The sequence below is a fragment of the Zeus faber genome (assembly GCF_960531495.2).
Source record: "Zeus faber genome assembly, chromosome: 8".
In the NCBI taxonomy this organism is placed as follows: Eukaryota; Metazoa; Chordata; class Actinopteri; order Zeiformes; family Zeidae; genus Zeus; species Zeus faber.
Window position 1 is genome coordinate 31,581,131 of NC_137195.1, and position 72,089 is coordinate 31,653,219.

Below are 72,089 nucleotides of genomic sequence, written 5' to 3' on the forward strand. Positions count from 1 at the left end.
ACCAACACAAATTGGAGCAAATATCAGGAACACATTATCTCACAGTGTCACACTATTTTTGCGACACAATGCGCAGAGACTGGCAAGCATTGACACACTAAGAGAGTGCATGTATACAAAATACGGGAGAATACCATAGCAAATGAATAACACACACACACACACACACACACACACACACACACACACACACACACACACACACACACACACACACACACACACACACACACACACACACACACATCTCCAGATGTCAGACACTTCATTTTCACCCCGAGGTTCAAGTTTTTCTTTTTTCACATCAAGCACAGGCCAGCCGACTCCCTTGGGGCCAGCTTGCTTTTACATCGACTGAGATCAAACTATCTGCAAGCACAAGAATAACTCCAACACGACAGTAGAAGGACTCAAAAAGAAGCACTGTGCACTCGTCCACAAGTATATGGATATTTCTGAAAACCACCCCCCCTCCATAAGAAAATTAATCTCCATTCACACAATAATGCAAAAACGATTTAAAATGCTCACAGAAGCGCACCAGACCAGTAGTGGGTGATAATGTCATAAAACTTGATGTCAAACCCTACAGAAGAACATTAGGAGCATGGATTTGGTGGTCTAGAGCTGGTGGTCTAGTCATCTAAAGGTTGCTGGTTCGATCCCAGGCTCCTCCTGCTAGCATGCTGTAGTGTCCTTGTGCAAGACACTTAGCCCCTAATTGCTCCTGATGGCTGCCATTGGTCCATTGGTGTTTGAACAATTGTAAGTCGCTTTCGATAAAAGCGTCTGCTAAATGTAATGTAATGTTAAAATTTCAACGGAGACACAACGAAAAATACAACAGTCGTTGTCAGTCTCCAAAGGTGTTTTCCAAAGATTAGTTTTGAGTGACCTAAAATTTGTTTTCATGTGGACGTGAGGCAAAAACACAGAAAAAATGATACGTTTTCAAAAATATCCATATATGTGTGGACAGGGCGTGACGAATTAAGAATAAAGAATGACTCTAGAATAGCCAGAATTACAATCATAATACAAAGTTGCCTTTTTTATCCATTTGTATTTGTACTGTTTATTATATGCTATTAAGGCAACATGGGCAAATTAAAAAAAATTTTCCTGTAAGAAACAGACGGAATTGGGAAAAAACATTGAAAAATATACAATTTACCACAGTACATTGTCAAACGAACTGCTCACCATTTTTCAAGGTTAGGGCCAAATGCAAGACATGACAGTTACAGTATCTAGCTGTCTTTCAGTCTTTCTATCCCTTCAGGATGTTTCACGTCAATGCAGTAGTATTCCTCGGCTGTGTGTTGAGTGTTGAGCACTGCTTTCTCAGTGGGTCTTAAAGGGTACTAAAAGGTCAGAAGTTGGTGACAGTGCAAGGCTACAATACGCAACACTCAAGCTCCATTGTGGATGAAAAATATTCTTTTCAAAATGGTGGGGGGGCTTTTTGTACTGTTTTTCGAGGAAGATCGATGTAAGTGAAAGGTGCTGAAGGTGAGGGAGTGATGCTGCAGGGAAGAGTGACAAAAAAAATGAAAATGAAAAGAAATGTAACATTTTCAACGTATCTGGTGGTGACAGGAAACACGAGAATACAATTACACCCGGTGTCAGAAGTTTCACCAGCATAAATTAATGAAAATAGGCCTGAAAAGTCTTTGCTAATTATTGCAAAATGGCTATCGCCGGAGGTGTGACAATAAGATAAACACTTGCGTGTTATGAAGTCGGCAACAAAATGCACGCACCTGTGCTCACTTTACACATAGTGTTTGCTGTGCTACCGCGAACGTGTCAACACTCGACGGCGACTTCAGGACCTGCCAGGCTTTCTTGGTCCAGTGCGTGGTGGTTTTCGAGTAGCAGCCGTCGTCCTACTCCACCGAGAGCTCCCGCATCACCTACCTCATTGCCTCCCTGAGGGGGGCAGGTCTCGCCTGGGCTTACTCTGTTCCCTTCCTAGGAGGAGGAGATCTATGTGCCCTCTGTCCAGGCCCACATACTCTGCTGCCGGCAAACCTGGAACAAGGTACGCTCTGCCCTACTCCAGCTCGCCGGACCCCAGCACCTGGCCAGGGTTTGGCTTTTTGCAAAGGACCTGCCCCTCAAAGTGGACTCCTGTAAACTCGGCCCCCAGTATGTTGGTCCCTTCGTCATTGAGTCAATCATCAACCCTTGTTCTGTGCGTCTTCGACTACCCCCCTTCGTGTCCACCCTACCTTTCATGTGTCCCAGCTCCAACCGGTGGCCTCCAGCCCCCTTTCCCCCCCTGCCCCGGCCCCACCACCCCCGCCACACCATCGATGACCACCCCGCCTACATGGTCCAGCGCCTGCTAGAGGTGCGTCGCCATGGGGCTTGCAGTACCACTTGGATTGTAAGGGTTGGGCCTGGAGGAGCGGTCCTGGGTTCTCTGTAGGCATCATCCCCTTGGGTGCAGGTGTCCGCCAGGGGGGGTACTGTCAAGCCCACGGCCTCCTAGCACAACTAGGGGTCTTCTCTCCTCTGCCACTCCTTCCTCCTGCACCTCCACACACACCTGAGATCCTTCCTCATCAGAACCCGCTGTATTTATTCCTCGGCCCTCCATCCACTCATCGCTAGATTGTCAGCTAACTTACCTCAGTTGGTATCTCACCTGTCTCCCTCCAAGTCTGAGAAATACAAGTATTTAGTCTCTGTACTAACCTGCCTCTTTTCCTCTTCAGTTCAAGCCGTTCCCGTCCTGGTACGTCAAGCCTGGTTCCCTGTCGACCCGTCCAGAACCTGGATCCCTCCTTCCCTGTCCAGCCGGCCCTGTCCTGTTTTGCCTCGCCCGGTCCGGTAGTCCTGTCTTCCCGGACACGTTCAAGTCCGCCTGGGTCTCTCCCGTCGTCACCCCTGTGACCCTGAATAAAACTCTATTGTTTACCCCGTTTACAGCCACCTCTGTGTCGTGCATTTGAGTCCCTCCTCGCCCTGGACATAAGAGGTGCACCAATTCAGCACAAAAAAATTTGTTCTTGGCCCAATGTTTAGTTTATCTTTGCACGTTACGCATTTACTGTACCACAGTGATGTAGTGGCATGCATACGGAGGTATACGCCATATACCCGCCTCTGGGCAGAGGAATTTTAACACATACCTACCTAAAACTAGGCAGAGATACGTAGCAGTGTCATGAGATGTTGCAGAGATACTAACAAAAGTGCCTACCCCTGCTGACGTTCCCCCGAGGCCTTATGTTATCGCCGGCGATATCAAATTGCACATCTATTTCAGACAGGCGAGAAAAGAAGCCGAAAGTTCAGACACGGAGCTATCACATGGTATCAGCCTTATGTTGAATCATGGAGAACTGTTGCACAAAAGCCTTATTAAAAGTATTAATTTTATGAATAGAAGGAATACCTGTTGCATTAGATTCGCTGTAGATAGATTTGGTGTTTATCGAGATCTAAATTATCACAAGGAAATAAGGAGGAAAATGAGTGGGACAAATGTGGTGTAGCTTGTGTAGCTAGTTCTGTCAAGACCACTCGACAGCACCAAACGCTTCCATGCCCTCATGGGCTGGCCTATTTAAGCAGCCATTCCCTCTTGCACTACCTGCTTTGCTTTTTGCTTTGTTGCTTTGTTGCTGCACTCCCTCGATCTCCCCTGCATTCACCTGTTGGGCTCTACTCTTCTATCGAATGTGAGAATTTGCTCCAATATTTTTAGCTGATTAAGTAGGTTTTCTCCCTAGGTTTTCTGTACACCTAGCCGTGATGAGCAGTCGAGCCCAGACACCTAAACTCAAACAATGCTGAATAAATAAAGATTATTTTATATAAGATCTAAGAGTCGTAGTTTGTGAAATGTACTTTCTGTATTAATATCTTCAGTGAAGTGATATATGTAATATAGTTTTTAGTCTGTTGCTTTTAATTGCTTTATAACTAATACGAGAACATTTCACATCTTTGGATCATTTCGGAAATGCGCTTATTAAAGTTTATTTTTATCTTGTCTTGTCTTTTGGCTTACCTTTTGATGACTTATACATGGAGTAGCAGCATGCAAGCAATGGGTTTTGTGTGCACGTAGGGGTGGAAGCTTTAGAAGATTTAGGACATTTTGAAGAAAAATGTATACAATTTCAATCAATATTTTGTTGAGTTTGGAGCGATTGCCACCGCCGTGGTTTAATCAGTTTAAAGGCGTGTGCGCGACTTACATGCTACCAAGGGTTTTATGACCAAATAAGGCGGGCTCATTTAGAAAAGCCCATCACACCGGAGTTCTCTTTAAACAAATGCAGTAGCGATGATCGTCCCACTCCAGAGAGGACAGTGGCGTGTAAATCCAGCTGTCGGAAAACACAAGAAGCTTCCATTCGTCCGTGTTTGAAATTCCTCATGAGGCCTACGGCAAACCCTAATAAGTGTGTGTGTGAGAATCATGTCCTTCTGTGATGGAATGCTGCCCCCCCCCACCCCCCATTATGGGCATTTACCAGTGTCTGCTTTGCCATCACAGGCTGCATTTGCAGAAACACTTAATTTCTCTCATCCACCCAATCACCCCGCAACTCACACTCACACACATACAGAGTCTCTCTCTCTCCCTCTGTCTGTCTCCCTCTTGCTCCCACCATCTTTCCCTTTGGCTGCACACAAACACACACACACACACACACACACACACACACACACACACACACACAGGCAGGAAGCTAGCCAAGACTCTTAGAGAGCTAGCATGTGTTTACCACCCTCTGAATGCGTGCCACGTCAAGAGCTCTGGCTGCCATCTGAATGCTCTGTAATATCAATAATTGATGCTCTTGAGGAGTAGTAATTAAATTAGTTAATTATGCCGTTAAAATTACATGTAATTATGAGACTGGAGGGTATGTTTAGGAAATTAGTCTCAGCCAGGCTCACTGTGTGTATTGCTGCCAAATTTTGGTTCCTTGATGATTAGGTAATTTTGAAAAACCCTCCCTCTTTCGGGGAACGAGCTAAGTCGTTTACACAGAGAACACAAACCAAAGGGTAGATGGCAGTGCTGGGTGACAACTTCACAAAACATCAGGGATGGATTCACGGGACCTTTAGTTTAATTCCCATGTACATCTCAAAGATAAAAAAAATAATAATAATGTGCTTGAAAACCATTAAAGAATTGCGATGGAAGGTTCCTTCTTTTCTTTTGGTACATCTTTGAAAAATCATCTACATGATCCTACTTTCCATGTACTTTACACCTAGAAAGTGTATAAATCAAACCATCCAGTCACAGACAGATGATTCTATTCTATACTTCTAAGTAGTCACAAGTCACTAAGTCAAATCTCATCACGCTAAAGTAGATGCCGTGGAAATATAATATGACGAAATGATCTAAGATACTTTTCACAGTGGAAAATATCTGCACTGTCTTAATACACCGAAGCGCGGGGAGAGGTTTGTCCCGTGTCAACAAAACCCAGCGAAACGCCTAAAGGCTGTGGACCGAGTCGCTCTTGTTTGAGTTTCTGCCACGGCGTGCGGGGGGTGGGGGCTTATCGGTAAGCCTTCCCCCCAGCGCCATATTGCGCCGTCGCATTTCCCCCCAGATCTCGTAAACAGCTTGTCGTGCTCCTGCTCGTGAAAACGACGGCATATTGTCAAGACCGGGCTGAGTGAACAGACAAATAACGAGGCTTAAAAACATGGCATTTTGTAGTTAATGAGATTAAACTCATTGCCAGGGAAGTCCCCCCTGTCACCCTCCTCCAGAAACACCCCATCCACCCGCCCTCTTGCCCATTAATTGCTTCTGTATCACACAAGAAGGTTTTAACCTTTAGCAGTCAACCCCAAAACCTTAACAACTTCCCATAGGCACGGTCGGTGGCGTTGAGTAATAGTTCTCAATGTTGTTTCATTTTGTCAAAATTTTCATTTTGGCGACAAAAGAACTACAGGACATGGCGGAGGTCACTCTATTTCAAAAGAGTAGGAATGACACACACGCGCACACACACACACACACACACACACGCGCACACACACACACACACACACACACACACACACACACACACACACACACACACACACACACACACACACACACGCGCGCACACACACACACACACACACACACACACACACATAGACACACACTCAGACAGCATATTAAAAAAGATTTTACCAGAGTGATTGGCAGGATGTGCAGTCCACTTGGCTCTCCCGTGGCATGATGGGAAAGCTGAAGATGCTTGTCTGGCCTCAAAGGCTCTAAGTGTCAAACTTTGCCTAAGGCAGGATCCTTTTAATCTGTGTTGGTAAAGAATCGCAAAGTGCTGCCATTCCTCCAGAGAGGCCTCTAGGAAGTGAATTGCATTCTTTCACTTGTTACAGACTGAAGGGATGTACACCAGCAGTATACACACACACACCTATGGTGAAAAAAACGTACAAACACGTTTAAAAAACAGTCAATGCACAACCACAAAAAATACATTCATATATGTACATATATGCATGTATGCATATATACACATGCATACATGCATAAACTGTACATACATACATGCAACAACTCTTTGATTTGATTAAAAATTATTTCATTTATTTTGCATTTGAGTTTGGGCGACTGGGCTCTACTGCTCATCACTCCCGGCGAGGTGTACAGAAAACATAGGCATGGTTCATTAGAAATATTGGAGTGATGAGCTTGATTCCCCATTAGATAGAAGAGTAGAGCCAAAACAGGTGAATGCAGGGGAGATGGAGGGAGTGCGGCAACAAAGCAAGTGTGGTGTGGAGATGGGATGGTTTGCGCAGCAACACCTCACATGGATCTAGGTGACTGGGTCAGGGTGGCTGCATACCTGTTGCTCTTTGGTTGGGCTAACAAGGAACAGGTTAAAACCCCCATCTTCACACTCACTTAGGATAGGATCCCTGTCATGACATGTTCGATCTGCTCCTGGCTAATTTCACCTAGCCTTCTCTCTACAATATACTGATGTCTACAACCTATTGTCCTCTGTGTCTCTGTGCCGGAGGGCCCTGAAAATTTCACTTGGGTGGTGTGTGGTAGGAAGAACTGCCACAGTGGCACCTCAACAGGGACTCGGCCGCACGGTGAACGGACACAGAAGGGCTCTCCGTAGAAGCCCTGTAGCCACCAGCGGGTCAATGGGCGGCCCCAGCACCAACCCTCTCCTGACTGGCAGCAGCAAGACCCAGGGGTCCGGCAGACGACTGGGGGAGAAGCAGCCACAACAATCTCCATGGGTAACCATCTGCAGCTAGCTCTTCCACCCAGCAGCCACCACCGGGACCATCCAGCAGCCCAGCAGCCAGGCTACCCCTCCAAGCAGACCCCGCAGCCAATTCCGGCTACGCCGTCACTAGCCAGCACAGCAGGCCATGGCCCTACGCTCTGGAAGGGTGGAGGGGGCAGTCTGTCATCGCCCTGGTGGAAGGAGGGCGGTCGAGGGCGGTCGACCATGCTGCTCCCAGCTCCTCTGGAAGGGGGCCTATTAATTTCTTTTGGACATTTTTGACCCATTGCATATTTTAGGGTCATTTGGCGGCTTTCAACGTTTTTCTTTCACATCATTTGAAAGTGGAGAATCAGAGCTTCCAAAACAAGGTGTCACTTGTGCAAATCAAGCAAATACTTTTAAAGCTATGACTTGTTAATGACAAATGTGTGGCAAACTGTGATTCTGAGATAATCACCTTCAAAGTTTTACCCACACTTGGTTCATTCAGCTAGCTTCCAGAATGAAAATGGGGTTGGCGGACAAACAAAGCCATACGGCTACTTAACATCTTGGTGAATGGGGCAATCACTGCTTTGTTCATTTGTTTTGAGGGAATGTTGAACAGCATTATCAACACAAAACTATTTTTGTTTTTAAAAAAGCTTTTATTTAACAGTAAGAATATCCATGTTTCATAAAAGTGGAATTATTTTGGAGTTTAAAAGTACAACACAACAAATGTAGAGTCTATCAATAATAGGAGTCACGGGAATCTGAAATCTGAAATCTGAAAATATGCCAATCAAAAACCTCAACGGACTTCATTACGTCATCAACTTCTTCCGTTGCAACAACAACGGGCGAATCGTCGGTCTCCTCAGATGGTTCTTGAAAATATTCCATTTCATTGTCACATTCAGGTTGAAATCCGCTCTTTGAAATGTTCTCCAAGTCCGGGATTATATCAAATCCAGCAGGGCTGTCTTTCTCAGCCCCCCTAAGAATTGCCACCTTAGCGTGGTGAAGGGGTTTGTGTGTCCCTGTGACCCTGGGAGCTGTGTTGTCAGGGGCATTAGCCCCTGGTAGGGTCTCCCAAGGCAGAGTGGTCCCAGGGGAGGGACCAGACAAAGAGTGATTCAAAGGACCGCAATGAAAAAACACCAAAGGCAATATGGCCCCCCTCTGGAGCCCGACCTGGGAGGGGAGCTCTCCGGCGAGCATCTGGTGGCCGGGCCTTGACCCATGGGGCTCGGCCGGGCATAGCCTGAAGAAACATCGTGGAGCCGCCACCCTGTGGGCCCACCACCTGCAGGGATAGGCGTTGGGGTCGGCTGCAATTCCAGCCAGGCGGCGGACAAAGGCAGGGCCTGGGCCTGCTGATCCTCTGCATTGCAGACTAGTTCTAGGGACATGGAATGTCGCCTCTCTGACGGGGAAGGATCCAGAGCTGATGCGGGAGGTGGCGCGGTACCAACTAGATACAGTTGGGCTCAACTCTAAGCACAGCACTGGCTCTGGAATCAAATTCCTGGAGAGGGGCTGGACTCTCTCCATTTCCGGAGTTGACCAGGGTGAGAGGCGCCGGGCAGGTGTGGGGATACTCACGAGCCCCCGGCTGAGTGCCGCTGTGTTTGAGTTCTCCCCAGTGAACGAGAGGGTCGCCTCTATGCAACTACAAGTTGCTTAGGGGAAAGCTCTGACTGTTGTGTGTGCTTATGCACTGAACACCAGTTCAGCGTATTCGGCCCTCTTGGAGTCTCTGGGTGGGGTCCTGGAAGGGGCTCCAACTATAGGGTCCAAGGGACCCTATAGTTCTACTGGTAGACTTCAACGCTCACGTGGGCAACGATGGAGAAACCTGGAAGGGGGTGATTGGGAGGAACCTGAACCTGAGCCTGATCTGAATCCGAGTGGTGCTTTATCATTGGATTTCCGTGCTAGTCATGGATTGGTCATAACGAACACTATGTTCGAGCATAGGGTGGCTCATTAGTGTATCTGGTACCAGACCACCTTAGGTCAAAGATCAATGATCGACTTTTGTGGTTGTGTCATCAGATCTACGGCCATATGTCTTGGACACTCGGGTGAAGAGGAGCAGAGCTGTTAAGTGATCACCATCTGGTGGTGAGTGGGATCAGATGGCGGGGGAGGCTGTCAGGCAGACCTGGTGTAAGAGCCAAAATGCTGTTTTGTATTCATGTTGTAATTTTGTTTGTGTAACATTGGGTGGCGCATGTCTGCAAATTGACCTCAGGTATATTGGTAGGAAATACCATGTTGTTGGCAGGTGTTTGACCCGGAAGGGCAAAGGCATTTTGACCGCTTGCGTGCGGCCCCTTGTTGCTATGATGATGGAACTGCTGTGGACAATGTGCTGTATGGGAATAAATGGACCACTTTGGATTTCCACATCAAGATTGTCTACATGCGTTTGTTTTGTTTAGCACAGGGCAATCAAGTGAGCATAGCATTTTTAACATCGAGCGTGTCAGCCGGGTCTTTCCCAGTCTCAAGCACCTCAGTAGTTCAGTGTTAGACCGAACTCCTTTAATATTAGTCAAAAACCCAGCATCGGTTTGGACTTTAGTTTACAAACGGACGGAGTCTTCGGCACACAGGCGTGGAATTAGGAGGAGCCAAAAAGCCGTTTGTTTCCTTGTGGATTATTGTGTGAATATTACGTGGACCTTCTGGTGACAACGAGTACAAGGGACCATCTGACAACTGCAAGGCGCCCAACGAAAGAGGGATCTGTAACGCTACAATCTTCAATGGCCAGTTAAGTTAAGTTGTGTACCCGGGTATAAAAAACACATGTGTTAAATGCCTGCAGACTGACTGTGGAGACTTTTGATCAGCGACAGCGAATCGTTTGATCAGTTGTTTATCATGGAGAATACCCCCGCGATTGAACAGACTGCAATGCAAGCCCCTAGTAAAACCAGCAGTGTGGTTAGATCACAAACATTCTGACATGCAGAGGGGCTTGTTGATAAACTAATTACGTTGCAAGTGGACAGAACGTTTAAGTTGGACAATGCAAGCATCATTAGAAAATCGATGCAAGGATTAAAAAAAATCACAAACCACAGTTACAAATTGCTCTGAAGGAACTGATATAAACGTGTAACGATGCAAAACGTATTCATGAATCTTTGTTGAGTTTATTGCCTGTTGATGAAGGAAAAAAACATGAAATTTGGTTTAAAGCAAAGATGATATCTAAGAATGATGTCATTTCTGAAATATAAGTTTTTGTTGCAAGGTGTTCTGAAAATGGTAATGGTGCTTTGTCAACTGTGTCAACTGTAATGTTTGACATTGGTTTCAATGAAAATGGTCATGGTAAAGCAAATGTGGGTTTTAGAGCTGTGCATGAAAATGGCGAGGGTGGGGATGGTGTCAATCAAAACGACAGTGTGTCTAATATTGATAGCAAACGGTCACATAAAAGTGTTAGCAGTGGGAGATCCAGCACTTCTTCAGCCAGGATAAAGGCTGAGGCCGAGAGAGCTGCACTTGTCGCTAGAGCTGCAGCTTTGAAAGAAAGACACGCGCTGGAGGAGCAGGAACAACAACTAAGGAGGAGAAGGGAGCAGCTTGATGTAGATGCACAGTTGGCTGCATCTGCTGCTAAGTTGTCTGTGCTACAGGCCTACGAGCGTTGTTCAGCAACACCCTCAAATGGCATGAATTGCTATGTGGAAAAGGAAAAAGGAAAAATGCAATCAATAAGTGTCTTAAATCCTAAAACAAAGGAATTTCAACCTGGACTATCAAAGCTTACACAATATATCTCCGCCAAATGACCGTTACCACGTAGCAACCCGCTGTCACCAGATGTGATCAAGGGGCAAATTGAGCTGTGATGTATGGATGCCTCTAAACATCAGTATAATCCACGTGAGCTACAGCAAGGAACATTGGAACCAGCTGACTATCGGCAGCAGTTGACAACCGAACAACAAAGGCCTTTCACCGACCAGCCAGCCAATGGAACTCATTCCCCAGATCTACTGGCCATTATGCAAAGGCAAAAGGGACATCACCGCTGCTCTGGTTCGCCAACACCATACATCATCTCTGCCATCAACAGAGATTCCTGTGTTCGATGGGGACCCTCTCCAGTTCAGACCACACCTTGTTCAAAGGCTTTAATGAACGCCTTTGAACAATGTGTGGAAAGCAAAGCAGAAAGTGCAGACTGTCTTTATTATCTAGAGCAGTTCACCAGAGGACAGCCACAAGAGTTGGTGCGTAGCTGTCAGTATATGGCGCCTGGCCATGGCTACAAAGTGGCAAAGGGTCTTCTGCAGGAACACTTTGGCAACCCATGCAAGGTCGCCATAGCTTATATGAACAAGGCCTTGGCCTGGCAAGCAGTTAAGGCTGAGGATGTGAACACACTGCAAGACTATCGAACGCTGTGTCAAAAATCCTTTCGGACCCTCTGTTTGGCGACATACAGGATCCACCTACTGTAAATGTAGGTGGATTGCTACACCTTGACTATGAGAGACAGAATGGGGGGAAAGAATCCAGGAAATCACATTGTAGGATTTTTAATGAATTAATTGGTAAATTCCTCGGTAAAATGTGTATTTGGTCACCTACAAACAAGCCAGATTTCTGGCTTTCACAGACCTGTAACTTTTTCTTAAAGAGGCTCCTCTGTCCTCCACTCGTTACCTGTATTAATGGCACCTGTTTGAACTCGTTATCAGTATAAAAGACACCTGTCCACAACCTCAAACAGTCACACTCCAAACTCCACTATGGCCAAGACCAAAGAGCTGTCAAAGGACACCAGAAAAAAAACTGTAGACCTGCACCAGGCTGGGAAGACTGAATCTGCAATAGGTAAGCAGCTTGTTGTGAAGAAATCAATTGTGGGAACAATTATTAGAAAATGGAAGACATACAAGACTACTGATAATCTCCCTCGATCTGGGGCTCCACGCAAGATCTCACCCCGTGGGGTCAAAATGATCACAAGAACGGTGAGCAAACATCCCAGAACCACACGGGGGGACCTAGTGAATGACCTGCAGAGAGCTGGGACCAAAGTAACAAAGGCTACCATCAGTAACACACTACGCCGCCAGGGACTCAAATCCTGCTGTGCCAGACGTGTCCCCCTGCTTAAGCCAGTACATGTCCAGGCCCGTCTGAAGTTTGCTAGAGAGTATTTGGATGATCCAGAAGAGGATTGGGAGAATGTCATATGGTCAGATGAAACCGAAATAGAACTTTTTGGTAAAATCTCAACTTGTCGTGTTTGGAGGAGAAAGAAAGCTGAGTTGGATCCAAAGAACACTATACCTACTGTGAAGCATGGGGGTGGAAACATCATGCTTTGGGGCTGTTTTTCTGCAAAGGGACCAGAACGACTGATCCGTGTAAAGGAAAGAATGAATGGGGCCATGTATCGTGAGATTTTGAGTGAAAACCTCCTCCCATCAGCAAGGGCATTGAAGATGAAATGTGGCTGGGTCTTTCAGCATGACAATGATCCCAAACACACCGCCCGGGCAACGAAGTAGTGGCTTTGTAAGAAGCATTTCAAGGTCCTGGAGTGGCCTAGCCAGTCTCCAGATCTCATCCCCAAATCTTTGAAGGGAGTTGAAAGTCCGTGTTGCCCAGTGACAGCCCCAAAACATCACTGCTCTAGAGGAGATCTGCATGGAGGAATGGGCCAAAATACCAGCAACAGTGTGTGAAAACCTTGTGAAGACTTACAGAAAATGTTTGAACTCTTTCATTGCAAACAAAGGGTACAGTGGGGCAAAAAAGTATTTAGTCAGCCACCAATTGTGCAAGTTCTCCCACTTAAAAAGATGAGAGAGGCCTGTTATTTTCGTCATAGGTATACCTCAACTATGAGAGACAAAATGAGAAAAAAAAAATCCAGAAAATCACAGTCTGATTTTTAAAGAATTCATTTTATAAATTATGGTGGATAATAAGTATTTGGTCAATAACAAAAGTTCATCTCAATACTTTGTTATATACTGTACATGTTTTATAAAAGTGGAATTATTTAGGGGTTTTAAAGTGCGGACAACACAAGAAAATGTACAGTCTGTTAATAATATTAGTTTTTATATATGAACCTCAGTGTGTCATTTAATATATAAATGTGCGTATGCCAAATATCTTCAAAGTTCTTGGAGTTATTATGTTGGCTAACCCCAACCCTACCCCAGCTACACTCTGAGAGCCTGTTTGGGGCTGCCTTTTCCGACTGGTAGTGCTGGGCAGGTGATCACATATTATTGTCATCACAGAACTCTCTGATCTTGTGGAAGAGGTAGCTCTGTCTGGCTCTGTCCAGTCCAGGTGGCGGCATAACAGGAAGTGCATCTCTGGGGGGCAGGGCATGGACATCACAGAGCAGCTGGAATCTGGTCTCCTCGCCTCCAGAAGACACCTTGGCCGCAACTACACCAGGATGTTTGGCATCAAAGCTGGAAGAAATGAAATAGAATCTAAATCCAAAAGTGGTATTTATACATTTATTTATTTCACTATAACATTAATTTTAGCTTTGTAAAATCATTACTTGCAGTTTATGCGCAAGACAGTGATGCACTACCCACCAAAACTGCTGGTACTGCTTGATCTGTGGCAATGGTATGAAGTATGAGCTTGCCAGTTGAAGCTTTGCACCAGCACTGTGCGATACTCATTCTACACTAGCTGAGGGATGTTGATTGTCTTTACCATGCTGTTTTGAACAACTGCTGCAATTTCAGCATGAGGGTTCACCCTCGTCTTTCGGAAATGCTGCTTGATAAGTCCAAAGCACAAGTCTGGTGAAAACATGGAAAACTTGGGCGGTATCGGGAAGTGTAGATCCATAGATGGTGCAGCCTATGCAGTGTATGCCAAGCACAGTACCACAGCATGAACTTGTTTTTGTTCTGTCCACTACAGTTGTCACAGTGAAGGTCTACCTCCGTCTCCCCAAGACCATAGTCTTGGAAAAAGTGGTGCAGGTAACTTATTACAACGTTGCTGCCTTTGTTGGATGACAGTCCTTCGTCCACCAAGTCGTTGACTTGCTGCGGTAACACCTTACAGCAGACACACACAAAAGGCTACACTTTCGAGGAGTCAAGAAGTACATTGGGCCTGTCTGAAGGGGATCTGATGGATAATGAACCTGAAAAGAAAAATATAGGCCTTAAGAACAAATGCAACAAAGCAACAGAAAATGTGCAAAAGCAATGTTTGATCTGTCAGGTTCAGGACTGTAGTGGGCGTGTGGAGTACTTAGCACCATTGACTGCCTTTCACCTAGGAGTGTTAATAGTTGACTAACACATATCTAATTTCTGATGTGGCCTTATGTCAACCCCTTTCATGTTACTCTCTCCATGATGAATAGTCAAAGTTTACATCACTTCTTCTCGATGTGGTTGCTCGCAGGTTGAACACGACCACCCAAAGAGAGGTTGAGGCGCTAACAGGTGTTCTTGGAGTCCTTGATCATGGAGTGCACAAGCTGCAGATGTTGGCTGTGCTTCCTCAACTTGGCACATTTCACAGCCTCTGGCAGATTGCCACTTCTGTAGACCTTGAAAATAACAGTAAAAGTTACTATTATAAATTATTAAAAAAAGCCTGCACTTTTGTTCCCAACAGAGCACAAACAGCATTTGATGAGAGAAACAAAATGTGGTTTTAGATATGAGAACAAAGTCCATACCTGGTAGGGGTTTTTCTGACACTGCCAACATAGATTAGACATTGGTTTGCAGCTTGCAGTATTTTTGTGCAGTTGTCTCTGAATGAAGAAAGCTGCACTGTCCTCTTACTCTTAGGTTAACCTATCCATCTATCTATCAATCAATCTATCAATCTATCTATCTATCTATCTAGGGGCAATTCAACTTACCTGTAGGGATCAGTGCTTTCCTGTAGTTGCCCCACACAGATGCCTTTGTAACACAGGATGGCAACAGCTTTCCAGCAAAGTTTTTCTGTGTCCGTGGTGGTGTCCTGGCAACACTACCACATGGTCCTCAGCATAGTTTGTGAGGAAGGTCACCGGAGCAGGACAGGACAGGAACAGTGGCAACTGGGAAGGAGGGATCCAGGTTCCAGGTTGGAGAGATGGAGAGACAGAGAACCGGGCTGGACGGGGCAGGACGGACAGACTTGAATGGGGAGTGGAGACAGGCGGGTTAGGACAAAGATGAGACACTTGGATAAACAGACTAGGAAGGAGCCAGGAGAGATACAAACTCAGGTATGTTTGCTAACGATCTGGCAATGAGTGACGGGACGCCACCTGCAGGACACCTGGAGCCGGGGGGTTGAGTCCTGTTGAAGTCCCAGGTGAGGGAGGCATCCAGGATGTGTCTCGGGAGAGCTCAGGAACGGTCCTCGGAATACCCCTCCCAGTCCATGAGGTATTGTAGGCCCCTCTCCCCAGCGGTGCATGTCCAGCAAGCACCAGACCGTATAGGCAGAGTGGTCAACGACGGTGCAGGTGGGTGGTGGGGCCTGGGCGAGAGGGGAGAGGGGACTGGAGATCACAGGCTTGAGCAGAGAGACATGAAAGGTTGGGTGGACATGGAAGGAGGGAGGGAGACAGAGATGTACGGCACAGGGGTTGACGATAGATTCTATAACAAAGGGGCCAACATGCCGGGGGGTGAGTTTACGGGAGCCCACTTTAGCCTGCCGCTGGGACTGGGTAGACGCTGAGAACAGGGCAGAGGGAACCTTGTTCCATGTCCTCCGTCAGCGGCAGATGTGGGCCTGAACCGAGGGAACTGCGATCTCCGCCTCCTGGGAAGGGAACAGAGGGGGTTGGGAGCCCAGGGAACGGTGAAACAGGGACAGGCCGGTGGACGCGTTGACCAGGGTCACTCCAGGAGGAGACCGGTGGGTGGTCGGGTGGAGGTCTTACTCAGGGCGCAGGTGGGGCAGGTGGAAACAAAGGACTGGGTGTCAGGAACCAGCGTCAACCACCAGAAGCGCTGTCAGATGGCGGCCAGTGTGTGGCTGACCCCGGGGTAGCAGGTGAGACAGGATGCGTGAGCCCACTGTAGGACCTGGGAACGAGCAGAGCAGGGACAAACAGACGGTTAGGGGGTCCGGTACCTGGGTATGGGATGCTCCTGCATTCGGGGTTCCCAGTGACTCGATCTCCAAAGTGATTGAGTGGCAAAACAAGTGGGAGGGAGAATGGGGTCCAAGTCCACAGTGTTCTCCTTAGCGTGAACACGTGGGACAGGGCATTGGGTTTGGTGTTCCTGATGACTGGGCGGTACGACAGAAAAGTTGAAGCGGCCGAAGAATATAGCCCACCTTGCCTGTCAGGAGTGTAGCCGCTTTTCCGTCTGTATGTAGGCCAGGTTCTTGTGATCCGTCCAGACAAAGGGGTGGTTCGCTCAAGCCAGTGGCGCCACCCCTCCAGTGCCAGTTTGACTGCCAGGAGCTGTTGTTTTGAATCCGCACAACACATCATACAGATCCGACAGTGCTGTGTCGGTGTCCGCTTGCGGTGGAGAGCGGGAGACTTGGTGTTGTTTGGGGGGCACCAGCGGTTGTTTACCATGAGGCAGACGCCTCCAACTTTGGAATTCCCTGACTCCCCCGATCTGTCGCTGCGGAACATGGAGAAGGACTCGGCTGCACGAATGGCTTCATCCGGCACCAGTGGGTTCAGCCATGTCTCTGTCAGGCAGAGGACGCAAGAGTTCCTTGTGTCCCGTTGGAATTTAATCCTCACTCGAAGTTCCTCACATCTTGTTCTCCAGAGACTGAACGTTGGAAAGAAGGATGCTTGGCAGAGGTGGACGGTAAGGTTGCATCCTCATTCTGACCCGAATGCCGCCTCGTTACCACGGTGCTTTCTCCGTGGGCCTGCTCGTGGAACAGCGGCTCCATGGTTATTGTTGTTGTGTGTGTTGTTGTTGAGAGTGCGTAGAATTTCAGTCAGCCACTCCAGTTCCACGGATAAAAAGTCCTTTTAGGGAAGTTTTTATATCCACGAGTGCATCGCGGTCGTAAGAGATAACTGCCGATGCTTTTTTGGCGGACATTTTGATTATAAAAAATATACTAAAATCTGCAGTCGACCGGCGCAGGCAACCGCAAGGGGCGGCACTATCGCCTATCCTGAATGCATACGTGCATAAGTGATGGCCCAGCCAACTCCCACTTCTGCCTCCAGGATGCCACCAGCCATGCACTAGTTGACAAGTCCTCCAGGATGGAACGGAGCATCTGTTGTGCCGCCTTGTTGTAGGGGTGGCTTGAGTGGTGGGACTTGAATCTGTGTGGAGGCGCTGATTTAACGGTTGTGTCATGCAGGATATGCCAGCTGTGTGTTTGGGCTTTCCTGGCAAGGTTGATGGTAACAGCCTCTCGTCGAAGTCTGGACGGGGCAATTCCTGAAACAACTGGCAGGTAGGACATAGGGGTGGGCTTCAAGCAGCCGGTTATTGTCTGAAGAAAGTTGTTGATCATAGGGTCAACCTTTTTGACATGTGGACTACACCAGGCTGGGGCACAGTTTTTATTCGCAGAGAAGACCAGGGCTTGTGTAGAAACCATTGTCATTAGTGAGCAGAGAGAACTGTACAAACTGTCAAGAACATGCTCAAAAAGACACAAAGCAGCAATGGTGACCCTTACATTGCTCTGCCTGAACACCGCAACATACTGATTGAGGGTGTAGATTTCGCTCCTGCGCCGCTGTTGATGGGATGTTGTCTGAAATCGAATCTGCCAACATCTATAACTCTACTGACTCCTGAAGGTAAAGCTCAAGTACACGACAAGCAAAAGTACAAGATAATGAAGTAAAAGAGCTACTATGACAGACAAAGAGTTGCCGGTGCTGCATTGGCTCATGTGATCAACCAATCACCCTGGACTTACGTCTGGACCAATCACCGTGCACTTACTACACTGAAGGTTCCTCTTGTGCTGGAAAGTCCCCGCCCTGAAGTAGGAGCTAAAATAAGTCCTTCAAAAATGGTGTTCTAAGAACTATGATTGTTCCAAGTCCCTGCAGTTAAGACACAAGTAGGGTTCCCAAAAGTTCTTAGAACTATGAAAATGTTCCTTCATAACAAACTTATTTAGACGTTTCTGGTTCTGGTCCTGGTCATATGGGGCACTCCCCATATAATATATAACAGCTATATTTCCTCTGGTCAGTGCTTCGTAAAATCAAGCCAATATGATGTATCTAAATTTAGCCAAGGTCTCATGCATTTTATCACACAATAATTCCAATTTAGCCCATGAAATAATTGTATTTGCAAATCAGTTAAGTACAGATAGAAGCAATATCAATAATTGCCAAGGATCTTTGAATGCTGTAAATGCTATGGTCTCACCCAAATGTAGATCAGCTCTTTGTTGACGATAGTTCACAGCCCCAAGCAAACCGGCCAGAGGCTTCCTGCTGCAGCTCAGTGGATCCCTGTTATATTTAAAATATTTAAAAGGCTGTGGAAACAAGACTGAAGATAGGCCAGAACCTTTTAAATTTATAAGAACCTTTTAAACTTAAAAGGCCTTGAATGGACTTCCACCACCTCACTTATCTGAGATAACTATACTATATACACCGACATGCCCTCTATGCTCTCTCGATGCTCATCTCCTGGTCATTCCCTCTGTTAACAAAAAAATCTGTTGTTTTCAGAGCATTTGCCTATCATGCCCCTTATCTCTGGAATGGCCTCCCAGTACAAGACAAAGAAGCACGCTCAGTTGAAATCTTTAAATCAAGCCTGAAAACCTACCCCTATTCACTAAATTACAGCCTACCCTAGAACATGGAACTTAGTCGAAACCATCTTCTTTTCAAAAATCCTTTAACATTGATGTTTTTAATGTGGTTATTTTCTTTTGATATCGATTCATTAATATGTGCAGGCATCTATTTGTCTTTTTTGTTTTGAGTTTGATGTTTTTGATTCCGCTGTTGTGTTGTGACTGTTTTGTTTGGTTGCTGTATGTTTTCTCCTGTGTGTTCTTTTGCTTGTGAATATGGTAGGAAAACCTGCCTATATGGTTTAAGTTTAGATGTGCATGCCTATTATTATTTATGTTCAAACTGTCATGAAGGAAACCCAATTGTGGCAGCAAAGACAACAGAGGAGACAACTGAGACAACCTCAATGGTCAGCTACCATTAAAATAGACTTATAGCCAAAGAAGGGAGAATTGGACATCTGTTTGTAGTAAGCAAACAAAAACAGGATTCCTCAGGTGGCTCCTGAAAGGGCAACGCCAAGAATAGGTGTATGCAGAGGAAAAAAAGGGTGTTACGTTATTGGAAAAGGCACCTCTTCTGCAGAACTGCTCAGCCTTCATACTACTTGTTTAAAGTTGTAATAAGGGGGGCGGTAGTTCAGGAGGTAGAGCTGGTCGTCTAGTAATCAAAAGATTGCTGGTTTGATCCCAGGCTCCTCCTGCAAGCATGCTGTAGTGTCCTTGAGCAAGACACTTAACCCCTAATTGCTCCTGATGGCTGCGTCCGTCAGTGTTTGAATAATTGTAAGTCGCTTTGGATAAAAGCATCTGTGGAATGTAAAAAAAAAAAGGGTCTTTTTGAAGTGAATTCCTTGGTTTTCTTAATCTGTTAAGTGTTGTGTTTCCACAACATAGATTGGCATCACGAACAAGGATTGAAGAAAAGGGACCAACACAGCTGCTGAGTCGCAGATCGTGGTCCGGCACGGGTCACACAAAGCAGAGTTGCCACTCATTTGAGAAAGTTAAGCAACGTTCTTAATTATTAGTTATAAAAAGTTTGGGTGATCAGTACCTACACGATCCTAAAGCTAAGCAGTAAGTCAAGTGTCTCTCCAAATTTATAAACTATAGTGTACAGTACATAAGGGAAAAGAGAGAGGAAGCCTTGGATGAATGTGCATGCATTAATCATAACGCTCTGTGTTTTACTTAATTGAAGATTTAAGTTTTTGAAAGCCTGGCAGTTTGCTAAATTGCTGATAAAATTTTTGAAAATGTTGTAGTTGAATAAATTAATGATAATATTTGAACAGCTTTGTAATTGACTAAAATTGCTAATTACCGTTTTGAAAAGGCTTTGTAATATACCAGACTGCTGAAGGTTTTTGAAGGCTTTGTGATTTATTAAAAATTGTCAATAAGGTTGTTGAAAACTGTGTGGTTTATTGCTGATCATATTTCTGAAAGCTCTGTGATATATTATTGCTGACATTTTCAGAAGCCTTATGGTTTATTGTTGATATTTTTGAAAAGCTCTGTGAGCTTTATTGTTGATGGTATTTAACAAAAGATAAACAAAGTAATGAATAAATAAATACATACATCAATTTGTTTATTAGTTAGTTCGTTGGTTGATTGACTGATTTATTATTTGATTGATTGTTTGATTTATTAATTGATTAATTCGTTAGTTGGTTAATTGGTTGGTTGATTGGTTGATTGAGTGTTTGATTGATTGATCGATTCATTAAATAAATAATAATAATAATAAAAAATTGAAAAAATTATAAAATAAAATCTGTGGATACCGCTTTATGGATACAAATTAGAGGAAAGGTACTGTGCAGTGTAATTAGAGGATAGGTGTCAAAGATACTGCCTCAGAGAAGGGTCTCTTAAGGGTCTGAATGGTTAGAGGAAGTTGTACTTCTGAGATACCGCTTTAAGGAGATAAGTTTGTTAAAGGCTGTTAGGTCAGATGTGCGTTTTTGTTCTGAGATACCACCTCTAATAGAGAGGGACTGCTTGGTCAGACAAAAACTGATCCATGATATCACCTTAAGGAAAAAAGTTCTGCTTGGATAGACTCTGCAGTTACCGCTTAGAAAGAAAAAGCTTGCTAAAGACTGAACGGGTGGAGTATAAAATAATATTAATTGTGTTTGATAAAACTGCTTGTGGAATTAGTATAAATATAATTGCTGTTTATAATAACTGTGTGAAATATAGTTTATGTTTAGTGGCAAGAAATATTGTGATTAAAATGGGTAAAACCCTGAAAATTTACTCTTTATGATAAATTGTCTAAATACTAGGGATTCTGATAAAATAGTGTGTGTGTACACAGTTTATCTGCTGGCTGGAAATTGAATTGTGTTGGTGTGTGTTGATGAGCGTGATCCCCTAGGGAATACTGTCACGAAGGTCTGTAAAGAACCAAGGAGTTGAGTGTGTGTCGAGTGGGCCTCTAAGAGAATACCCTGCCTACTCCAGCAGGACTCCCATGCCCATCCACACACCGCGCAAGGGGGAGCCCCGCCTCACTGCAGCCGACCAGACGCCCCACCCGGCGTGAGTGCCAAGTGCCCATACATATAGCAGCATGTGCTCAACCGATGCCAGCAGGCGGCCAGATACACACCCACAGAGGCAAGCAGTCCCCCCAGGGGCCCCGGAAGGCACCCAGCGGCGCTCTCTGCGGCCACGCCAGGTCCCAGCACATCCTAAGCCACCAGGCGCGAGCTGTCAGGACTCCAGCCCAGCCGGCAGGGGGGGGCCACCCGACCGCCCCCCAGCCAACCACGGCCCCACACCAACGACCAGCCACCCTGTAAAACCCCAGTGCTCAATGTGTGCTGTTGTTAATTGCAGTTAAAATTGCGAGATTTGGGGTGAGTCCTTCAGGCAAGTCGAACCCGAATTATTCACACCCTTCCTGCCCCGAAGATCCTGGTCTGGTGGAGTGTTGTTCAGAGTAGAATTGGTGTGAGAGTTTATGTGTACTAAGCAAATATGAGTGGGATTAAAATTTTGGGGCTGACGAGAAGCATGCTTGGGCAGGAGCCTGACAGGCAAGATGGCAGCTGCCCGCAGCATCCTCACCCACATAGGTTGCACCCACCCATCCCGCAAGCCCTCGGCCTATTGTAGGGTGTATGTGCTGAGTATGAGTGTTGGCACTGGGAGAGGGTGATTGCGACCGGATCGATCCAGGCCGGGGAGCAACCACACAGACCCCGCCCCCCCCGGACCCAACCGTGCCCTAGCGTACCCACCTCCCGTACCTGGTGGCAGCAGGCCTACAGCGATCAGCAACAGGTGCAGAGCGGTCCGCCATACGCCTCCGCCATGCCAGGAAGCTCTGCGCCCCCATCAGGCCCCTGGTCAGCCCCCAGCTGCCGAGCATGCGGACCACAGAACAAAGGGAGGCAGATGGCACCCCCACCCACAGCCCAACCCCCCAGCGACGAGCACACCATGTAGCAAGAGCGCCAGAGGACAGGTATGCCGGCAGCCTAGTGTGACGACAGCAGACCGCCCCCCACCGAAGGAGACCACATGGTGAGCCCCGTGCCTAGCACAGCCAGCCAGGTTCATGACCCTGGTTGACAGGACCAGACGGAACACCTTACCAGCCCCGGCACGACAGGCCAACCTCGCCCCATGGGACGCAGAAGGATACACAAGCCCAGCCACCCCGCCCGCGGGGCGGGCGACTCCAGCGGTGCGCCGACCTGCCAACCACGGGGCCGAGACCCGACCCAGCGACCCACAACCCCTGCCCCCAACCCGAGCCTCAGAACCCACAACCATGCCCCCAAACCAACACACGGACGCCAGCTGCAGGTACTCCCCAGGAGCACAAAAAATGTGTTCCAGATGAGTCTGGATTGTCTTTTCCAAGACCTAAAGATTATTGGTGTGTTTTTAACTAGAAAATCTGGGTTGTGCCAGATCGGCGTGAATTTGTTTGGAGATAGAGTGTGACGCTGAGTTTGAGGAATTTCCACCAGGCTGACACAGTTGTTGCGATAAATCTGTTTTAAAGCAATTGTGTTTCCTTATAAATTCAGTAAGGAATGGGAGATCGGATAATGATAACTCCTGACATTCTGTTTGTTCAATGTCTCGCCACCCATGGCCCAATTGTTGATCTGGTTGTTATATATATATGAATTATAAATTGAAGATGGTTTGCTAGAGAGTAGTATCTAAAGTTTGGGGCTGCTAGGCCTCCACAGTCTTTGTTTTTCTGTAGTGTTGCTAGTTTAATTCTCGGTTTCTTGGATTTCCAGTAAAAATGTGCTGACTATTGAGTTGAGAGTATTAAACCAATGTATTGTTGGTTGCAGTGGGTTCATTGAAAATAGTATGAAATAAGTATGAAATTGGAAGTATATTCATTTTCACTGCTGCAATCCTACCAATTAGTGCGATGGGAAGGTTGTTCCATCGAATGAGGTCTTCTTCAATGGATTTGAGCAATGAAGTGAAGTTAAGGGTAAACCAATTTGACAGATTGGTGGAGATATCAATTTCAAGGTATCTAATATTGTCCTTTGTGATGGTTAAGTGAAGTTTCTGGGTTGCAGCATTGCAGTACCCCCTACTGAGCGGTAAGACTGTGGTTTTAGTCCAATTAATTGAATAGTCTGAGATAGCTGAGGATTTAGATATAAGATTGACATAACATAAAGTTTGACATAACACCTACAGTAGGGATGATATTGGGTTCCGTATGTACAGTAGGATATCGTCTGCATACAAACTGATTTTGTGAACAGAGTTTCCTGTTTGTATGCCTACGATATTACTGTTTTGATGGATGGCCACCGCGAGGGGTTCCATAAAGATGGCAAATAGTAAAGGGGAGAGCGGACATCCTTGTCTTGTTCCGTGTTGTAGAGTGAAACGCTGTGAAGTGTAACCATTGGTGAGGACAGAAGCAGATGGAGAGTTGTAGAGGATTCTGATCTATTGAATGAGTGACTCTTAAAAGCCAAATTTGTTGGGGATTGAAAAGAGATATGTCCAATTGACTCTGTCAAATGCTTTTTCGGCATCCAAAGATGCAGTAATAGTATTTCAGTTGTTCCTTTGAGATAAGCTGATCAGACTGAATAAACGACGCATATTGCTGGATGAGTGTTTGCCTTTGACTGGGTGAATTATAAATGGAATTACTTTTTCAATTCTGTTGGTTAGTGTTTTACTTAATCTTAAGGTCGCAATTAATAAGGCTTATGGGTCTTTAACTGGAGGTGAGGGTTGGGTCCTTATTGGGTTTGAGCAAACCCAAAATGAGAGCAGTATTCATGAGCGGAGGCATGGTGGAGGTTGACTTGACCTCTGTAACCATTCTGATGAATAATGGGGAGATAAGTGGCCAGAAGTGTTTATAAAATTCCACTGGGTAGCCATCTGATCCAGGTGATTTATTGTTGGGCACAGAGAAGAAAACTTTCCTGAGTTCTTCAAGAGTAAGTTGTTGATCTAAGGTGGTAGCCTGCTCCGTCGAAAGTTTAGGAAGGTCAATATCATCAAGGAATGAGTGAATGTTTTGTATATTAGATTCATTATCCAAGTGATATAGGTTATTATGAAAGTCTCTAAATATGTTATTGATGTCTTGCGGAGAGTATGTTATTCTACCCTGTGGATCTTTGATGGCTGTAAGTGTTTTTTGTCTATCGCGTTTCAATTGATTGGCAAGAAATTTACCTGTTTTTGTCATTGAATTAAAAAAAAATTACTCTTATTCGTTGCATAAGGAATTGTGTCTTTTGATGGATGATAGTATCAAGTTGAGATGTAATTGGTCGGATTTCATTTCAGATTTGCTCAGAAGATGAGTGGGCTTGTTGGGAACACAACTCCTTAGTCGCTGTTGGAGTTTATTTTGGCATTCTTTTCCTTTCTTTATCTTGTGAGTGGAGAAATAAATAATACTACCTCTTAGAACTGCCTTAGCTGTTTCCCAAAGTTAGGATGGTGATATTTCTGGGGAGAGATTCAGTTCAATGAAGGAAGTCCATTCTCTGGAAAATAAATGGTTAAATTCTGTCAAATCTGTCAAAAGTGAGGTGTTAAACCGCCACCTGCCGGGAGGGTTCTGGTTTGTTTCATTTATCAGTTTGAAACTAATCGGCCCGTGATCGGAAATTACAATAGGGTGGATTTTAGGATTAGTGATTTTGGACAGTGCATTGTTACGAAAAGGTTGATCTACACATAGGACTATATGTAGGACTTTCCCCAACCAGAAGCCCTAATCGTGGTTAATGGTGATATCTGATATCAGAGCATGGTCCTCCGCCTAAAGCTCTGGGGACATGGAGGCCTTGAGGAAGTCCAGATATGACCTTCGGAAAGTCATCAGAGATGCCAAAAGAGTCTACAGGGACAAGCTGAAGTCGGACTACCACAGTTCTGACCCCAGACGCATAGGGTGTGGACTGCGCACCATCACAGACCATAAAAGGAGAAACAGGAGTGATGCCCAGCCAGCCACCTCTCTTCCCGATGAGCTCAACACCTTCTACGCAAGGCTGCACTGCTGGCGTATGACCAGGATGACTGCACTTTGTTCTTGTCTACGGCTGACCTGAGGAGAGCTCTTAAAAGAGTAAACCCTCGGAAGTCTCCAGAGCCTGATGGCATTCCAGGCCATGTCCTCAGAGCATGCGCCGACCAGCTGGCGGAGGTATTCACCTCCATAATTCAACCTCTTCCTCCTGATCCAGTCTAGTCCCCACCTGCTTCAAACAGACAACCACTGTCCCGGTACCAAAGAAACAACCCATCACCTGCCTGAATGACTATCGCTCCGTAGCACTGACCTCTACCATCATGAAGTGCTTCGAGCCGTGAGTCAGAACCCACATCTGCTCCTCCCTTCCTGACACCCTGGACCCCCTTCAATTTGCATATCGCCCGAACAGATCAACGGACGACGCAATCGTCCTGGCAGTGCACACCACCCTCTCCCACCTGGACAACAGCAACACATAAGTGAGGATGCTTTTTGTAGATTACAGCTCAGCATTCAACACAGTTGTGCCCGCTAAGCTTGTTCCCAAGCTCAGGATCCTGGGTCTTAACACCTCCCTCTGTAACAGGATCCTGGACTTCCTGACAGGCAGACCCCAGTTGGTGAGAGTGGGAATTCTCTCCTCCTCTGCACTGACCCTGAGCACCGGAGCCCCGCAGGGCTGCGTACTCAGTCCCCTCCTGCATGCCCTGTTCACACATGACTGTGTGGCCACGCGCAGCACCAACACCATCCTGAAGTTTGCCCACGACACCACCATCCTAGGTCTCATCTCCAACAACGATGGGTCCTCCTACAGAGAGGAGGTCAGCGTCTTGGCAACATGTTACCAGGATAAAAACCTCTCTCTCAACGCCTGCTTCAAGTTCCTTGGTGTGTCCATCAATGATGCCCTCTCCTGGTCCAGGCAATCGGACGCGGCAAAAAAAACTGCCCAAAAGCGCCTATTCTTCCTGAGGAGACTCAAGAAGTTTGGCATGTCTGTCAGGACTCTCACCGTCTTCTACCGATGCACCCTGAGAGCATTCTCACTGACTGCATCACCGCCTGGTACGGCAGTTACTCCGCTGCTGATCGCAAGGCCCTCCAGAGGGTGGTGAAGACAGTGAAGCGTATCATTGGCTGCCACCTCTCCTCCGTGCAAGGCATCTACCACACACGATGCCTTAGGAAACCACAGAAAATCATAAAGGACTACAGCCACTCAGGAGTGTTCACGATGCTGCCGTCTGGTAAACGTAACCGGAGCATCCAGGCACGGACTACCAGACTCACAAACAGTTTTTACCCTCAGGCCTTCAGGCTTCTCAACCTGCAACATCTGTAGTCACCTATATAAATTAAATGTCACCACAACTACATGTACATCGACTCTTACTCTTTTTTTTTTAAAATTTATATTCGACTCTTATTTTATTTAAAAAATATATATATTTTATCTTTTTATGCCCACTACGCAGTTGTTGCCTGTCATGCCCCAATAATTTCATTGTACCAAATGACCTTGTGTTGTACTGTACACTTGACAAATAAAACACTTTTGAACTTTTGTTTTTTTTACTTTTTTTGTATTTCAAAGCTCTTTTTTGTTCAAATATAGAATCTAGACGCATCGTATTCTTCTGTTGTTTCTGTCAATTTCCAAGCGATCTCCACACTTCGTAAAAATAGTCTCTTTGTTCTTGGGGTTGAAAAACAAGCCTTAGGGCTCCTGACTGACGTCTGGCATTTGTAATGAATCAATGATCAATGCTCCAGAACTGAGCAACGCGGGACGTGGTTCGCGTCAAAGCTTCCGACGGTTTTCAGAAATACGCTCGCTCTCTCCCTCGCTCTCTCTCTCTCTCCCTCTCTCTCTTCCCCTACCTTGGGAAAGACGCTGTCACTCAATCGATTTGAAAGGGAGCTGGTTTTCAAGGCAGTGATGAATAAATAAACAAAGAGAATAGTCTTCCTACTACATTATGATTCCATTTTTTTAATAAAGCAAGGCTCTTTCCTAAGCCCACCCCCATACACACACACACACGCCCCCACCTTCACCGTAATTATTCAAAATCGTCCAATAAAAGTCATTTCACAACACCCGTGTAGTTCATTTATGGGATTATTGGACTAGCTGGCCCGATCATTTTATGTAGACCCTCCCGTCGCAAATCGGGGCAAACATTAAAATAGCTTCTTTAATTACTCGTAATCCTCTATTGATCCGGCCTTATGGATCAAATTATGCATCCTATCACTGAAAACCACTCCCACAAACAATACCAAATGAAGATTGTCTGCATCTTTTTGTCTTTTCGTCCATCTCAAAATTAAAAGATATGGGGCTAGTATATATAATTCCTATTTTGCACATCTGGTGGTGCATAGTGTGAGACAGAGAGAGAGAGAGAGAGACAGAGACAGAGAGAGAGAGAGAGAGGGAGAGAGAGAGAGAGAGAGAGAGAGTGAGAGAGAGGGGGAGGCCCTAAATATATGGATAAATAAAATAAAATAAAATAAATCCTTCATCATTCATCAGATAAGGGTTTTTTTCAGGGTTTTTTTCAGTCATTCACCCTTTTGACTTCTCTATCGACACTTTTGTGGACTGTTGCAATTTTTTGCATCAGTATTTTTGGAAATATCTGGTGTTGTGACCTTTAAAAGTAGGTAAATCTATATCTTAATATAAAATTGACTCCAAGCTAAAACATGGCAGTATACATGTGTCCAATCCAATGGCGTTGAACTGTTTGCCATTTCGCCAACAGTTTGCAAACAGTTTGCTCTTTGTTAGGAGTACTATACTGTAGTAGACTGCCTACTGTGTGTGTGTGTGTGTGTGTGAGTGTGTGTGAGTGTGTGTGTGTGCGTGTGTGTGTGTGTCTGTGTGTGTGTGTGTGTCTTTAGCTGAGAGGTATGCCAGAGAGCCACTTATGTGTTGTGTGTAATTGAGTCGGCTGATGGAGTGAGTACATCCTGCTACGGCTGCTGTCTTTTTTTGTTGTGCTTCCTGGTGTGTGTGTGTGTGTGTGTGTGTGTGTGTGTGTGTGTGTGTGTGTGTGTGTGTGTTTGATATTATCGCTGTGGACTCAACGTGAATCATACAGTGGAGTATTGATTCAATTACAAAAGATACAAGAATAAGATTACTTTCCAACGATGGGACACCCGACATTAGGTTAATACAAGTGAGCATTACGTTGATGAAAATGAATGAAATTATCTGGTATTATGGTATTATGTATATTATGTGAAAAATACATGTCAAAAAGTAGAAGTTATCACGATCACGTTATTCTGTGATAAAGAAATGTATTAAAGATTTTTTTTTTTTCATTAATTGGCCCCAAAATAAAAATAAAAATGTGTTGATATTGGAGCCAGATAAGGCAGCGGACATCCACAAGCAGCTGCAATAAGATAAGATCAAACTTTATTTATAAAAAAATTAATAAAAATGCAGTCAAGAAAGAGATACAGATTAAAATGAGATGAGAAAAGTGTCACACAGCGGCGCCTGAACAGCAACAATTCCCACAGTGTCTGGCGGAGGACCGGGGAAGAAGCAGACGCAGCAACCACCACGGGTAACTGCTTGCAGCTAGCTGCTCCGCCCAGCAGCCACTGCTGGGACCATCCAGCAGCACAGCAGCCCGAGGCCCAACGCCATTGTGGCAGGTCTGCCTGCCATACACCACCTGATTGGCATTTTCAGGGCCATCTGGCACAGAGAGACAGACGATGGGGTAGAAGACTCACAAGTTTATTGTAGCAAATGGGCAAGGTTGAACAAGGCCCAGAGCAGATGGACAGCATGTCATGACAAGAGCTCCTCTTCTGTGTGTGTCTGGGGATGGAGGTTTTACCTGTTGCTCGTTAGACCAATCAACGAGCAGCAGACGTACAGCCACACTGATCCTGGGCCCAATGACTTATACCGAGGACAGGTGTGGCTGCTCAAACCACACCACCCCCACACCACACGTACATTTACTATACATTTCTGTTGGGAAATAATGTGATATTTTCATGGTTTAACGTGTTGTTCCAGTCACATAATAAAGTGTTCATTTCATTAAATGAAGTGTAGCTCACAGAGCTAGTGTCGTGACCAGGAAGGTCCAGACCTAAGCCACTAAAAAGTCTGGGTCTCTGGACGACACTTCTATCTGTTCTGGCCTCAAAAACTTGGAAGAAAAATACTGGAACAGCGCAGAGTCTAATGCGAAAGGGTTTATCGTGCATCTGAGAGTCAAGTACAGCAATAAACATTGAGTGGGCTCTGGAGATCATTTGAAGAAATGTACTTTTTGTCCTCCTTATATAGCCAAGATGTTCCCTCCGCTTAGTTCATGCCCTGCCCCTTTCAGTGCAAGGAACCATTCACAGTTTTGTGGAATATGGGATGTATCCCAAGGAACCAATCACAGTCTTTGGGATGCGCCTATTTTTCTGGGAATTTTTCACGGTTCACGGAATACTTATGTCATGTTTGGGCATGTCTCGGAATGTTTCTGCAGATGAATGTATATACAGTGTATGTATGAATCAGGATATTTAGGCCTATATATATAAAGACAATTTTTATATATATTTATATATATACATATATATATATATATATATATATGTGACCCACCGCAGACTTTAAGGTCATTTGGCGGCTTTCGACTGTCGCGTCATTTGAAAGTGGAGAATCACAGCTTTCAAGCAATGTGTCACTTATGCAAATCAAACAAATATTTTTAAAGCTATGACTTGTTAAGGACAAGGGTGTGGCAAACTGTGATTCTGAGATAATCACCTCCAAAGTTTTACCCACACTTCTTTCATTCAGCGAGCTCCCAGAATGCAAATGGGGTTGGCGGACAAACGAAGCCTCATGGCTACTTAACTTACTGCTGAATGGGCCAGTCACGAACAGGGTTCAACAGCATCAACAACACACAGCTATTTTTGTTTTTTAAAAACATTTATTGACCAGTAATACCATACAAATATTCTGTTTCATCGTCACATTCAGGTTGAAATCAGCTGTTTGAAATGTTCTTCAAGTCCGGAGTAATATCAGATTCAGAATCGCTGTCGTGGAGAACTGACTATCATCGCTGAAAATGAAGTCCAGTAGGCGCCCTTAAACTGACTTGGATCCATCGCACTAGTCAGATTAAGGTCCGCGATATGATTTAGAACGTCTTCCACCCGCTACAAGTGAAACCCGATCCTCGTCTTGCTTACAGAAGTGACGTCAGTGACGTCAGCAATTCCTACTTAATGGTACATACATGTTGGTATACATCCCCTGGTTGGTACACACATGTCTCTGTGTGTGTAAAAGTAGTATGATTTCAAGGTTGAACTCTATCAAAACGGTTTCACACTGTGACTTCACATCACATGGAATATGGATGAATAATCTTCCCTTGGACGCTTGCTTTAAAAGAAACGATCGATCGACATTATTCAGTGCTGTTTATTGTCTCGGTAAGTGAACTGCATTTCCCCATGAAATCGAACAGGAATATTTGTTTGTTTGTAACTGTTTCTCAACTCAACAGTTTAACATTTTTCTACTATTTATAAATCAAACTCGTTTTTGAAAATACATTGAGAGAGTTCAAGAAACCAGTTTGAGATGATTTGAGCTTTGTGACAAGGTGCATTATCCTGCTGGAAGTAGCCATCAGAAGATGGGTACACTGTGCTCATAAAGGGATGGACATGGTCAGCAACAATACTCAGGTATGCTGTGGCGTTTAAACCATGCTCAATTGGTACTAAGGAGCCCAAAGTGTGCCAAGAAAATATCCCCCACACATTACACCACCACCACCACCACCAGCCTGAACTGTTGATACAAAGCAGGATGGATCCATGCTTTCAAGTTGTTTACGTCAAATTCTGACCCTACCATCTGAATGTCGCAGCTGAAATCGAGACTCATCAGACCAGTCAACGTTTTTCCAATCTTCTTTTGTCCATTTTTTGTGAGCCTGTGCAAATTGTAGCCTCAGTTTCCTGTTCTTAGCTGACAGGAGTGGCAACTGATGTGGTCTTCTGCTGCTGTCACCCATCTGCTTCAGGGTTCGACGTGTTGTGTGTTCAGAGATGGTATTCTGCATACCTTGGTTGTAACAAGTGGTTATTTGAGTTACTATTGCCTTTCTATTGTCTTGAACCAGTCTGTCCATTCTCCTCTGACCTCTGACAAGGCATTTTCATCCACACAACTGCCGCTCACTGGATATTTTCCCTCTTTCGGACCATTCGTGCGTGAAAATCTCAGTAGGTCAGCAGTTTCTGAAATACTCAGACCAGCCCGTCTGGCACCAACAACCATGTCACGTTCAAAATCATTTAAATCCTCTTTCTTCCCCATTCAGATGCTCAGTTTGAGCTTCAGCAAGTCATCTTCACTATGTGTACATGCCTAAATGCAATGAGTTGCTCTAATGTGATTGGCTGATTAGCTATTTGTGTTAACAAGCAATTTAACAGGTGTACCTAATAAAGTGGCCGGCGAGTGTATTATATAATTGCGGAGTGGGGATGATCTGATTTGAGCAGCCACACCTGACATGGATCTAGGTAATTGGGATCAGAGTGGCTGCATATCTGTTGCTCATTGGTTGGTCTAACGAGCAGCAGGTAAACCCCCATTCCCACACACACTTAGGATATGAGCCCTGTTATGACATGTTCTATCTGCTCCTGGCTAATTCCAACTGGCAAACTCTCTACAATAAACTGGTCTTTACAACCCACTGTCTTCTGTGCCTCTGTGCCTGAGGGCCCTTAAATAGCCACTTGGTTGACGAGTGGGAGGACAAAGTGCCACAGTGGCACCTGTACATGGACCATCCGGCACGGGGAAGGGACACAGAGGGACCGTCCAAAGACGCCCTGAGCCACCAGCGGGTCAACGGGCGGCCCCGGTACCAATCCCCTCCCGACTGACAGCAGCAGCACCCAGTGTGTTCAGCAGAGTACTGGGGGAGAAGCAGCAACAGCAACCACCACTGGTAACCACTTACAGCTAGCTCCTCTGCCCAGCAGCCACCGCCGGGACCATCCAGCAGCCCATCAACCTGGCCACCCCTCCAAGTAGCATCCTCAACAGCCAAGTCCAGGCAAGCCTTCACCAGCCAGCACAGCAACCCGAGGCCCCATGCTCCGGAAGGAGGGGGCAGTCTTGGATGGCTAGTGGTAGGAGAAACTGCCGCAATAATATATACTTTAAACTCTTGTTATGTTGGATTTTTTTTGTAATGCTATATTGTTTTGTACTGTGCTAATTTCTTCAATTAAAAAAACAACAAGTTTTTTACAAAACAACTTAGACAACGTTTTTCCCGTGACCCAAAGCCTTCTTAGTCTAAGGAACGATGTCGTATTGTCTGATGTCACGGTCACCACAGGTTGTGTGTAGGCTTAAAACGCAGAGAGCTGTTATTATGGGCATCTGGGATATTTGTGAACCACGTGTAACACATCGCATCTCAAAACGGATGTTGTCTAACAACTCATCGCCATGGTTTTTTAATCAGTGGTGCCGACGTTTCGTGCAATCGCTTCGACGGTCATACACGCGATAGCATTGTCACACCGACATCACATGTCCTGTCAACACAAATATCTTTCATCAACTGACAGGAGGGGGAAAAAAAACGTTTTTCACTAGTTTGGAGGTGTGTGTGTGTGTGTGTATGTGTGTGGGTGTGGGTGGGTGTGTGAGTGTTTGTGTCTGTGTGTGTGTGTATGGAGAGGATCTGGTGTATTTTGTTCTTGCAGAATATGAGTGGAGCACAGAGGCAACGGGCAGCCTGTGAGGTAGAAAAACAGAGCTCTGCCATGTGCCCGTAGTTAGGTCTGCAGTCATCAATCACTTTCACGCACGCACGCACGCACGCACGCACTGTCTCATATGGTGGCTTTTTCTTGCAGGTGTGAAGGTGATTATTCTTCACAAAACGCAGGTTGGACAGCAGCAAAAGGAGACCAGTTAGTTGGTAAACCGTCACACTGGCTCCGCAGGCAGACAGACTGGGAAGTAGAGAGAGCCGGGGGGGGGGGTAAAGACCGGAGGTCCCTGAAAATGCCACTTGGATGGCATGTAGTAGGCGAAACTGCCACACTGTGCACCTGAACAGGGACTCTTCAGCAAGGGGCAGACACAGAGGATGTTGGAACAAGCCCAGATATACAGCATGTCATGACAAGGGCTCCTCTCCTGTGTGTGTGGGGATGGGGGTTTTACCTGTTGCTTGTTAGACCAATCAACGAGCAACAGGTATACAGCACCACTGATCCTGGGCCCCAATTATCTAGACCCAGGACAGGTATGGCTGCTCAAACCACACCATCCCCACATCCACAAATAAACTTAATTTGTATAGCAGTTTTAATGCAGAGAATGCAGCTCAAAGTGCTTTTACATTCCAGCACACAACAAAAATAAAAATAACAATAAATAAACCACACAATAATAAACAAGAATAAACCACACAATCCAAGGAGCATAAAACATGGAACCTAATTTAAGTAAAATAATAAAATAATTGAAAGAAAAATTAGTAAAGAGAATGAGTGTTGCTAATTTAAGATAGATTGAAAAGGTATCTTTTCACTTGCTGTTTAAAAATTTCCACTGATTAATGCAATTACATAGTTATTATAGTAGTTAGTTTACGTAACATACATTACATTACATTTAAACAACACAACCTACAGCGGCAATATTCAAAGTTTATATTAAAAAAATGGCTTCTGAAGTTTGACCGCAGATTTAAATTATTATTATATTTATATATATATATATATATATATATATATTTATTATATATATTTTTTTACAGTGTACAAAGTCTGGAGTCGTTACCGCAGAGGCATAACGGTGTCGTCTGTCTGTCTCCTGCGTGCTGCCCATGCATTGTCATTAATGACCTATTTCATTAATTTAAATTATTTTGGGGAGAGTCTGCAGTCTCTCCAATGTTTGGACATTCAGTTGCTGTTGTTGTTGTTGTTGTTGTTGTTGTTGTTGTTATTTTTTCTGGGTTTCAGAAATCCCAAATCCTCACATCATGTGCATCACTCATGGTGTGAATTTTCAGAATCTGAATCTGAATCACAATTTATTCTGCCAGGTACTTTCACATACAAGGAGTTTGTTGCGATGAGGTTTGGTGTGTTTCATTAGCATAAAAAAGGAGGGGGAAAAAGCTTAACAGTCCAAAATAATGGAAAAAAATAGTATTACAATAAAATAGAATAAAAAAGTGAAGTAAAACTTAAATAAATGTATTCAAAATAAAATATTAATATTAATTTAATTGTCAAATATATGGAAATAGTCCCCCTAAAATACAAGAATTCAGAAATAGAAATAGTCAGATATATAAAGATGTACAAATATATAAAATGCGTTACTATGCACAGGATAAATGAATGTTGTGGGTATATAGGGTATAAATTATGAATATGCGTGGCACTGAATTTAAAAAAAAAGATTATATTTCAATCAGATCTCATCCTATCTCTCGCTGGCCTGATTTCTGTTTAAAGGTAAACTGTGTCGAACGGAACGCTTTTTCATTGTAGTGTTGCTTTGCTCGATTGGGCTTGATAAAAGAAGAAATAAGGACATAAAAGTCCTTGTAACTTTCTCTCTCAGTGCATTCACTTTCTTTCTCTATGAATCTGTCAATTCTCTCCCTCCCTTGACTTCCTCTGAGCAATCATTTAATTGCAATTTCTCAATATGTGCTTGCCGTCTTGACACCAAAACAAACATCTGTTTTGCGTACAAAGGACATACTTCAACATTTTTTCCAATCCTCCTCCAAACTCTCTCTCTCTTTCACTCCCTCTCTCTCTCTCTCTCTCTCTCTCTCTCTCTCTCTCTCTCTCTCTCTCTCTTCATCTCCCCTTCTCTCCTGTGTGTCAACTGCGCTCAAAAGTCTCCCTTCTTCCATTGAGGAAGGGAGACTTTTTTTTGAGAGTAATGCCTCTTTTTATCATCTGTCACCCCCGCATCTGTCAGCTGTCTATGCACACACACACACACACACACACACACACACACACACACACACACACACACACACACACACACACACACACACACACACACACACACACACACACACACACACACACACACACACACACACACACAAAGCCTGGCAGGTCGACATCTATGTGTTCTGACCGTAAAAGTCACTGGCTGACTGACCAATGAGGGAATAACTGACACATAAATCCTTGTTTCATTGTTTCACTCTCTGTCTCTCGTATGCCGGGCTCAGACTATAGGACTTTTGGCCGGTCTGACTGTCGCTCGTTTTTTTCAAGATCGCCGACAAAAAGTCTTCATCCTGGCATGCTCCCATTACCGCTGCTCATTAGGTCTCAGCGGGTCAGAGATGCCCTGTGAGCTGTTGCACGTCACAACATTTTCAAACATGTTTGGATTTTATTGGCTCAAGATTGTGCCTGCTTGTCTCCTCTCCTTGATCAAGTTTGTCCGTCCCGCTCCATCCAGCTGGGTTCCCCTGGGTTCGTCATCATCCCTGTCCTGCCTTGCTCCATTCCTAGTCGACCGGATCCCTCCGGTCACCTCCACCGTGTCATCAAATAAACATCCTTCATTTACCCCCTGTCTGCCTCCCGTCTCTGTGTCGTGCGTTTGGGTCCCTCCTAGCCCCGGTCCTAACTGTCTCCTGATAAGGCATTCATACTAGGGTTTCCATTCATAGTAGTGTTTTATATTGAGCACATCAGTGTTCAATTGGTTCTTAGAAATGTTTATTCATATGATGGTGTGGTGTGCCATTTCAATACAAAACATTTATGCCGAGTTTCATTTTGCACGAGATTTCTGGAGTTTTACCTTTTGTGTTTGAATTTGTGTGTAGAGTTATAAGAAAATGAGGTATGTTTTCAGAAAATGTGTGTAAACAGTTGAGAAAATCTGTAATCCCTCCAGTGTCTAACGAAACATTCATGTAGTGTGTGTTTTTGACAGCTTTTGTGTGTTATCTGAGGGCAAAGTTGTTCCAGGAATTATGTCTAAGCAATTGAGAAAACTATAATATATCAGCACACTTCAGCCAGCAACAAAAACTGCAACAATTTAATAGAGAACATAATTTAGCTATTTAGTTAAATCACTGGGTTCTGCGACTTTCTCCACTGAACCAGTATCTTACTGAAAATAACATTAACATTTTTGGCTTCACCTCAGGTAGGCCATACCCAGGTTGGCCTTCTCTCGTCTTCATGTTCTCCATCTCTTTGCTCCAAGTTCCGTTCTGTACATAGGCTCCCAAAATGCACAAAATAAACTCCTCTGCTAACTTTTCTACCTTTATTGTCTTTCTTTCTACTTACTGTTTATTTCTCATGTACTTTATATAATCCTTTCAATCTATCAGACAGCTTTTCAGCTCCTCTTGCCCTGTTGCAAACGACTTTATCGTATTTTAAACTCCCTGTGAACTTAACTTCCCGTCTCTTCTTCCAATTATTTTTTTACCGCTCACTCTATCTCTCACTCCGTTGACCTTGGACACACACTCTCGTACGCGCTTTCACAGACACAATGTTTTTTTTCCTACATCTCTGAGAGAGCGTCAGCGCACTGCCTCTCTGGACTCAATTTCAAATTTTACATCAATATTTTGTTACATATTTATATTTTAACAACTCTTTCCTTCGTGTTTCTTTGCCGCACCAATGTTGCCAAGCTTCCCCTGGTGCCGACAGATTTTTGCGAATTATTTTGAACACGTTTCTTTGATTATTTAGACTTTGTTCAAATAAAATGTCCAAATCAAAATCTCCCAATCAATGCAAATTGGCCATTTTCCATGGTCCTCTTGACCAATGTATTCCACGACCCTTCCTACTCTACGCAGCATGTAGGTGGTGACCCATCTGTCTGAGGGGTCAATATTGAGCTTTCCCCAGGATCAGTACCTGATCGATAATAAAAGATATTGCGAGCCTTCCCCACAATCTGTACCTGATCGATAATAAAAGCTATCGCGAGCCTTCTTCACATTCTGTACCGGATCAATAATCAAAGCTATTATAATTTTTCCACGGTACATTGATATTATCTCAGTATGCCCCTCACGTTATGTATCTGGGATCTGGTGTTGTTTTCATTGGTTCTGTTGTCACATCCAGATGGCTCCTTCTCAGATGTCTTACAGTTGGTCCTGGACTGCCATTGCACGCAGAGAGATCCGACAAAGCCAGTCCAGAGATTCCATCCTTGACACCAAATTGTTAGGTGTTGTTTTTCCACCACATGTATTTGTGAGATGAACCTGGTTCCACTATCAGGAGACACACTGAGATTCGGGAGAATTGTATTTCTGCAGAAGTAAAATGAGCACAATACAGTACACACTCTAAAGCAGGGGTGGGCAAAATTCATTTTTACAAGGGGCCACATGAGAAACCTGAGCTGTGTTGGAGGGCGAACCAACAATAACTTGAACCTAATTCTGCTCAATATTAATTTTCTCCCATTGTAAAAGGCACTAAATTATATATTTTGATTAGCTGCTACTGGTAATCAGAAGAATAAGGATATTCTGTAAATATTTATATGAATTTATGAAACTGTGGTGTCGGTCAAATAGGAAAATACTCCTATGGAAGTAATAAACAGTAAAAACAAAAACAATCCTTACATCAGTGTTTCATTTTATTTTTAACATGATTATCTTCACAAATACTGAAAAAGTGTTTTGCAGTATGTTTAAGATAAGCAATTGGTCAACTTGATACAAAAAACAATAAGTGCATTTAATGTTTTTCAGTTCATTTTACTTGTTCAGTGGGAAAAATCTAGTCTGTCTTGGGCTTGAACAAGTGCATTGAAATCTGGCTGAATGTCTGAGGTGGATATGCAAAGGATAGCTGAATTGTGATCATCAGTGATAGAGGACAGATTTGTTGAACTTCATCACTGAGAATGTCTGTTCACATACTGTATATAGGTAGATCCAAAGAGGACTAGAATCTTCTGAGCATGCCTCCTCATGTGTGGAAAGTTCTCCTCTTTAAGGGAAGAGTAAAAATCAAGCAGTGAGACTGATCTAAAGTGCTCTGCCAGAAATGTGTCAGACTGCAGGTCAATGAGTTCCATCTGAACATCACTGGGTGCATTACTCACACTGCAGGTGAAGGGAGAAGAAACCATGTGCATTTCACTCTCAACTGTTTTAAAGTCTTGAAATCGCCTTGAAAACTCACCATGCAGTGCTTCTAACATGGATGAGTACCTGTGGAGGTGATCAGCTGATGGTGTGGCTTCCTTCAGTGTTGGCAAGTGGGTGAGAATGTCGTCCTCCATTTGGCTTGAGAGAAGCTGCAACTTTCTCATGAAAGCCTTCACTGCGTTGAACATTTCATGCACAAAAAGGCCCTTGCAATGCAGTTTGACATTTAGTTCATTCATTAGGTCTGCCATCCAGTCTGCATCTGAAAGCTGTGGGATGGCATTTCCTTTCTTTACACAGAACTTGTGAATCTCTTCTCTCAGGTCCCAGACACTTTTCAGCACTTTGCCCAGGCTGATAGCTGCGTGGTAGCTTATGTCACAATGTTCAGTCTCATTTCCCTCCAAAAGTGCAACAAACTGTCTGTGATTCAATACTCTTGCCCTGATGAAGTTAACTATTTTAGTGACAACATCAACAACATCGTTCATTTTTAACACTGACTTACACAACACTTCCTGATGTATAATACAATGCAAAAATGTCAATATCTGCTCAGGGTGTCTTTCTGTCACTTTATCCTGCTCTTCAAAAGTCCAAAATTTTCTCCATCAGATTTGCCAACCATCTGTTGTCACACCTGACAGCTTGTCCCATTTCAGTCCCAACTTGTCCAAACATGCATTTACCTCTGGACCAAATCACTCCCAGTTGTTGTCCCTTCCACTGTCTGCATGGCTGCCGGCTCCTCCGTGATCTTAAAGTCTGTAGTTATCCCAGGTAAGAAGATGAGTAGCTGGGCAGTGTCATGTACGTACATCGCAGCTCTCATCCAAAGCCAGGGAAAAATAGTCAAAGTTGACCGCTCTGTTCTTCAGCTGAAGCTCCAGATTTCGTAGGGAGAGGGGCACGTTCTCAAATGCTCTCTTTTTCTATTATTAGTGCTGCAGAGTTCAACAAACACTCCTTAATAAACTCTCCGTGAGAAAATGGTTTACTTTTTCTAGTGATTTTGTGGGCTATGACATAACTTGTCTTGACAGCTCCGTCTCTGGATGTGCAAAGTTAAGTAAAAAGTCCTTGTTGGTTTTGCAGCTTAGCTAGCAAAGCATCCGACTCCCTCGCATGCTCTTGATCAGACAAGTTCTTGTATTTCTCCTTGTGTTTGGTCACGTAGTGGCGATTCAAATTGTAATCCTCAAACACAGTTTGTGTGTACCACAACTAAGCACGCGGCTTTACCTTTGACTTTTGTAAATAAATATTTAGCAGTCCATGTCTTGTTGAAAACGCGCATTCTGTATCAATTTTTCTTTTTTTGGCGTGAGCTGACATTTTTAGGGCTAGCTGGCCAGCATCACTTGTAGCTGTTCACCCACGCATGCACACCCTTACATAAATAAAAATAAAAGCAACACAGTTGTATTGCGTGCACAGCATAAATAATTTTTCATTTATGTTCTAATTTTCGATTGACCTCACACGGGCCGGACAGGGTTGCCCAAAGGGCCTGATTTGGCCCCCGGGCCGTAAAATGCCCAGGTCTGCTCAAAAGGGTGGAACAGCATTGACTGAAGAAACATTCAGAAAGGAGTTTCTTAATTGAGAAGAGAAAAGGCTGAAGAGGAGTAAAGGCTGAAGAAAAAATGTTAGACGACAGGCAAAGACAACACAGGATGGTACGGGGTGCTCAGAGTGTGCAGACTGGTAACAGAGCCTTCCAGGGGAGAAAATAAAATAAAGAGGAAGTAATACAATATCCAAAAAAAATAGCATAATAATGATAAGAACATAGAATTTTTCACCACACCTCGTAGCGACAGATCTTTTCCATGACTTAAGAGTCACTGAGTGAGTGCCACATGTCGGTGCCTTGGTAGGTGCCAGCCACAGTGGCACTCACCGAGGCTCGCCTCTCGAACAGAGAGAGCCAACGGCCAGATTGTTGTAAGAATTTCATTAATGTCTCAGAGCCGAACTGACTCTTCTCTTTCGAGAGGCGAGCCTCTCGAACAGAGAGAGCCAACGGCCAGATTGTTGTGAGAATTTCATTAATGTTTCAGAGCCGAACCGACTCTTCTGACTCCTGTTATACTGACTGAATCAAACGAACGAGTCACAGTCAAATCTTGAAAAAGAGCAGAACTTTCTGTCACTAAACTTGACTATAATTGACGTGAGTTTAACTGCACATTTCTTTGCATTGTTTTTGTACATTTTGAATATTTCAATTGAGGGTTGAATTGACACTTCGGATATATAAATGCTTTATTGTCAAATCTGGGCTAATATTTTGCATGAATGATGAGATTTACTTTGCGCTTGCAGTGAAGTTTGGATAAACCATTTTATTGTTTGAGCGCTTACAGCCATGATTATTTCAAGGTATCACACGTATCCGCGGCAAAGTCACAGAAAACAACATGTTTGGGGGAGAGGAAGGTTAAAATGCAAAAGGATTACATTGAACTGTTGTTATCCTTTTTTTTTCTTAGGGGGATTAACGGGACTTAAAGTCAGGGGAGAGAGAAAAACCCAAAAATGCCTCATTTCCCGTTCTTCTTCTCACAACAAAAAATCCCACACTCCAAACCAAACTCTGCATCCAAACGCAGTTACACATGCTGATATGACGAGGCGTGTGTGTGTACATGTCCAGGTTTGCGTCAGTCTGTCGGCCTGCGTTTCTGGCCGTTGTGGGGTGAGAATTGTCTCCGCCAGTTCTGGTGAGCATCACCTCGAAACAGTTTAATCTGCTAGCTTGACCTACAAGGTCAAAGCCATTCTCTCAGACGTGTCCCTTATTACAGCAAGCACTTTAGAGGCCCGTCCCCAGTCAAGCCCGGTTAAAGCATGGAGGATCTGGCGAGGAGGGGTCTTATCAGACAGGGTGGCCATCCCATCACGTCTGTCTCTGCCTCACTGTGCCTGACAGGGAACGTAGAAGAGGTTGCGGACGGGCAAAAAGATAGACAGAGAGAGAGACAGAGAAAGAGAGATTGAGAGGAAAGCTTGGCAGCTGTCAGGCGTTTCTGTGAAAAATGCCAGGTGAGAGGACAGACAGGGAGCACGGTCTTGATGTCCAGGCAGATAGACAGGCAGATGAATGGATTACTATACACAGAGGCACAAGGGCACAGAAAAAGGTGCACAAATACACACAATGCACAATAGACAGGGGCAATACAGATGGTCGAGTACGCACACACACACACACACACACACACACACACACACACACACACACACACACACACACACACACACACACACACACACACACACACACACACACACACACACACACACACACACACAGACGCACGCACAATATAGGGGCACAGGTGCACTTATGGTAACTGCTGTCCAGTCTGGTGCTTTTACAAAAACAAAAGGAATGAACCATTGTCAAGCAGTTTGTCCAGGTGCTGCCCATTGTGAGAGACAGTTGATGCAGATAGATAAATAGATAGATAGATAGACAGATAGATAGATAGATAGATAGATAGATAGATAGATAGATAGATAGATAGATAGATAGATAGATAGATAGATAGATAGATAGATGGATAGATAGATAGATAGATAGATAGATAGATAGATAGATAGACAGACGTCTACTGCCGTGCTCCTGATGAGTAATGTCTCCCAGAAAAACATTGTGTGTGCATGTAAGTTTACCAATTAGTGCATCTGGACAACATGCCATTCCACATGGCTTATCTGTGTGCAACATCCATCGCCTGAACCCAAAGTGAATCACAATTCTGTCAGCAAAAATGCGGTTCTCCCGAAGCCTTGTCTGATCTAGACAGCTTTTAAGAAGGTCCCAGGGAAAGGAAAATTGTTCTATTTAGGGCGCGGGGAGACGCAGATGTGCCACTGATACAAAAACAAAACACGCACTCTCGAACGAACGAACGGGCCGACGCATGCTTAGGTGAGAATGCATTGGGCACGCGCAAACACACCTGCATGTGGTAATGAACGTGCTCAGATATAGAGATTTGGGATAAATATGTATGCAAATGGAGAACAATAGAGAGGGAGACAGAGGGATTCTGTCTGTCTATCTGTCTGTCTGTCTGTCTCTGCTGCTTGTTTCAAAACACGAGTGTCGTCAATATCAGCATCTACAGTCGGGGCCTCTGAGCTATATGAAAATGAAGGCACACAAAATTGTGCTGATGCATAAAATGAGGATGGGAAAGGCACACTGTAGCACCTGGTGGCATCGCCGCGTCAATTGGTGTCTGTTAAATAGGTCCCTGTTTGTGCCAGCTGCAGCATTGTTAAACTGAGACAATATGAGAGTTCCAGTAGCAGACCTCGCCGTGTGTGTGTGTGTGTGTGTGTGTGTGTGTGTGTGTGTGTGTGTGTGGAGTCTGAACTAATCGTGATATGATCCAGACCGTAAACATCCCTATGTTTCTCATGATTGACTAAACCCTTATTTTCGACCTTTTCAAAGAAACTTCTGTGGAAGAAATTCTTCTGCAATGATCGGTGAGGTTAATCTGCCCGCTACAAGAAAGCAAAACTGAGAATATTCAAGATATTTATTCTGCAGAATAAAGAGAAAGATTCAGTACTGCTCCAAAGCAGTCTTCTGATCAGTCTAATCTTATTTCTGATCAAGAGGGCTTTATACAACAACAGAGGGTGTGGCTTGGGTCAGAAGTCATTTACAAGTCTGTGTCCCTCAACTGTCTCCCTGGATGCCAACCTCAAACAGTAAATTCACACGGACCTTGTAAATGACCTGGCAGACGCGGATTACAATCCCTCCCTGGTTATTCTTCATCTCTTTACAAGGTAAACGGGGCAAAATGTGATCTGGTTCTTCCATGTTAGAATTGACATTGTAGAGGGAAAGAACATTTCTCTTTACATAAAGTTGGAGGGTTCCTGGGGCAACAGAGACCCTCTGGAGGTAGAGGCCTTTGACCTCATTCAAAATAGTTGATCGTATGCATTTTTCTCTCACACTTCTCCCATCTCCATTTCGTTAATTATTCTCTTCGTATTTTCTTTTAGATGAGTTCATTTTGAAATATTTAGACATATTGGTTGTTAGCTGCCACAAAGAACCCCCACACCCATTGATACACAAACACACCCCTGTGAAAGCCATTGTGACATTTCACATATAATCATGTGACCAAGTGAAATGCATGTTAATATATATTCTGGATTCTGTGTTCTTGGAGCAAATTGCGGGTAAAACCACATGTGATACCCCATGTATCACACATCAGTATCGTATGTGAAACCCATACATATCACATGTGAAACTCATGTTTACCACATGATTGTATATGTGATTCACATGTACTATACATGGGATTGAAATGTGCACCTGTCAACTGTGAAACCCATGCAAATTAAACCCATTCCAAAAAATGTCCCATATGATGGCATGTGGTTTAATGTGAAATGTTTGATGGGACAATCTGGATCTCACATGTGGATTTCACATGTGAAATCAATGTTTCTCACACGCACACACACACACACACACACACACACAGACAAGAACATCACCACACATCAACGCACACCACCTTGACATCCCCTCTTCTTTTGCAACTATCGTTATCTCGCCTTTCTCTCTCTCTGCCCCCCCCCCCCCCCCTGTTCTCATTAGTGCCCACCGAACCCACCAGACTCCCCCGGTCTGCTTTTAATGAGGGAGCTGAGGATTCCTAATAAGCAGTTTTTCTTTTAATTAAAAAGACTCCATAAATAATCGCCTCATAATCCATCTGTCATATTCCATCCAGATCCCAGTTAGTTGTGAGTCAGATAGTTCGTTCTAGTCGCTTGTCCATTATTATTACTATCTATCTATCGATCTATCTGTCTATCTATTGTATTAATGCTTGTAACCCATTGATCCAACCTCATCCACCACTCACGCTCTCTTTCTTAGCCCAGAAGAATATGCTAATAACATTAGCATGTTAATAATTGATGGCCATATAAGAATCTGCTTCGCTGATTCGGCACTATAAGTGAAGGCAGTCGTTAAATGATTTATAATTGCCAATATCCTTCCTGGAGGGATCCTGAATTTCTAATAAGGAAATATTACTCCTATGCAAGTGTGTATTCATCAACCAGAAAGCTGTCTCATGATCAGCCCATCAGGTCTCTTGTTTGGTTTTGGCTTTTTACTGCGGGGACAACGCAGAGTTTTGGTGTGATTTACCAGATGCCAGGGACAACTTCAAAAGAAAATGTATTGATTCTGCAAATGTTTCTACAGCAAGTCCTATCTAGATATAATAAGCTTTTGCAGTGACCTACTTCAATCAATCAATTTTCATTTGAGAATATATTGCACGTATCCCGTATCCAATGTTAAATACCTCCCTAGAGGTATAGAATAGTTTCACAATGTTAATCCAAAGAAAAGATATAGCAAGCAAGTGTATCAAAATTCAATGTAGTGACTTTGTCAATAGCTATCAATAGCACATTGTTAACTTATTAGCTCACCAGAGTGTTTTTGTGTTTAGAGGGAAAAACACATTTTTATTTCCATAGTTTCAATCAATAATGTATCCTATAACTATTTCCAAAACTATTTTGAAAAAGTGTAAAAGCTAACCCCTAACTAGGGATTCAAACGCGAGTTCAAGGTCTAGAATACTAGTTAATGTGTTGGCTTTTGGCTGTGAACACATGCTATCGAGTTCAGTGTGTGTGCGTGCGTGTGCGTGCGTGCGCGTGCGTGCGTGCGCGTGCGTGCGTGTGTGTGTGTGTGTGCATGCGTGCGTGCGTGTGTGTGTGTGTGTGTGTGTGTGTGTGTGTGTGTGTGCGTGCGTGCGTGTGTGTGTGTGTGTGTGTGTGTGTGTGTGTGTGTGTGTGTGTGCGTGCGTGCGTGTGTGTGTGTGTGTGTGTTTGTGTGTGTGTGTGTGTGTGTGTGTGTGCGTGCGTGCGTGCGTGTGTGTGGGTGCGTGTGTGTGTGTGGGTGTGTGCGTGTGTGTGTGTGTGTGTGTGTGTGTGTGTGTGTGTGTGTGGGTGCGTGTGTGTGTGTGTGTGTGTGTGTGTGTGTGTGTGTGTGTGTGTGTGTGTGTGCGTGCGTGTGTGTGTGTGCGTGTGCGTGCGTGCGTGCGTGCGCGTGTGTGCGTGTGCGTGTGTGCGTGTGTGTGTGTGTGCGTGTGTGTGTTTTTAATGATAAATACAGCCATGCACAGGGTCCAGCTTATTGGTTTTATTTTAAGTTTAAATATTATATAGATATAATATATATTTGAGTATTACAGTGCTTTGTTTAATGTTAAATGAATCACAATTGATTTAACGTATAAACATCAAACATCTTGGAGTTACATTGTATGGTAACATCCATACAATATATTTTTTTAATTTTGTGACTGACCCTCAGACTGAACTGGACATGTACACATAACGTAGTTACGTCCATGTAATTTCATGAATCTAATGTTTATGGCATTACGTATGAAGCATTTCCATTTCAACCAGATGTCAAACATTGACTTTAATTTGTAGCTTTGACATAAGCGTATGAGACAGGTCAGTTATAAATAATTGTTCTAAATAGCTGAGTTATAGTCTTAATATTGATTTCAAGTTCCAAGGTAGATTAATTAGCAAATTAGCACAACAAATGACAAAACAAGTCAGAAAATTGTTTTATTAAACAGTTGTCCAAAACAGCTGAACAGCTGTTATTAAAATGGCAATCTTAATAAAATAAATAAATGAAAAATAAACAAATTGTATGAAATTGTCAAAGTAAACTATGTTTATTAAGATCGCTGTGTAGTTCTTTAACTAAAGAAAACAATGTTTAGAAAGTGAATTTTTATAACGACAGCTTAATATTTTTCATGTATCTAAACTAAGCCATCTTAAGAAAGGTAAATTAAGAAATTATTCACCTTCATTCTGAGATAGTTAATAAACATGCATCATCATTATTTAACAGTCATTTCTTAAGTGCTCTATCAATTGGCATAGCGATATTATACAACGCAGAGTCATAGTGATCTACACCAATACAGCCAGTAAACGGATCTGCATATATTATTTGGAATGTTGTATGAAACATAATTTGTCTGATTGGCAATTCTGTTATTGCAATATAGTCCGTTCCTGGAACATTATCATTTATTTTACCAGACTTTTTCATATCCTGATAAAGATTATTTCCTTTAATCAAAACATCATCTAGGTCATTCTGTGCCCATGTGCAAACATTCTGAAACTTGTTTTTCAGAATTGCTGTTAAACTCATAGCTGCACAATGTTTATTTCTGGAGTCTCCAAACTGTAAATCATCCTAATGAAATTAACCTCTCACACCGATACGGATGGGGAATCAATACTTCCATTGAAAGTTTTTCCATTTTAATATATTGTTACTGACCTTAACCACTGGATTTTTGTACAATTGCACCTTTAATGTCTTATATTTTAGGCTATTTTTCGGCATCTGTAAGAATTACAAAAGTAACTTCTGTAATTACTTTTCATAACAATAAATACATTTAATTTAAAAATATATATAAATACATGTTATTTGTAATTTCTACTTTATTGTACTTTTTTGTGTTAGTAATTGTGGGAGTCTCTACCCACATGTACGGGTTGAGGGAGGGAGACGGCATCATTCGGGTAGTGGAGTGCCGACATGGCGAGGATTTTATTTATGCTTGTTGTGGTGAATAACAGTCTCTTTTCTCATGGACGCGCTCCGGACCCCAAGCGTTTTGGCTTGCTGCGCCTCCGCTCTTCACTGAAAGACAGAACAACATATGAGACATATAAGAAGACTCTCCCAGCCGGTCCGACCAATCAGTGCTAGAGAGGCTTATTGGGCAGACCCGCAAAAGCTGCACCACCACGGCTTAGTCAGCCCCGTCCCCTGCAGACATAGTCTAACCACGCCGCCCTCGTCTGCCACAGTAATGTACAATTATAAAATTCAGTTTAATAGATTACTTGTCTATTGTAATGCAGACAACATTTATGTAACTTTAACATTAATTTGCAATTGGAATTTTTATGAAATAATTTCTCAGATCACAAACACTTTCTGCCTTTTCATTTCAGTTTGTTAAGTTTAGGTGGAGGAAAATATTTATACATGATGTTTATTACAAAAAATGTCTCTTTTATTTTTTATTTTTTATTTAAATGTTAAACCGTGGAGTTAAATATTCCCATTAGATTACATGGGGAAATGCAGTTCACTTACCGAGACGCAGAACAGCACTGAACAACGCCGATCGATCGTTTCCTTTAAAGCGAGCGTCCAGGTGAAGACCATTCATCCATATTCCATGTGATGTGAAGTCACAATGTGAAACCGTTTTGATAGAATTCAACCTTTAAATCGTACTTCTTTTACACACACAACATATGAGAACAACATATGATATGGCATTGTTGTTGGAGTTTCTTTGTTGTCGATGATGTGTTGATGAAGAACGACTCTCCGCTGATGCTGACTTGATTATAACATTCAGTTTATTACAAGTGAGCATCAAACCAGACTTGCCATGGATGTCTGGGAGAGAACAGAAGTATGTAGAACAAATGTATTCCCTCTCGAATGGAACGAGGGAGTGCCCTTTATGCTTGTACAGAGATAACGTAGCACATCTGATTCCAATCTATGGGTCACAGTTCAGCGCCTGTAAGACATACATCTTAACACATTCCACCTCCCTTATCACCGGGGCCCCTGGCAATGGGCTCTCTCTCTTGGGACCTCGGGGCCCTTCTTCACCCCAAACATTCCAGACACCTCATTGTGAAACGGCGAAGAAGAAAAACTCACCCTAACCCTAACCCTAACCTTAATCCTAACCCCATAACCCTAACCCTTACCCCTAACCCTAACCCTAACCCTAACCCTAACCCTAACCCTAACCCTAACCCTAAACCCTACGTCACTTCCGTAAACAGACCGTTAAAGCGCGGCACGGGGATGTTTTGGTCTCACTTTTCTGTGAAAACTTTCTTCTCCGTATCGTGGATTATGCGAAGCGGGTGCCGGAAGCTCTGAATCATATTTAGGATCTTAATCTCACCAGTGCGATAGATCCAAGTCAGTGTTAGCAGCACGTACTGGACTTTATTTTCCGCGATGATAACGACAGTGGTGCTGAATCTGATATTACTCCGGAATTGGAGAACAGTTCAAACAGCAGATTTCAAACTTAATGTGACAATGAAATGCAATATATTCAAGAACCACCAGAGGAGACCGACGATGTTAAAACGGAAGAAGTCGATGACATGATGAAGTCCGTTGAGATTGGTGACAGATTTTCAGATTTCAGATTTTCTGAGACTCATAATATTGATTGACTCTACATTTTGTTGTGTTGTACGTACTCTTAAACTCCAAAATTATTCCGCTTTTATAAAAAGTGTATATTACTACTGTTAAATAAAAGCTTTTTTTAAAAACAAAATGAGTTGTGTGTTGTTGAGCTGTTCGTGATTGGCCTCTTCAGCAGTATGTTCATTAGCCATGAGGCTTTGTTTGTCCGCCACCCATTTGCATTCTGGTGGCTGGTGGAATTAACCTGGTGTGGGTAAAACTTTGGAGGTGATTATCTCAGAATCACAGATTGCCACACCCTTGTCATTAACAAGTCATAGGTATAAAAATATTTGCTTGATTTGCACAAGTTACACCTTGTTTTGAAGCTCTGATTCTCCACTTTCAAATGATGCAAAAAAAGAAAAACTCGAAAGCCGCCAAATGACCCTTAAGTATGTGGTGGGTCACATATTCATGTCAATTTACGATAGTTTTCTGATTTGCGTAATTTTTTTGTAAAGTTGAGTTGAGTTTTTTACTTGAATTACATTTTCCATGAAAGCATGCGAACAACCTTGTAATAATTTTGTGGGTGATTACTCTTGCACGGCTTCTATTTTTTTGATGCCTCACTGGATCTTGAACTTATCACTCAGTCGCACATTTCACTGTTTGGACATCTACCACGTAAAAAGCTATATAAATACACGCGTAAATTGATAGTTTGGTAACGACGAAAGACTACAGAGTGACAGAGTCCACGCCTCCACTGGAAACGGTCGAACTGAACATTTTCAATCAGAATCTGTACATTTAAAGTAAATAGTATGATGATGTCATAAAGGGTCTTCCTGTAGATTTTATTTAGTTTTAGAACGAGACGTGTGACCAACTGAATATTTCGGGTCAAAGTTGTTCGGTTTTTCACAAATATCTGTTCTGTATGTGGATCGATTTGGATGAAATTTAAACATTGAGATCCTTGTGACATAGCGGTTTAAATGACACCTCAACCGTGTTTGTCGCTTATACCAAAGTATGTGTTCCAGGTTTTTTTACCCGGGTTTGACATATTTCAACGTCAGATGTACTGGCTTGTCTGTGTTATATCAGGTAAAATTGATTGGTTTTACCCTAATATCTGCTTCGTATGTTGATCGATTTGGAGGTCTTTGTGACAGCATGGTTCAGACAACACATAAACCGTGTTTGTGTGTTATGTTATGTGTTATAACAATAGGGTTCCCGCCTGCTGGGCTGGACCATTAATAATAAATCCTGGCTCTTGGAGGACAGTTCATTCATTTCTCATCTCATCAAGGCAGAACGCAGAATGAGGGTGTGTGGTGGAATGTGTGTGTTTAGCACAGCAGAGAGAGAGAGAGAGAGAGAGAGAGAGAGAGAGAGAGAGAGAGAGAGAGAGAGAGAGAGAGAGAGAGAGAGAGAGAGAGAGAGAGAGAGAGAGAGAGAGAGAGAGAGAGAGAGAGAGAGAGAGAGAAAGATTTTTAAAAAACATTTATTTACATATTTTCAAAGGATATATCTAACCATATGCCTTGATAAAAGACAATGAAACATCCAACACAACACAGAAACAAAAATTTAAATTAGAAGCAATATATATATATATATATATAATAAAAATATTTTAAAAAATAATTTAAAATAAATAGATAGATAAAGATAAATCAAATAAATAAAAAAAAAACAACAAAAGAAAACAACGAGCACATACATTGATACATGATTACGAGTATTACTTAAAAATGGAACTAAAGAAATGATTTCCCTCCATTACAGAACAGATGACATTGGAGTAGCACCACTGTTGTGTGAACTCATCCAGGCTGTTCACCATCCACCCAGACCCGGGCCTTCACCAGAGCTACAAAGAGGACGGCTGCTTGTACTTGTGCTTGTGCTTGATCGGAGGAGGGTCCGATCTGCTCTCCACCATCATCTTTCTACTCTTGTAGATTGACAGCTTTGCTATCCCCTGCAAGAAATGTAGTAGTTTTTTTATAACCTGCACCAAAAATAAAAGCAACATTGGAACATTTCTCACTAAAAGCAACAAGCAGTTCTTTTAGCATGACAAATAAACATTTTAGTCTCTAACATTCAATGTAACAGTGAAAAAAAGTTTCAGTTTCTTCACAGAAAGGACACAGTTTTGGAACAGTTGGGTTTATATCGTTGACAAAAAAGTTGACTCCAAAAGAGCCGTGTTACATCCTCCACTGGAGATTACCTGCTCTCTTGTTTAAAGGATCTTTATACAAGACTCTCCACACGGGCATGACGCTGTTCTCTGTGCCCAGGTACTCTCTCCACACTGTGTTCCGCCTTCTAGTTAAGTTGTTTTTGTTTAAGACTTGGACACAGTGTTTGTACAGTGTTTTGCCTTTCACCATGTACAAGTCTATTTTTTTTGTAATTTTAAAACCACCTGTTGTCTCTCCTGGTCCCCTTGTACCTTCTAAAACACGACTAAAACTAAGTTCTGGAAAAGGATCATTTTGTTGGGAAGTTCTGTTCCGTTGCTGTAGTCCCTCAGCATCGCCAGCTCCTCCTCTGAAAGACTTGTCCACCTGTTTAGAATGTCCCTTGTCTGTCGTGTGGATCAGAGGTTTAGCAGCTGAGCTGCTGCCTGGGTGTTGTGGAGTCCTGGTCCTGCTGCATCCGTTATGTGGTGTAGCGTGATGTTCCGCAGTGGAAACCAGTCTCTGGGAAAGTCCTGGTGTGTGGTTGTCCTCCATGTCAAACCTGGCTCCGGGAATCAGAGGCTCCTCCGGTAACCAGTGCAGGAAGCTGCAGGTTCCAACCTTTTCCATTTAAAAAGAGACAATCTTTTCAAAAGACACATCTAAAATTATTATTTTAAAGGACCTAAAATCTGTTAAGAACAGATTAAAATCCAGCCCAAGCCCTCCTATCCTTCTTAAAATGATGCTTGTTAGCTGCCTCCAAACTACATCACTCGTGCCAGGGAGGTACGGCTGAATAAATTGCAACCGAAAGGTTGCAATCCTGCTGTTCAAGAGGATCAGCCCCTGTCCTCCTTTCCTCTTTGGGTTAAAATAAACACTCTGAGGTACTCAGTGGAGGTTGTCCCAAAAAAAATTAACCATTTTTCTCTGAATTTTTCTAATCAGACCTGCAGGCAGCTCCAGACAGGCTACCCTGTGCCACAGTACAGTGGCACCAGGTTGTTGATGATCAAAACCCTTCCTCTATAAGACATCTTGGGTATTAGCCATTTCCACTTCGCCAACCTCTCCTCTACTTCCCCAGTTTCTCTTCATTGTCTGTTGGTTTTCAAGGTATACTCCTATATAATTAAAATCAGTCCTACTCCAACTAGGCTGATAAAACATATGTCATGCTAAAATCATGTAAAAGCAGCCCTTCCAAAACATTTCGGATCTTTTGTAACATGGGTTCAATGGAGAGAGAGTACAACATACCAGATATTGAGCAACACTGTCAGATCCCCCTGTGCACATTAAAAGGCCGACTCAGACTCACATTGATCTTCAGTACACTCTCAATACCCTGATACAAAACCTTGATCTTTGCAGTGAGACCTCGGCTGAGACAAAACTTTTCCAAAGTTTTCCACAAGTATTCCACAAGATGCTCAACCCTATCAAAGGCCTTTTGCTGGTCCAGGGAAATGAGACCAGTAGCTAAACCCAATGAACTGGAGACGTACAAGATGTCCCGAATCAGTGAAATATTGTCTAGGATGGACCTACCAGGCACGCAGTACCTCTGGTCCTGATAAATTACCTCTGCCGTTACTTCCTCGGTCTGTTTGCCAGAACCTTGGACAGGAGTTTGAAGTCCGTGCAGACCACCCTCCTGCAGCTCAGAGGCAAAACCGTTTTATTAAAACTGGCACTGAGAGTGTACTGCTGACAGAATTGCTAAATCTCTACTTTCCTACAGTCCCAGCATTGTCTGAGAGAGGCAAACTCCTGCTTCCTTGTTCTTAAACCACTTCAAAAAAATCTAAAAACATCCAGAAAATTATTATCACTCAGAAATAAAATTCTCCCTGGTGTCTGCCCATGTGTATTGTCTCTTGTCAGTGTGCATTCTCCTCCAGACATCTACCAGCCCATGCACCTCCCTCAGCTCTGCCATGGCTCATTTGGATGCAGCATGAGGTTCAATGTGATTCCTGTCTAATGAGTCATTTTCTGTACAGTTCAAATCTACTCCTCAAAACAAAAACTCCTCTTGATTGCAATTGTTTAAAAGGATCCTTAACTTATTTAAAAGCAGCACTCTGTCAATGACTTCAGTGGAAGCATACACATTGATAAAAACAACACTAAAACAAATAAACTTGGCACGTACCACCATCATCCTGCCCTCACACACATGTTCAACAGTAAAAGAGAAAGGGGTAAAACACTGAGAGAATAAAACTCCCACCCCTCTGCTGGTTGAGGTCATGTGGCTGAGACTCACTTCCCCGCTCCACTCACTCTTCCAATCGGTCTCATTAAGACTATCACTGTGTGTTTCTTGGATAAATGTGACATCAACTTTCTTTAGTTTTAGAGTCTGGAACAGACATGCTCTTATCCTAATGTCTCTTGCTCCATTTAGGTTGAGAGTTCCCACTCTAAACCAGGCATTGTAAAATAAGCAGAAAGACAGAAGACAGTGAGAGACAGAAGAAGAACTGAGGCTTAATGCTGTGTCTGTGTCGTCTCCATTGCTGAAATCTAATTTCCGATTTTGTACAAGCTTCTTTAATCTGGTGCATCTCCTGGTCTGTAAAACCACCTTTTTCTTTGCTCCTCATCTGGGTTTTGACTGAGGCAGCAAATAACTTCCCGTCCTCAAAGTGATCTAAGACCTTTACGCCCTCTGTTTTATTGTTTTCTGCAGGGACTGCCCAATTTCATCGATGCTACATGCACCTCTTGTCTTCCGGTTGTATGGGACCTTGTCATCTGGGGTCTGACTCTCACTCTCACCAGGTTCCTCCTCCCTACTGGAGTCAGACTCCATCCTTATTTCCGTTTGTTTGCCTATTGACCGTCCTGTCACTTTTTTCACCTCTGAGCTGATGTTACTCTTATTTTTCCTTTATCTTCCATTTATCTTTAGGTACGGTAAGTAAGGACTTCTTCATCCAGCATCTCCTCATCCTCACTGCCTCCTGTCCACACTGCTTTGGCCACGTTGGCTGCCAGAGCACCATTCTCCATTTCTCCCTCCTTCCCACTGGCACCTTCTACCTCTCCACCAGCCTCTCTCTTTGCTCTTGCAGCACTGCCACCCAGAGCCATCTCAGTACCTACATCAGCAGCTTCGGGTGAAGCTGGCGATGCTTCAACAGCTTCATCCAAGGCTGCCGATGTCACAGCTTCCTTTTGTCCTGCTGTATCCTCACCGGCTCCCTGTTTCTCCGTTCTGTTCTCCTGAACCACCTCCACCTTGGTCTGACCCTGGGCCTCCCCTCCATTCTCCCCGTTGGTGCTCTGCTCTACTCCCCAGATACAGAGGCTTTTTCTGGACAGGATATTATCGGGTGGTTCTCCTCATTACAGACAAAGCATATTGTTGTCTTAGATGTTATGTAACGATGGTAGTCAAAGTCATCAACTCTTTAGACACGTTTAAATCCTGGAGACTATTTTTCCATGTCTCGATAATTCCCTTATCAAAATGTCGTCACTAATAAAGGGTGGAACACTGAACAGTGTCACCCTTTTCGGTGCGGTTGAGAAAGGTGACACGGAAACGAACGCAACTTTCACTATGACGCCCCGTTCCACCACCGTGTTCACCTTCACTAAGGAGTCTATAAAAATCACAACCGTGATATTCATTCGGGCTGCGGACACAACGCTGCCAGGACCAAAAACCTGCACCACAGCCAGCGCACACTCCTCCACGGAACACGGGAAAGCAGGGGAGATCTTAAAACCTTTCCTCCGCATTAACCTGGTGAGGTCTGACGTCACTGCTGACCCACACCACCACCACCACCACCACCCCTCACCCGCTGTGTGTACACACCACAACTTGTAAAAACAAAAAACCAACACATGTCACCAAAAAATAATTAAAAACATACAAAAAGATAGAAAAGTAGAATGCAGTAGAAAGCTCACTCATGCCCCCAAACACTCAGAGAGAGAGAGAGAGAGAGAGAGAGCAAGAGAGAGAGAGAAAGAGAGAGAGAGAGAGAGAGAGAGAGAGAGAACTGATGGGTTTGGTCATACGCTAAAAAAAAATAGCGATTTGAGAGCTGCAGAGCGCATGAATCATCGTTTTCCCATCGCCTCTATTCTCGTGCTGATGTAACTCAGATAAGCTTGTTTGCACTGAGAACAATGGCATTCAGAATGTCTTTAATGACCACAAGAAATGGTTTGTGATCCACCACAGACTTTAGGTACATTTGGTGTGCATCCATTTTTTTGCATCATTTGAAAGTGAAGAATCAGAGCTTCAAAACGAGGTGTCACTTGTGCAAATAAAGAAAATATTTTTAAAGATATGACTTGATAATGACAAGGGTGTGGCAAACTGTGTTTCTGAGATAATCATCTTCAAAGTTTTCCCAACCCTTGGCTTCATTCAGCCAGCTCCCAGAATGCAAAGTGGGTTGGAGGACCAACAAAGCCGTAGGCTACTTGTCAAATGGCCACTTGAGACACTGCTGAATGAGGGCAATTTCTGCATTGTTCTTGTGTTTTGAGGGAAAATTGAACAGCGTCATCGACACACATCTTTTGTTTCTAAAAAGGCTTTTATTTAACAGTAATAATATACATGTTTTATAAAAGTGGAATTATTACGTTTAAAAGTGCGGACAACACAACAACATGAAGAGTCTATCAATAATATGAGTCTCTGTAACCCTACCCCAACTACACTCTGAGAGCCTGTTTGGGGCTGCCTCTTTTCATTTTCTTTTCGCCCCTCGCTGCATTCGCAGATAAACTTGAGAATCTTGTCGATTACTACTTGTTCATAATTTGCATCACCAACCTCAACGGACTTCATCACGTCATCACCTTCTTCCATTGTAACAACAGGAAGGCTGCTTGCCGTCGTAGGTGTGGGTTGGAGTTAGGGGCCAGCTGTCGGCCTTTGCTCCCGCTGCGTGGCTTTTCTGCTGCTGGTGCCCATGGTGCCGGGGGTGGTGGAGGGCCCACATATCTGCCATTGGCGGGGGCGTTAACATCCAGGTCCCATGCGCTGAGCACACTCGGCTACGTGGATGGGCACTCGGGGCTCGCGGCCAGATTGGGTGTCTGGTCGGTTGTGGAGGGGTGGGGCTCACCCTTGCGTGGATGGGCATGGGGGCCCCGCAGGCTCGCCTGTGGGAGGTTTAGGCGGGGTGTCAGTCTGTCGGCACGAGACCTGGCTCCGCGGCTGCAGTTCATGCCTTGCATCCGCGGCCCAGGATCTGCGCCTGCGTCTCACTCCTGCACATGAGGGTGGGTTGTATATGCCAGGTGTGGCTGTTTCTCCGCAGGCTTCCAGCTTCTCTGGCGGCTGGGGGGGTCTTCCGTGGCTGTAGGGTGGGGTGCTCTCGGCTTTGGGTGTCTTTACAGCCGCGGGCCTCACGGGTAGCTTTGGGGTCTTTTCTGCTGCTTGCAGGCCCTACGATACAACACAAACCTTATACTCAAGAACCAATTAGGACATGTCCCCTACACACATCACACACACACACACACACACACACACACACACACACACACACACACACACACACACACACACACACACACACACACACACACACACACACACACACACACACACACACACACACAGGTGGTCTCATAACAGGCACACACACACCACCACCACCTCCTTTGAACACACCCCCAACACCCTCCTAGTTATATCCCTCTACTTTTCTCCTTCATTTACTGCCCTAACTATGACAGGAAGAGGTCACGTGCCGAATTGCTGTTCCAGTTTTCCTGGACTTAATTAACTTGATACATGTTGTCGCCTGATGTTTTTGTTTTTCCATGTACATGTTGGTGTTTGTTTCAATGTTTATGTTTTTCCTTGTACATGTGTTGTTTGGTTTGTATATTTGTTAATTTGTTTCATCCGTAGTGATTCTCCCCCTCTTGGAGCAGTGATTAGTTGTTTATAGACCAAAACACGGTAAGATAGTTCTCCAAAGACGGGGACTGGTGGTGGTTTTGTTTATCAAAAAACTGTGCTCTTGTCATCCTACAGAACAGAGTTATTGCAGCAATTCTTGATGATTAGGGAATTAATAAAGAGTTCCATTGCAGGTTGAGAAGTTGAACTCCACTTGCAGACTAACTTTGCACAGCACAGGTTAAAACAAAAGAATAAAATAAAATAAAAAAGAAAACTCTTGGCTGACACATCTATCTCTCATAACAGAAGCTCTTGTATGAAAGTGTGTATATGTATGTGACGAATAAACCTCTTGAACCTTGAATCTTGAATCTCTTTGGAATTTTTACACATGCACTAAAAACACACACATACATACACAAAAAACTCACATATACACACACACACACACAAGATTGTGCAAGCACACGTGTGACCAAGGTCACAGATCCGTGCCAGGCCCTCCCCCTACTCACACCTGTTCACTGTGTGCTGAGCGCACCCCAAGCTGGCCTTCACTCAGCACCAGCCTAGCAGCTGACTGACAGGAGTCCCATCCACGACCTCTAAAGGTGAATGTTCCACCAGAAGGAAATTACTTTTTTCTGCTGCAGCTCGCTTAGGAAACATTATCCTTCCTCTGTGAACCATGGCAGAGGAGAGGAGCTGGTACAGAGATGGAAGCTCTGTCTAGTAAGGGCAGTCATGGCTATTTGAAAGATAATGCCTTATAGTACATTGTTTTGAAATGTAGCTTATGGTGTCGCAAAATAAATATTTTATATATATATTTGGAAATATTCCAACTATATCTCATATCTCAATATTCTTTAATATATTAATTCTTTAAATACTAATATACTTTCTTCAAAAGTGCCATGAGTCCCTCTCTCTTTTTTTAAAGAGACATTGGCTTCTCAATAGGTATATTTTTCATCAAAACCAGTTTCGGGGATACGCAGTCAGAGGCGTTGTTCAGCAGGAATGGAATTGAGAGGAGATGAACAGAAGTGTGTGTGGGTGGTGGTTCCATGTTACCATGGAAATGTTTACCGCACTGGTTGATGGGTACTCCAGTTAAACTGTATCTATGAATGAAATTCATACTGAGGGTATGACCCTATATCCCTATCCTTGCCGAACCTTGAATTAAATAGACTATTCAATACAGAAAAATTAAAACCAACATCCCGCTTTCATTTCGTGCTAGTCAGAAGTAAATTTTAACACATGTATTTTACATTTAAATACATGCCCCCCACCCCCCTCGAACAATTGGCAGATCATTTTTGCTTAGTTGAAGTAATTTTTTCTTTCTAATAATTAACTCCCTCACCCTTCACAAAATATCCAGTGCCCACATAAGGTATTGTTTGAAGTACTTGAGCACTTGTACCTGAGTACTTGAGAGACCCCCCCACCGCCCCCACTTAATCCTATGAGGTTACAAATGACATTATTTGAAGTGTGCTCTTGCATCAATAGTACTCTCTCAGAAGAATATAGATTTCAGCCACATCTAATAAAAAACTACTAGCTCTTGCCAAAAACACCTTCTGATTATGAACATTCGGATTATGTTATTCATATCCAATAACTTGCTATATGTAGTTTGCATAATCTGCAGAACTCTGCCCAACAATGCTTTCGTAAAATAAACTTTGCCAACAACAACAACAACAATAAAGCCAATTGTGGTGTGGTGATGGGATAGTTTGAGCAGCCACACCTGACCTGGATCTAGGTGATTGGGTCAGGGTGGCTGCATACCTGTTGCTCGTTGGTTGGGCTAATGAGCAACAGGTTAAAACCCCCATCCCCACACTCACTCAGAATATAGGAGCCCTATCATGAGATATTCGATCTGCTTCAGGCTAATTCCACCTAGCCTCCTCTCTTCAATAAGCTGGTGTCTACAACCCATCCTCTTTTGTGTCTCTGTGCCGGAGGGCCCTGAAAACGTCCCTTGGGTGGCGTGTGACAGGCGAAACTGCCACACCAGTATTAGCAGAAGGATACTATGGGTGGCGTTTAGAACTCAGACTTTGCTTTGACCTGAAAGTTTATCAGGAAATTCATTTGAAGAAAAAGATCTTATGTAAGTATTTTTGTGTTTCATTCACGCAGTAAAAAAAAAAAAAGTGCAAATTGGAACCGAAAATGGTTCTTTAGATATGACGCCTTAGCCAAGAACCATTTTTTTCTCTTGTCAGACAAGAGCCCTATAACTCAAATAAGGACCAAGAACCCTCTGAACATCCCCCAAAGTGCTACGACAGGATCAACAACATGGAGCAAGGACTAAAAACATAAAGCAGTTCTTCAGTCCGTTGTACTATGCAGAACTTTGGCAGCCGGTCGAAGAAACAAGTTGAGAACTGATATTTTTGCATCTGTGTCTGGCGTCAATGGGGCCCGATGGAATGCAACTATACTGTATGTTTAAAATTTGCTTTTGAATAGACTTAGGAATAGACTTGCTTGAAAAAGCTGTTTTGGAAAAAAATATGTTTTAACATTCCTACTTTCAAATATCTTCCACCCAAATGTTTGTATTCAGCCATCAGAAAAAGTGTCCGAGGGCTTCACAAAGCTGATCAGATTGTCGTATTTTAGTTGTGGGAACATCGCCAAACTGAAATCTATAGTTTGTGTTGTTACGGACCGAATAGAGCTTGAGCACTGCACAGAAACATTAAATAGGTTTGGTTAGCTACTGTATTTTTCCAATCCAGGCCTTATTTAAAAGTTCACTTCCAATCAATTATAACTGAACTACCCCTGCTATCAAGAAATTCACCTTATAGTCCCAGGTGGCTCAGTGTATTAATAGCTAATAATACCCTATTTTCAAAACCCTTCGAAAAGATCCATCCATTTTTTAGGGGTTAAACATACCTGTCCTGTAATGTGGGCCCAGCCGCTCCTGTCATCTCATTTTCCCCGGGTTAATATGAATGGATCGTGTACAAGAGAGAATGAAAGGAGGGACGTCTTGCCGAACAGGCCCATTGGACCTGCAGATTACCGGGTTCTGAACAGCGGCAACCCAAGGGCCTATGGGGCCCGAAAGCCTTGCATTTGATCCGGGCGCCTGTACACCAGGGACCGGGCTTGCGTTAATAGAGACATTTACACCTTAGTAAAAGTTGGCAGGTGTTAGCCCGGCGTTGTCGAGAGCAGATGCACGCCGGGCATCATTAGGCCCAGTGCCAAGCTTGCCTTGGCTGCAAAACTCTATTGTAGTGGCGTGCGATAAGAAGGGCTCCTTTCCGCGATGCTGAGCGAAGCAGAGGTGGTGTTAGTCCTCTTTCTATCTCTATCTACCCATACTATCTCCGCCCAATCCACCATCTTCAGGGTGAATTTTGTCCTTTCTTTCTTTCTTTCTTTCTTTCTTTCTTTCATTCTTTCTTTTTGTCTGTCATTTGTTGTTAATTTATTTGTCTTTCCTTTCTTAATTTTTCCTTCTTTTATTCTTTACAGGTCTTCATCCTTTCTTCTGTTGTGTCTTTCATTATTTCAACAACTACTTCTTTCTTTCTTTTTATCTTTCCTTTTTGATTTCTGTCTTTCTTTTATATTCTTTCCAGCTGAGTTAAGCTATTCCTCCTTTCTTTCTTGGTTTCTTATTCATTATTTCAACAATTATTTGCTTCTTTCTTTCTTTCTTTCTTTCTTTTATATTCATTCCAACTAGCTCAGTTTACCTGTTCAGTATATCTGCTGTAGTAATGTAACCCTCTTTTCTTAGTTGGTAGTGTCTCCAGTTTTTCTGGCCTGTGGGTAAGAAGCGGGCTACAATTTCTCTTTGTATACTCTTCTTTAATCTTCTCTAATCGACACCAACACTGCAAGACAGTGTACACCCAGCTCCACTCTCTTCGGGGTTCACCACAGGCTTCTTACCAACTGTCGCACATGCAGTGTTGCCAACTTGATGACTTTCTCGCTAGATTTAACAACTTCTCAGACCCTCTTAGCAACATTATTTCTAAAAAGCAACTTACAACAAATTTTGTGACTTGTTCAGACCATCAGTGAAAAAGCGAGAAATATATTCAAATATATTATATTGTAATTCATTCCCATGCATCATGCTGCTCAAAGTAATTGCACTCCACAGCTATTCAGCCAACAGTACCGGGGTCTCTCCCTCTCATCTAGGCAAGTCTGTAGATGTGGGTGTGGCCAGAGAGCTGCACAAACTGAGTTGTGCATGCCTGCCAGACATGCCCAACTACCAATCACTGATCACCATTTCTTTAAATAGTTGTTATTGATACTAATTCATATGCAGTTTTGCATAAATAAATCGATAAATAAATACATCGTTTTAGATAATAAATAGTTGACTCTCAATAATACATACACAGTATAGAATAATATTTTCTATGATATGTAATATATCTCCCTCCCTTTTTAGATTTATTTTTTACTTTTTCACCTTAAATATATGCCCCTGTTTGTGTTTATTTAGCTAAAGATTTCTCTATCTTTTTTTCAAAATAATTATTTGCCCTTATTTCCAATTTTTGTCAGAATGTGAATTGTTGATACACGGTTTAATGTTTATGGTTAATATCTATTAATCTATCTATCTATCTATCTATCTATCTATTAGTCTGTCTGTCTGTCTGTCTCTCTGGCTGTCTATCTATCCATTAGCCAATTCCAAACACGGAAAGGTTTATTTTTCCCTTGATGTTCAACGATGCTTTTTCTTCTTTTTTTCTATCATTCTCTTGTTCTTTAATTTATTGTTAATTTATTTTTCCTTTCTTTCCTTATTTCTTTTTTTCCTCTGTTTCTTTCTTTCTTTATTTTTGTCATTTATTGTCTATTTATTTTTTCTTCCTTTCCTTTCATAATTTTTCTTAATTTATTTAGTATTTTCCGGTTTTCATCCTTTCTTCCCTTATTCCTTTCATTTTTTCAACAACTGCATCTTTCTTTCTTGCTTCCTTTCTTTTTATCCTGCTATCTTTCTTTCTAACATAGGATCTTATTTATTTTCCCTTGTTTCTTTCACTACTTAACAATTGCTTCTTTCTTTCTATCTTTCTTTCTTTCTTTTTATCTTTCTGATTTCTATCTTCCTTCTTGATTTGTTTCTTGATTTGTTTCTTGATTTCTTCCTTTCTTTCTTCCTTTCTTTCTTCATTTCTTTCTACCAGTTATTTCTCGAAGCCAGTTTTTGAGTTTTCTTGTACAGTATCTATAATTGCGTATTTCTTTCTTTCTTTTTTCTTTTTGGGTTTTCATCCTTTCCTCCCTTGTTTCTTTATTATTATTTCAACAATTTCTCCCTTCTTTCTTCTTTCTTTTTAATCTTTCTTTCTTCCTTTCTTTCTTTCTCTCTTTCTTTCTTTCTACCGGTTATATTCCTTCAAACCAGTTTTGGAGTTTTCCGGTTCAGTATCTCCGCTACAGTGCTCAAAGCACTGTAATAATAATAATAATAATAATAATAATAATAATAATAATACTCCTAATAATTAATTTCTTCCTTTCTTTCTTTTCACTACTACAACCATTCTTTCAACAGGAATTATTTCAACCACTACTTGCTTCTATCTTTCTTTTTTCTTTCTTTACTTATTTTTTATTTTGTATATATTGTTATTAATTTACTTTTTCTCTGTTTCTTTTCCTTCTATTTTTCATTTCACATTTTCATCCTTTCTTTCTTTCTTTCTTTCTCTCTGTTGCTCCTTCATTTGTTGTTATTTATTTTTTGTTTCTTTCTTCTATTTCTTTCCTTTTTTCATTTTGTGTTTTCATGTCTTTATTACCTTGTTTCTTCCTTCTATTTAGATTCCCCTTAGTCTTTCTTTCTTTCTTTCTTTCTTTCTTTCTTTCTTTCAGTTATGTCCCTTTGAGCCAGTTGATTTTCCTGTTCAGTTTCCCTGCTCCAGTGCACGAAGCAGGTCAGACCGGCACGCGTACGAGTAATACGTGTTTTCTGGAATTCAAGATGGCCGCATCCACTTTATTGCTGGCTTATATCTGCCTTCACACACACACAAACATAGTAATAATAATAATAATAATAATAATAATAATAATAATAACTTAAATTTGTATAGCGCCTTTCAAAGAACCCAAGGTTGCTTTACAGGAGAGGGACAGGGGCGCGGGGGGGGGGGGGGGGCAGATTAAGGGAGAGAGGAACAAAACAAAAACAAAGGAATAGCTAAACTAACTAACTAATGGGGAAAGGCCATGGTGAAAAGGTAGGTCTTGAGGGGTTTTTTGAGGTGTCCAGGGTTGAGGCGTTACGGATTACAGGAGGGAGAGAGTCCCAGAGGGTGGGGGCTGCCACACTGAAAGCTCTGTCCCTGAAAGTTCGTAATCTGGTACAGGGGACGGACAGCAGACCCATGTCAGAGGACCACAAGTTCCGGGATGGAGTGTGCTGATGGAGGAGGTCGGACTGGTATTGGGGATTGGGGGGCAAGTGCGTGAAGAGATTTGTATGTGAGGAGATTGGTAAGAGATGCAGAACTTGACCGGGAGCCGGTGGAGGTGGATGAGGGTGGGGGTTATTTGCTGCCAGGGGTTGGTGTAAGTACCTGTGCATCTGAGTTCTGCACATACTGGAGTCTGTCCAGGGCTTTGTTGGAAACCCCGGACAGAACTCTGTTGCAGTAGTTCTGATGAAAGCGTGGATGAGGGTTTCTGTCACGGAGTCTGAGAGTGAGGGACGGAGACGGGAGATGTTTTTGAGGTGATAGAAGGTGGACTTGGTGATGGATCTGATGTGTGGCTGAAAGGAGAGGGTAGAGTCCAGGATAACACCCAGGTTGTGGACCTCGGGAGATGTTTTGATGGAACAGCCGTTGACGAGGAGGAGAAGATCTCTAACCTTTCCGGAGCAGTGGCTTTGGGGCCACACCCATGAGCTCTGACTTTTTGCTGTTGAGTTGGAGTAGGTTTGTTGTCATCCAGGTTTTTATGGCATGGAGGCAGTTGACCAGATACTGTGGGGGGTGCAGAAAGGATGGTGAGGTGCTGGAATAAAGCTGTGTATCATCAGCGTTGCAGTGGAAGTTGAGACCATGGTGACGAATGATGTGGCCAAGGGAGAGCAGGTAGATGGTGAAGAGTGTTGGACCGAGCACAAAGCCTTGAGGGACGCCATGGTTGACTGGGGCATGGGGGGAGGAGGAGCCGTTGATGTTGACAAACTGAGTTCTGTTTGATAGATAGAGCTGTACCGGTGATGCCAAGGAGGTCGGATAGGAGTTTGAGGAGAATTGTGTGGGAAAAATACAAGACATTTGAAGCTCCCATTTACTGTATCTTCATCATTCATTTGTTTACACACACACACACACACACACACACACACACACACACACACACACACACACACACACACACACACACACTCACATACATATGCACATACACTCCTATCACACTTCATCACACAAACCATGTGATCTCTGCATATTTATATTAAATTATGTTACTGCTCCCGAGTTCACAGTGAGAGAACAAGAGAGACAGAAAGAGAGTAAAAGAAGTAGAGGGTGAGCGCATGCCTGAGCGAGAGAGAGAGAGAGAGTGAGAGAGAGGGGTGGGTGGATGAAGGGAATTGCTGAAGGAGAGACAGACATGTCCCCCCTCTTGCTTGTAAATTGACTGCAAACAGGAAACACCATTAATAATGATAATAGCAATAATCATTTAGAAGCCGGGACACGTGCACACACACACACACACATACACAAACACGCTCAGCCCGGCAATTAGAAATTCCTTGTGCGACGGTATTAATATTGAACAATGCCGATGACGGTGAAGAAAGAAAATAAAGAAAAACAGAATAGAGCAAAACAAAAATGGGTGTGTGAATACATAATGACAGCTGGGAGGCCGCTACAAGCAGTGCTTTTATGTAGAGAGGGGAGTATTATTTATTTAAATTGCGTCTTAAATATTTATCACTATAGATGGCCTCTCGTTTTATTTGTTTCCTTATAAGATACGCCCCCCCCCGCCCCCCCCCCCAAAAGATTTCTGTCTAAGACAACAGGGGTAAAAAAAACTAATTGGATTAGTACCTCCCCCATGAGTCTTTGCGAAAATATAGCCTGATTAAAATCAACCGCCACTACACGGAAGCGGCGGTTCTCTAGGTCGTCCTCAGACGAGCCTTCCATTGTTGTTTCCAGTCATCCCGGTTCTCCATACATCTGGCCAGCTCGTTGGTGCTTTGTGCTCCCGCATCATTCTTGAGTACATCCACATATGTTAAAGTGTGACGTCCTCGTGACCGGTGCCCATGTGTTGGCTCCCACAGTAGCAGTTTGCTGGCTGGCAGCTCCTGGTGTCTTTGGCAGTGTCCTGCTAGTCTCATTCTCCTTACAGCAATCTTCTCGCCCACCCTTGGTATTCCCTCGTACAGAATTCTGTTGGTTACATATGTACTCTTGCTGATGTTAAGCACTACACGCAACATCCTGGTGTAGCACCCGTCCAAGGACTTCTCTAGGGTTGGCTTCAGGGACCAGCATTCACTGCCATAGAGGAGAACGGACTCTACTGTCGCATAGAAGAAGCTGAGTTTGATTTGGCGGGGGAGGTTGGAGTTCCATACACTGGACATGCCTTTCAGGGCCCTCCATGCATGTGCCTTCCTCACTTTCAGATCTTGCTCAGTTGAGTTGACCCATGAACCCAGGTACTTGAAGTCATCGACTTCTTTCAGCACAGTTCCTCCTGCTGTAGTCAGAGGTTGATGTTCTGGTGGAACGTTATAGGTGATGACCTCAGTTTTCTTGGCGTTTAGCCTCAGGCCTACTTTGGCGCACTCCAGCTCTACCCTTTTCAGTAGTTCTTGTGCTTGTTCCACATTATTGGAGAGCAGACTGATCTCATCCGCATAATCAAGGTCTGTGAGGACCACTGCGGGAGGCCGTCTTGACCTCCTTGGTGTTAGCGTGAAGCCAAGTTCCTGCTCTCGCCCGCTGATTGCCTTCCTAAGTGCGTAATCGAGGACTATGATGAAGAGGAAGGGGGCTAGTGTGTCCCCTTGCATAACGCCAGCCAGGATGTCAAACTCCTCGCTGTTGCCATCTGGGGTCATCACCTTGGCCCTTGTTCCTGCGTACATGGTCTCTATTGCTCGGAGTAGGTTGGGAGGAATTCCATACGCCCTAAGGATTTTCACCATCCTGCCTCTGTGGATCGAGTCAAAAGCCTTTTTGAAATCAATGAAGCACAGAACTGCAGTCAGGTTGTCCTTCCTCACCTCCTCAATTATTCTCCTGAGTGCCAAGATCTGGGCTGTCGTTGTTCTCCCCTCCCGAAAGCCGTTCTGGTTCTCCCTCAAATGAGGGTCGATGGCAGGTCTTATCCTGTTCAGTATCATGCGATTGTAGATCTTTGCAGGGATACATGTCAGGCTAATGCCTCGGTAGTTGTCCGGTTTCGAGAGATCTCCAGCTTTGGGCACTGGGATGATGTTCGATAGAGACCACATATCAGGCTGCCGATTGTGCAGCAGAGCAAGGTTGCAGAAATCTAGAAAGATGTCGTCGAGATCACATTTCTTCAGGACCTCTGGGGGTAGACCATCTGGATTTTCCCCACTTCATGGTGGTTTTTGCCCTGGCGACCTCCCCAGCCGTGAAGGGACCATCATCAATTCCCAGGTCTTGGAGGACTGTTGGCACATCTTCCTCCACTGCTTCCGCAGTCTCTCCCAGCAGCCTCTGGAAGTGCCTGGCCCAGGTTGTCACCCTCTCCTCAGGGCTGTGTCCGTCGACCTGTCACTCCTTGGTCCTCTTCCTCCCAGTCATTTCATTGATTACCCTCCAGGCCTCCCCATATCTCTGTCCACCTTGCGCTGCCTTCACTCTCTGCACTTTCTCCATCAGCTCCTCGCCTTTGAATGTGTCGTAGGTGTTGAAGAGAAGCTGTTTGGCTTCGTTCAGCTCCCTACGTCTCTCCACTGTTGGTACCCACTCATAGTTGAGGGGGGCTTCCTCCACATACCCTCACGCCGCTACCACCTCAGGGTGTTTCGATCGCCGGGAGGATCTGACTCTCTCCATCATGGGCACACATAGTTTGGTCGCCTCCTCGTTCACAAAAATTAAACGCGTGTATTCGTTGCTGGACTCCGCTCCTTTGTCCAGCTGCTGGAAACGCTTCCTCAACTCCTCCTTGTACCTGGTTTGAAGGCCAGGGTCGTTTGAGAACGCTTTCCAGTCCCGCCAGATCTTAGGACTTGGTTTAGGGACCCTGAGGCTCAGTCTCACCCGCATGGAGACCACGCGGTGGTCTGAGCCCACAGAACTGAATGTGGAGTATGGTTCTGCATTCATGATGGAGTTCCTCCACCTCTTCCTCACTAGGATGTAATCCAACTGTCGAAGCGTACCCGTGGCTCGATCTCTCGATCTCTTGCCTGTCTTCCGGAAGATCGTGTTTGCCGCCAGCAGCTCGTGTTCCATGAGGAAGGCAGTGAGGTAGGCGCCGTTGCGGTTGGTTGAGTTGTGGTAAGGGAAGGGTGCGTCCTCTGGTCCAAGCCTTGCATTGAAGTCGCGAAGGATTGCCAGGAAGTTGTATGCTGGGACGTCTCGGACCGCTGTTACTAGGTCCACCACCACGTCAGATGGTGCCATGTTGGTGGGTGAGTACACGACTATGACTGTTGTTATTGGGTTGCCCGAAAACTCTGCAATCAGGATCCTGTCTGTGTGGTGGTAAACACGACGATGAGCCTTTCGCGCTCGAGAACTCAGCATTAACCCGACGCCGCCTGTTGCGGCCTGGGCCTTGTTTCGCCACGCTGATGTAGAGAAGAACGTGCATCTCTCCACTCTGTGGTACACGATCGGGTCATCAGTGTGCACTCTTCTGTGTTCTTGGATCCCCAGGATGTCCATTCCCCATTCCTCAGCACAGTGTGCTAGCTCAATCAACCTCGCTTCTTCTCTCGCTGTGCATGCGTTTAAGGTTCCCATAACGAATGGTCTCCGACAGCGCATGAGTGCTTTGGATGGGGGTGCTGCGATCGGACAGGACCCTCCCTGGGACAGGGTGCCCTCCAGAAGGAGGACCAGCACCACCGTCCGCCGCGATGTTCCTGCGGACTGCCCCCGCTGGAAGTATAGGATTTGGGATGACTTTGTACTCCATGGTTGGCTTTGGGGCGCAACTCCTCGCAGTCCCGGTTTTAGTTCAGAGTGTCCTTCTCCTAGACGGGTTGCCGTCCAAGGCTATGAGCCCCATCTGCCCATGCTATTTAACCCATAACTGGGACAGTGGTTGGCAGACGCCAGGGCTTGTCCACACACCGGTGGGCCTGCGCGCCTTGCCTCTGGGGCCCACTGCTGCTCCGAGATCTCCTACAGTTTGGCCTGGGACCTCGCGATACCCAGTTACTGTGTGTGGCCACGCGGAGGCACTGCAGAAGTCTTGGCGATGGAGAGGCTATGTATTGACCTCGGAAGACGAACACACTCGGCTTCCTTTACCCAAGACTGGGTTGGTCAGCGGCAGGAACTAAGGGAGGGGAGTCACATGCATCTCTACAAGCAACATCTCTCTAGTATGCTGCACTAGACGCATCAATACACCCTACGAGCTCTCGCCTGCTCACATTCTAAATTATTCTACTATTGTCAGCGGTTGATTTGAATAAATTATGCAGACTTTGGGAAGGAAAAAGAGCAAAAATGCAGTCGCTCGTTTAAACATCTTAATTCAGGGGTTCTTAGGCGGGAGCCATACATCGCAGGTCGGAACTTTGTAAATTTGCCAAGTTTAACAGACCCCCCACCCCTCATGCGGCAGTTGAGGTTTTCCATTAAAGACATTTGAAGCTCCCATTTACTGTATCTTCATCATTCATTTGTTTATTTTTCCTTTAGGATACTTTTAAGTGACGGAAGAAGGGGACAGAGAGAGGTTGACATGCAGTAAATGGCCACTTGCTGGAATCGAATGCAGGACGTTGCGGTAAGGACTGAGCCTTGTATATGGTGTTTGCTACCTGGTGAGCTACCGGGGTGCCCTGATTGCTTTCAGTTATATCTCTTGCAACCAACAGGAATTATTTAAACCATGATTTGCTTCTTTCTTTCTTTTGTTCCTCCATCTGTTGTTTTACCTTCCTTTTCTTTCCTTTTCTTCCCTTATTTCTTTTTCTTTTCACGCTTTCATCCATTCTTCCCTTGATTCTTCACTATTTCAACAATTCTTTGCTTCTTTCTTTTTATATTTCTATATCTCTTTCTTTCTTTCTTTTCACATGTTCATTCTTTTTTCATCACTTGTTAAATTTTTTGACTGTATTTCAACCATTATTTTCTTCTTTCTTGCTTTTTTCCTTCATTTGTTGTTTATTTGTTTATTTTCCCTTCTTACTTCTGTTTCTTTCTTGCTTTTTTCACATTTTCATCCATTCCTTCTTTTTTCTCTAAACAATTTTATCCTATTCCATCCCTTGTTTCTTTCATGATTTCAATCATTCTTTCCTCCTTTCTTGCTTTTGTTCCTTCATTTGTTGCTTATTAATTGTTCCTTTCTTCCTTTCACGTGGTCACTGTACTTCTTTTTTCTTTTCACCCTTTCTCCCCTTGATTCTTTCACTATTTCAACAATTCTTTGCTTCTTTCTTTCTTCCTTTTTTCATCTTTCTATGTTTCTTTCTTTCAGTTACATTCCTTCCAACCAACAGGATTTATTTTAACCATTATGTGCTTCTTTTCTATCCTTTATTTCTATCTGTGGCACGTTCAAGTTCAAGTTCAAGTTCAAGAGATTATGTGCCACATACATATACATACGGTCATACATATATACAGTGAAATGTCATGACACCCGGTGATTACGCACAATAAGCTCTATAGGTGCTCTATAATAAGCTCAAAATGTGCGTAATCGACACAAGGTGCTCGCGCAGGCAGCCGGCAGATGATGGGGGATGGCAAAGCCAAGTCTGCAAGGGACAGAGCTAGTTTGGCTCTGTAGCGCAATGGAGAGCACATTGGACTTCGAGGCTTCATAAGCAAGGAATTCAAAGGTTGTGAGTATGTGGTTTGGGGATGGTGTGGTTTGAGCCGCTACATCTGTCCTGGGTCCAGGATCAGTGTGGCTGCATATCTGTTGCTCGTTGGTTGGTCCAACAAGCAACAGGTAAAACTTCCATTCCCACACACTCTCAGAAGAGGAGCCCTTGTCACGACATACCGTCCATCTGCTCCGGGGCTCCGCCATTCTGCTCCGATCTGGCTATAATATCCACTATGATGGGGATGAGCGCCCAAATCTTCTCTGCATCTTTTTTTCACTTACTCCATCTATGTCTCAGTCTATATAAAGGAATGCGCGTTGGTGGGGGGGTATTTTTTAATGAGATCGAGGCACGGCGGCCACATTGATAAGTAAATACTACAGCTTTAAATACCTCTTGCAGGCAATAGGCTTCCCTCGCCATTGTTACTGGGACGCGCGCCTCAGTGAGCACTAAATTTCACTGTCACACTTCAATAACCCTAATTGTCCAAAATAAATTAACTAATTTCTGAAGTCCCATTTTCATATGCGGGAGATAAGGCAACTTCGCAGATTGATTGGATTCCTTTGTGTGCATGTGCGCCTGAGTATGTACGCGAGCACGCTTCCGCTCAGCGGTGTGTGTGTGTGTGTGTGTGGGTGTGGGTCCGTGTGTCTGTGTGTGTGTGTGTTGAAATAACGTGATAGCATGTGTGTGAAATTCCGGCACTCATAATATGTTTATTATGCCTCTGTTATTCACCGTGAGCGTTTCTCTGACCCCCCGCTGGTATTCATCCGACTTCCTCTCCCCAAGGGTGGGGGCGGGGGCGGTGGGGGGGCAGAGACAGAGGGAGAGAGAGAGAGAGAGAGAGAGGGAGGGGTGAAAAAGAGCAATAGAAAAAGTATATGGAGATAGAGGAAGTGATGCAGTGAAAGAAATATGGAAATATATAATTTTAGTGAGAAAACAAAAGAAAAAAAGCTCATGAGAGAGCGAGAGAGAGTTGAGGGGAGGGGCCGTGTGTGTGTGTATGTGTGTGTGTGTGTGTGTGTGTGTGTGTGTGCGTGTGTGTGTGTGAGTGAGTCCCTATGGACTTAATGGAGTCTGATCATTTGCATTTTTTCATTTGAGCCCCCCCCCTAGGGCCAGGCCAGTAATTCGGTAAGACCAAGGCAGGTAGGACATAAATTAATCATAGCACATTGCACACCACCTTAACGATATACATTTATACATACTCGCGCACACACACAACCACTCACGCGCACACACGCGCATACACACAATCAGGGAAAGGTGGCCAACGGCAACACAGACAGCAACACAACAGAAAAACGCTCACATAAACACATGAGCAAAAGCTCAAACTGACACACACACACACACACATACACACACACACACACACACACACACACACACACACACACACACACATAGAGCTGCTGCGGCTCAGATTCAATCGGAAAGCGGAGCAAGGTCGAGTGGGAGAGTTTCAACTCCATCAAGCAGAATGCTGAGTGCAGCAGAGAGAAATAACTTTTAATGGATTGCGCTCCGACGTAGAAACTTTCGCGGCCCGCTCATGTGCTTGCTTGCTTACACAATACTGATTTCTTTTTTTTCTGTTAATAAGTGTAAAAAAAAGATGATCATTAATGTGTTGTTTTTTTTTCAAACTATAGCATTTTCTTATCATATCATATTTTATCTTAGGTTCCTGTTTCTAGTCTCTTTCGACGGAGGAGCCAATTACTCAATCGAACCCTGACTGACCTGATAAAATGTGCGATTTACCACCATTTTCTTTTGTACATTATAGAAAGACTATCTGACAATAATGTCAGTTTTCCATTTCAAAGGGGTG